This window comes from Engystomops pustulosus, chromosome 6, assembly GCF_040894005.1.
Source record: "Engystomops pustulosus chromosome 6, aEngPut4.maternal, whole genome shotgun sequence".
NCBI lineage: Eukaryota > Metazoa > Chordata > Amphibia > Anura > Leptodactylidae > Engystomops > Engystomops pustulosus.
The window spans coordinates 111,635,241-111,707,329 of record NC_092416.1 but is presented as its reverse complement, the minus strand read 5'-3'; the positions used below and the strand labels follow the sequence as shown (position 1 = coordinate 111,707,329).

Below are 72,089 nucleotides of genomic sequence, written 5' to 3'. Positions count from 1 at the left end.
AAGATGATGATCCCACCATTTCCTCAGTGCAAAATGTGTTTATTTTGAATTCCATATGTTTCATTTTGACCCATAATTATTTTTGCTTCCTTACCAACATTTATCTCCAGGTCAAGGGAACAGCTATGGGGACTAAGTGTGCCCCCAGTTTTGCCAATCTTTTTGCCGGCTATTTAGAAGAAACCTTTTTTTATACAAACATCCTCTTTTTGAGAAATGTAGAGTCTATTAAAGATTCATAGACAACATTTTTATCATATGGCAAGGCACCCTAGATGAGCTTGAACACTTTGTGAGGGACATGAACCACAACACAACCAACCACAACACAACCACAACACAACCACACAACCACACAACCACACAACCACAACACAACCACAACACAATACCAACACAATAACAACACAATACCAAAAAATAAAGCTGATTTTCTTGACATTGAAGTTTTTCCCAATGCCAGTAGAACTTTTTTTTAAAACACTCATTAGCAACAGCTATTTAGATTTTACTAGTGCCCATTATAGGAAATGGCTGACTAATGTCCCATATGGACATTTTAAGAGGGTACGTAGGAATTGCACTGGTAACATCGACTTTTTTAAACAGTCTAGTCTTGTCTAGAAGGCTCAAAGACAAGGGTTATCCTACAAAATGAATCCGAGATGTAAAGAAGAGGGCAATACAACTGAATCAGATTGAATGTATCAACAAATCCTTCCAATACATTTAATCTTAATTTCATTATCTACTTTTTTTAAACACATTTCAGTAATCAAAAACATTTTTAGTCAACATTGGAATATTCTCCTCCACTATCCTCATCTGAGCCACATACTTCCAAAAAATCTGAGGTTCACATTTAGACAGAACCATACTTTGCGCAATACACTGGCACCGAGTTGCCTGAAAAATGTAGAGAATAGTAACAAGAGAGCACAAATTTCCTTTTTTCCCGCTCTGAAAGCAGTGTTCAAATGCAGAAACTCACTTTGTAAATGTTGCCTATCAATTGCACACAGAAAAATATAATTTAGTTTGAACATCACTAGAGAATCCTTCCCTACCAAGTCCTTTTTAAATTGCAGCTCCTCCTTTGTGATCTATTTGCTGGAGTGTAATTGTGGTTTACAGTATGTGGGTAGGACCATACAACCTTTAAATGGCATTTAAACAAGCACAGAATTAACATACAATAAGGTTTCACACTATGTAATGTCTAGACACGCTGCTGCTGCACACGAATGCAAGATGGAAGCCTTCTCTATCATACCTATTGAACAAATAGACCAGACACATGTCATCAGAGGTTTAGCAGGCTCAGACAATGCGAGATGTTTTAGATCGTTAAACTTAACCCCTTCCCGACATTTGACGTAATAATACTGCATGGCGGGAGGTGCGTTCCCGCAAAATGCAGTATTATTACGTCATGCTTCTGGCGCCGGCTCCTGAACGGAGCCGGCGCCAGAAGCTGCGGGTGTCGGCTATATATTATAGCCGACACCTGCCTCTAACACCCGCGATCGGAGATTTCTCCGATCGCGGGTGTTAACCCCTAACACGCCGCGGTCGCGCTGACCGCGGCGTGTCAGAGGCATTTAAATGCAATTTGAAGGGAATCGGACCCCCCCCCCCCGGCGCTTACCGGGGGGGTCCGCTGCTCCGATCGCAGCCCCGGGACTGCCGGTGCCCGGGGCTGCGAGATCTTCATCCGGAAGCCGGGTCCTGCCTTCTGGCAGGACCCGGCTGTAAGACACTGGGCATGCGCAGCATGCTCAGTGTCTTACATTACACAGTGCAATACTTCTGTATTGCACTGTGTAACCTGTAAAATAGCTTGAACAAGTGATCAGAAGATCACTTGTTCAAGCTTAGATGTCATTACCTGTAAAAAAAAGTTAAAACAATAAATAAAGGTTTTTAAAAATAAAAATAAATAATAAAAGAAAGTGAAAGTCCCCCCAAACACCACATTTCCCTTTACACAAGTAATAAAGTATAAAATACACTAAATCACAAAAAAACCCCACTTATTTGGTATCGCCGCGTCCGTAACAATCTGTACAATAAATCCTAATCATAATTGGACCCGCTCGGTGAACGTGGTAAAAAAAAACCCCAAAAACTTGCCAAAAATTAAAACTTTTTATCAAATTGCTTTACAAAAAATGTTCTAAAAAGTGATCCGAAAAAGTTACAAGCGCCAAAATGATACCACTGAAAAGAACAACTTATCACGCAAAAAATAAGCTCACAACCAGCTCCGTCAACCAAAAAATACTATAGTTATGCTGCTATAAAGATGGCAATACTAAAACAAATTCAATTTTTTCTATTCTAGTTTTCCTTCAATAAAATTGGACAAATATAAATAAAACTATATAAATGAGGTATCACCGTAATCGTAGTGATCCGTAGAATAAAGATAATATATTATTGTTATGCTACAGCGACCCCCCCCCTCAAAAATGCTAAAAATCCAAAACAAGAATTGATGATTTTATTTTCCTCCACACGAAAAAAGTTAATAAAATTGCTTCAATAAGCTAAACACCCTCTAAAATAAAGTTTTTTTTACAGTGCATCGCGTCTCGCAAAAAATAAGCCCTTATTTGTCTAAATTGCTTAAAAAATAAAGATTGTATAGCCTATTCCCAACGCGCGTAGTAATAGAACGGTGCGGCGGGTAGTGACTTGCCAACACGGTTCAGACACAGTGATCGGGGCAAGATGGCAGCTGATCCTAACAGCCATCCATCCTGCCCCATGGACCAGAAGGGTTACGTCCCCCCCACACACCCCCAGTTTATTATCGCTGCTATTGGCTCATCAATTCAGACGAGCCAATAGCAGCGAATTTACTTATGACGTCAGTAATACCGGTCACCATGTCTATAGACACGGTGATCGGGGCAGGATGGCGGCTGTTCCTGACAGCCACCAATTGTGCCTTGTGGTTCAGAGGGGTTTTGTTGCCCCCCTCTGTCCATGTTTGCCGCTATTGGCTGGTCGATTTGGTCCAGCTAAAAGCAGCAATATTCGTCACAATGGGCATCGCTAGGGTGAATAAGAGCAACACTTGGCGATAATTTCCCTTCTAAAACGAAGATATGGTACAAAAGCGCTGGCCGTGTACATTGTACAGATTATGGTGTACAACTCTTACGAGCTGTTCCAATGTGCAGGTCCTGCCGTATCATTTCTCCGTTTTCAAGAGGAAGATATTAGGAAACTAATATTGGGACAAGAAGGACGGGGCCCCAGTACCTCTGGTTTAGATGTTCCTGTATTTTGTCAGGGCAGCATTTTCACGGTAAATTCTGCTGCTTCTAAAGGTAGGACTCAATAAAGAGTCTGTTCCAAAAGAGGAGTTAGGATGGACACTATATACTAAGGATGGACACTATATACTAAGGATGGACACTATATACTACTAAGAGACCAGCGACAACTCCAAGTGTGACAAAAGTTTAGATGGTCCCCTGTTCTATTCTACCTCCTTATACGCAACACATTCAAAATTCACGCCCAACCTGTTGTGAATTCAGTAAAATGAATAATTGTAACAACTGGTAGGTCACGTTGCTCCCTATACCCCTCCACATTATTTCATAAGGGGCGCCACATAACGGGCACTGAACGTTCCAGAAATAATTGCAATTTCCATCTTGGACTCCATTGCACATCGTATTTGGAAACCACCTGTATGTTCAAATGCTCATTTCACCACGTGTATTACACTACACCACATATTACACCTTGCTAAATTCCCCAAGGGGTGTACATTCAACAATTAGGGTCACTTTTCGGGTTTTCCTCTGCTTTGGTACCACTACGGCTCTCCAAATGTATCCTGACACATGTGAAGGATTTCTTGCAAATTTGGCCTCTAAAAGACAAACACCCCTCTTTTCCTCTACTGTGCGCCCATAAAGCATTTTATATGCACATGTGGGGTACTTCTACACTCGGGAGAAATAGTTTTACACCTTTTTCGGGGTTATTTAATATATTATCCCTTGTGGCTTACATAAATTAGGGGTAAAGTGACATTTATAGGAAAATTTTCACCTTTTTAATGTTTAGGGCCTAATTGGATCATTCACCTGTAGGGGCAAATACATATATTACACATTGCAAAATTCTCTAAGGGGTGTGTGTTCAAAAATTAGGGTCACTTTTTGGATTCTTATCTGTTTTATACCACTAGGGCTCTCCAAATGCATGTCAAACATTTCTGTCAAATTTGGCTTCTAAAAGACAAACCTCCCCCTTTCCTTTTACTGTGCGCCCATACAACATTTTATATACACATGTGGGGTACTTCTACACTCAAGAGAAATAGGTTTACACATTTTGGGGGGTTATTACATTTTTTTTATCCCTTGTGGCTATAAAAAATTAGGAGTAAAATGACCTTTATAAGAAAATGTTCACCTTTGTCCTATTTAAGCCCTAATTAAATCAAACACCTATATGGACAAATACTCATATTACACCTTACTAAATTCTCTAAGGGGTGTGCTTTCCAAAATGGTGTCACTTGTTGGGGTTCCGCTCTGTTTTGGTACCACTACGGCTCTCTAAATGCATCCTGACACATGTAAAGGATGTTTGTCAAATTTGGCTTCTAAAAGGCCAACGCCCCTCTTTCCCTTCTGAGCTTCACTGCGTACCCATACAACATTTTATTTGCATGTGTGGGGCAATTTTATACTCGGGAGAAATGCTAGTACACATTTTTTGGGGTTGTTTCATCTTTAATGCCTTATGGGATACAAAAATTAGCCGTAAAAGTGACTTTTTTGGGAAAATGTCCATCTTTTTCCTTTTAGGGACCTAATTAAAGCAAACACCTGTGGGGGAAAATACACATATTACACCTTGCTAAATTCTCCAAAGGGTGCACTTTCCAAAATGGTGACACTTGTTGGGGTTCCCTTCTGTTTTGGTACCACTAGGGCTCTCCAAATGCATCCTGACACATGTAACGGATGATTGTCAAATCTGGCTTCTAAAAGGCCAAAGCTCCTCCTTCCCTTCTGAGCCCTACTGTGTACCCATACAACACTTTATATGCAAAAGTGGTGCAGTTCTGTGCTTAGGAGAAATAGTTTTACACATTTATGGGAGTTGTTTCATCTTTTATCCCTTGTGGCTTACAAAAATTTGGGGTAAAAGTGACTTTTTTGAGAACATTTTCACCTTTTTTCCCTTTTGGGGCCTAATTGAATCAAACACCTGTTTGGGCAAATACACAAATTACACCTTGCTAAACTCTCCAAGGGGTGTACTTTCCAGAATGGTGTCTCTTGTTGGGGCTTTCCTCTGTTTTGGTTCCATTATGGCTCTCCAAATGCATCCTGACACATAAAAACTTTTTCAGCCATATTTGCCCTGCAAAAACGAAACAACGCTCTTTCCATTCCAAGTGCCCCCCTGTGCCCGTACAGAAGGGTACAGTGACAAAATGGGCATTGGCATGCTCAGGAGGAATTGCCCTCAACATTGAAAAATGCATTTTCCTTTTTAACCCATTGTGAAGGTGCAAATTTTAGTGTTCAATGAATCTATTGTAAGATAAAATTACATTTCTGTAATTTCACTTTCATTTATCTTTCACCCTCATGAAACGCTCAAAGGGTTAACAAAATTCCCAAAGGTTGTTTTGAATATTTTGAGGGGTGTAGTTTCTAAAATGGTGTCATTTGTGGGGGTTTTCTATCATGTAGGCCTTATAAAGTCACTTCTAACTAAACTGACCCTCCAAAAGTAGGTTTTGATGATTTTCGTGAAAATCAAAAAAATTGCACCTAAAGTTATAAGCCTCCTAACATCCTAAAAAAAAGGAAAAGATGTTTGAAAAATGATGCCAAGTTAAAGCAGACATATGGAAAATGTTAGTTATCAAGTTATTTTAGTGATATGACTAACTTTCCAAAAAGTAGAAAATTTTGAATTTTGAAAACATTGTTTTTTTCAAAATTTTTGGCAAATTTTCATTTATTTCATAAATAAATACCAAACATATTGATTAAATTTCTCGACCAACATGAAGTACAATGTGTCACGAAAAAACAATCTCAAAATCAACTGGATATGTTAAAGTGTTCCAAAGTTATAACCACTTAAATAGACACATGTCAGATTTTAAAAAATGGGCCGTGTCAGGAAGGTGAAAAGTGGCTTCAGCGTTAAGGGGTTAAAGGAAACCTACCATTTCAAATGGTAGGGGTAAGCTGTAAATACCGAGCACCAGCTCAGGGTGAGCTGGTGCCATTGCTTACTTTCGTTAGTGTTATTAACCGTTATATAGCAGTTTTTACACTTTTTTAAAGTTTATAGCCGAAGCACGATGGTGTGCGCGCCTACATAGGAAATGCTGAAACAGCTTCTGCTATAAACTTTAAAAAGTGTTAAAACCACGATACAGCGGTTAATAACACTAACGAAAGTAAGCACCGGCACCAGCTCACCCTGAGCTGGTGCTCGGTATTTGCAGCTTACCCCTACCATTTGAAATGGTAGGTTTCCTTTAAAACCCAAACTCCTAATGGCCTCAATGAGTCCTTAGAAGATCCCCGCTAATTAGAAAATCTAATCCGCTAATTGGATTTTACGGATTATTTATTCTTTGGGTTGGTATGATCAAGGGGATACCAAATTTGTATAGGTTTTATAATGTTTTAATACATTTACAAAAATTAAACCTCCTGTACAAAAATATTTTTTTAGATTTTGCCCCCTTCTTGCACTAATAAGTTTTTCATACTTTAGTGTACGGATCTGTGGGTGGTGTCATTTTTTGCGACTATTGATGACACTGCCAATGCTACCATTTTTTGGACTGTACAACCTTTTGATCACTTTTTATAGAATATTTTTTTAAATGGCAAAAAAGTCCCATTTTTGACTTTGGGCGCTGTTTTCCGTTATAGGGTTAAACCCAGTGAAAAAATGTGATTATATTTTGAAAGATCTGGCATTTTTGGACGCAGCGATGCCTAATGTGTTTATGATTTTTACTGTTTATTTATATTTATAACGGTTCTAGGGAAAGGGGGTGATTTGAATTTTTTTTTTTTTTTTTATTGTATATATATTTTTTTCACTTTTTTTTATTTTTACTATTTTTCAGACTCCCTAGGGTACTTTAACCCTAGGTTGTCTGATCGATCCTATCATATACTGCCATACTACATTATGGTAGTATATGGGGATTTTCCTCCTCATTCATTACAATGTGCTGATAGCACATTGTAATGAATGAGTTAAATCGAGGCTGTGATGGTGACTAATCGCCGCTCCCCACTATCTTTAAGCTGACAGCAGCTTTGCCGGCCGCTGACAGCGGGTTAACACCCGTGACCTAGCACCAACCGTGGGTGTTACCGGTAAGGCTTTGCTGCAATATGCAGCAAAGACTTACTGGCTATGGAGAGGGCTCAGACAGTGATCCCTTTACATGTTGTTAAGGGGTTAAAGTGAACCTGTCGTCAGAAATTGGCCTAATAAACCAGTACCAGAATATTGTCAAGCAGTTTAACACCTTCTAGTTTTTGTTTCTATCATGTTCCTGTGTGGTGGTATCAAGAAAATCATCTTTGAAGTGAGATGCAAATTGGTTGTATAAAGTCAAGGAAGCGGAGAGTTTAACACTGACATGAATGTGAGGAGCTCTGAACGTCTCCTCCTTTATGATGTACATCATTTTGTTATGGTAAACAACATTTAATCACAGAGCAATTTCAGCAACGTGATCAGGGTCCCTTGGCAACCAGGACTCTTTGCAATTTCATATTGGACACGTAATTTCCGGTGGCAAGAAGTATATAGAGGCGTCCGCTTCAGTAACTGCGGGCATCGCTCCGGTTACTCTTGACTCTTTGGAACGCCGACTCTTTGGAACGATACCTGCACTCCATGTAAGTTTACCTACCGCAGATCACAGATTTTGATTGTAACACTATCCTAAAGAGGTGTTATAACTGCATTACAAGATATGCATTTATGTATATGACAAACTTCACTTTAACATCCTGTCTGCATTTTATAATCCTTCCCAATGAAATTTCTTTATACACCTCAAATTTGAGCAAATATCATATGATCAATTTAATCTTTGTTTTATTTTATTATACCTCTTATAATTTTATATTGTTATATTATGCTTTTTGATCGTGAAAGTTTAGCTATACAACAACCTTTTCTTTAGTTTTTACTAAAGATAAGGTTGTTAATTACTAATGTGTACATATATACTTGTGAATCTATACAGAACCTATTCCAATTACACTTGAAGAAGGGTTTTTTAATCCAAAATATTTTTGTTTTAAGTGTTCAGTGTCAACAAGCAGCGCCGTGCCAGCCTTTTCTCTTGGGTTCCATAACCTCACAATATTCCTACCGGGATTGAATTCACCTTAATCACGCAAGCCAGCTGAACCGCCAGCTACTTGAACTCTACTTATCTATTTAAACACTCTGTTTGAGCATGTTTTTTATGGGGTTCTATTACTGTGAACGTACCAGCTACAATATCACACAAGGCACCGTCCTCTTTTTGTCCTCCTGTGTTTTTTTATATCTTGCCAGTTTACCCCATTGGGGTGCAACCCCTTCCTACCGGATTTGAAATACCTGATTCAGTTGTATCAAAATGGATTTCTCAAGACTTTTGCATCTCTTAGTCAAAGGTTTAATCTAGTTTCCATAGCTTTCTATAGGTCAATCAATAAAACTAGATTGCACACTAATTGCTCATTAACCCCTTCACGCTCTGTGGCAGATATATCCGCCACAGAGCTATGAAGGGTGTATGAAGAGGGCTCACGGGCTTACATCAAAACCAAAAGAACAAGTTGGTGTGTAAAGGCTAAATAGTATACAAACTTTATTTATTTAGAAGATAAAGTAAAGGACACACATATGAAAAATGCCATGCATCACATTGTATAAAAACATTTAAAAAGTGTATAAAATACACATAACAAGTGGAACGGTGCCAATCCAACCGATCCACACACGGCCACCAGTCACCATTGGGTAAGAAGGGTACCCCCCATGTCAGGTTGAGACAAATATATAGCCAACAAAAAATACAAAATGGCACAATGGTCTATCAAGTATTTGAAGAAATAGGCAAACTCCTAAATAAAGACATGGAACTCAGGAAATGGAAAACAAGAGGAGTAAGCCGCTAAATTGTGAATGGATCAGCCAAAAGGTAGTTGAATGACTAAAAAGATACAAGGTAAACCATGGGGGGATAAAAGTGAAAAAGGCGAAGAACGAGTCGCCGGAGGCACCCCACGCGTTACGTCGTGAGCCTGCGACTTCCTCAGGGGTCTGTGCCTCTCAGCCCCCGTGGCCTGCCTTTTGAGTCCCAATGTGAGCTCCCACCTCCAATCCGCCAAGCCCAAACACACCTGTAGGTAGAGTAACATCTAATCCCATGTATGACGCGCCAGCGAGTAGCGCATGCGCAGAGCCGTAGATACATATGAACTCACTCCTGATCTCGCGTTGTTCAGAGCATTTTGGCGTATGTGCAATGCGACCAATTTCGGAGCATGCGCAGTGCGACCGTTTTGGCGCATGCGCAGTTTGACCGCAATAGGCAAACACCTCTTATATGAGCTACACTCATACACTAGGTTAGTGATACTAAATGCGTGTGCGCCCAAATTTACAGAGAGAAAAGGAAAGGTATGGAGTCATATGCGCATGCGACACACTTGTAAGTGCCAAACAATATGTTTAAACCAAAAAAGTTATGTCCATCCACAAAATTTATATTTATATAAGTAATTTTAGCTACAAAGGATAAGTTTTAAATTACATGAACTTGGGAATGCTCACAAAATGAGTTAAGACCCAATCAACATGATATATGTGCATAGACCCCTACAGTAAATCAAAAAGTGCTAACTAGTAAAACATAAAATCACTAAATGTGTACAAAAGGAGGGGGGGGGGGATTGTACGCCCAAAAGGCAATGTGAAGTGACTAGAAGAACAAAAGAGAGGTTGTCTATTACTTCAAGTAACAAGTGCTCATATAAAAGGCTGGTACTTGGCGGGAGTAAGAGGCGGGCGGCCCACGGAGGTAAAAATTCAAACATACAAAAGATATGATGTCAATAATTTGGAACACAATGCCTGGCATTGGTATGTAATTCATAATAAATATATAACAAAGTATGCATCCCAAGTTTCAATCAGAATAATCAATTTGTAATACAGTTTCAAGGCTGAGTTCACAGAGTTCAAGGCTGAGTTCACAGATAGGAGAACCATAATAGTCGAGAGGGCAGGAGAACAACCAGCAAAGTCCTTCCTGGTAAAATCTAAAAAGATATATCACAAAGTGCACAGATGAACCACTGTCGATTCATGGTCACCACAAGTATAACTTGTGTGTCCACAGGGTATATATCACCACACAGAGTTTGTAATTCAAGGAGGGGCGTGCATCCAGAATTATTAATTCAATCCAACATCGATAGAGGTGGTTGATGGTTCAACCGGGTTCAAATCCACAGTCGGTAATCAGACAGAGCAGGTTCGGGATATCTGTTGCACAGTTTTCGGGGGTCCACAGGCTTAATGTCCTGTATCAAATCAGGCTATGAGAGAGCTAGAAAGCAAGTGAATAATATACACAAAAAATACAAGAATGAAAGTAAATTATCAGGGCAGACAAACGTGTGGTAAAGGAAAAGTGAAAGACAGCAAGAAGTGTAGGGTAGGTATAGGTAGGTGAAAGGTAGGTGAAAAGGGGGGGGGAAGTGGTGTGTGAAAGTGCAAAACTAAATTACTACATAAGGGGACCAGTAGTCAGTAGATACTTCTCCTTTCACCAGTCTTAAAACTGATGGACAATTCTTCCAAGTAATCTTAATTGACCTTTTCGTAAACATCCCTTACAAACCAACGAGATTTACCCTTTGGTATTACCAAGGTGGTTCTTTTTGTACCTTGTGGTTCAGAATTTTTTTTTTCGAATCGCACAACTGCTTGTGGACGACCCACATTGTAGTTGTGTGTCAGAGCAGCCAATTTTGTTTGTGCCTCCATTGAATCAATACCAAAGTGAATGCGTTTGGATCGGTATTTTAGTGCTAGACTATGGAAATTTTCAAGTTTTCCGGTGTGGCAATTGTGAACCAGATGTGGTATTTCTTTGATCAGTTGTTCTTGTTTTACAATTCTCTCAAGATTGTTGTGTGGTGGTAGCCCTTTTTTAACCACATTAAATTACGGTCATCATCTTCCAAAGGGTCATGACTGCATTCGCTATACAAAGACCCTTCCCATTGGTGAGTGTTGGCTACATGGTGAAGTACCGAAAACCATTTCTCTTGTAGCATTCTTGGATTTCTTTCACAATTCTGTACACACCACCAGAAATCTAATATAATTTTATCAATCCAAGGCACTAATTCCTTGCACATTCTCAATTTACTAGCTGCTGAAAGTTTTTTTTAGAGACTTTGCATAGTGCCAAATGTCAAATTGGTGGTTTATCCATGGGTAATCCTCTTTCAGTTTTTTTCAAATACCCACATGGCGATCTGAAGCAAAAATACAGATGAGGAACCCATTATCAATTAGTCTGTTGAGGCAAATCTCAAAGCCATGTTTCTCCATAGCCACTGATGATGTGCATTGTGAACATTGGACAACTTCAAAATCCAAGATTTGACCGGTGCATGTGTCAAGAATTGTATAAATGCAGTACTTTGCACTATGTTCAGGGCTGTCGCCTTGTCCATCGCCGGCTACACACAGTCCTTTGTTACCAAAGTTGTCCTTATTTTTTTTTTTTGGTTTTCTTTCCATGCCATATCGATGGCAGGGAATAAAAAATGAGATTGGTATCTAAAATAAGAGGTGCTCGATATTCCCAACATTCCAAATATGTTGAATAACTCGCAGACTTTTTGAAAATTTAGTCCGCTAAATAATATGTAACATGGTAGAAGAAGTGTAGTTTCCAATTTTAGGCTGGGATTCCAGTATCAGAAATTGATGGCCTATTAAACATTCACCTGTTATACGTAAAAAAAGAACCTTGAAAAGATTTTTTAAAACATTTAACTGTACTTTTACAATTTGGGTCAAATTGGCAGGTAACCTTGAGAATTAAATTGTCCAAACAGCTTTTGAAAATTATGATTTTTCTATCCTTTACAATTTCCTTGTCTGTTTCAAAACTAACAGTGGATGATGGGTTTTCAGGAAACATTGTAAGGTACTGTACCAAATCAGAAGAATCTAAACTTGGTCTTTGGAAAAAGAAGGCTCAGATTGATTGCTTCCACTATCTTCTTTGTCAATATCACACAGGATTGGTGAAATAGGACCAGTTGCATCCAATGAACATTCTATTTCATCCAAATTAGTAGTTTCTACAAGTGGCTTTTTTTTTTTAACTTAGAATTGAACAAAGTGAATTCAGTTTGTGTGCCAAAACTACGCTTATTATTTGAAATGACAGATTCCTGTGGCTCTTCTTCATCCAGCAAAGGAGATGCTAAAGGATTTTCCATGGGTGCTGATATACGCTCCAAAGGTCTCTTGAGATTTCGACGTCTGCTTTTTTTTTAAGAGTTTCTTTGATTACAGACTCTCCTTCTTCACAACACAGAAAAAGTGTAGGAATTGCATCGTGTTTTAGCACTCTTCCGCTAGAGGTAACATTATACGACTCTGGTTCAAAATGAAGTGAGCATAGTGCATATTTATTTTGTTTTCTTGCATGAAATATTCTCTCGGCCATGGAATCGATGTTATAAAAATTTTGACCAGTTTGTCAAAGCCATACTTTAATTTTGGTACGGTCATTCGGAAATCTGTGTAGAATAACCGGATCACTAGTAGATTTTTTTTCCAGATTTGCTAAGACAATGGTTAACTACACAAGTTGGCATCTTTCTATGCGAATTGAATTACCTACAAAAATCTGAAAATAAACTAAAATGGTGAACATACATAAAATAAAATTAGTTTTTTCATATTCCAGATTCAGTAAAATAAATTTACAGCGAAACATACACCTTCAATATAACTACTTGGTTTTGATGCTGATGGGTGGGTGGGCGTAACATATAATTTTTACTAATATACGCGCTACCTCACCTTTCCTACTGTTTCTAATTATAATAGCACTGGTATTCTTATGGACTCGCGATGGTTGTTTAGGAATAAGACGGCTTCTGCAAAAGTGAAGCCTCATGCTCTCTGGTGTGCTAATAAAAAGTAAAATTTTTTTGCAAGCCACGCTTGTCATGAATAATCAAGATGAAGCAGGTCTGTATCAGGCTGAATACAAGGACAATGTACAAGAAGGACCGCAACATTCTACAGCAATGCCTGGGCATGCCCCATGCTCTTATACAGTGGTTCTCAACCTTTCTAATGCTGTGACCCCGCAATACAGTTCCTCATGCTGTGGTGACCCCAAACCATGCAACTTGCAGTAAAAACACAGTAAAATTTCGGCTCCGATGGCTTTATGCGACCCCCGGTTTTGGTCGTTCGACCCCCGCTGGGGTCCCGACCCACAGGTTGAGAACCACTGCTCTAATACTTATATACATAACTTTGAAGTGCAGTTTGCGTGAAAGAAAAAAAAAAAATTGTAAACTTGTGTGAGCTAATGTCAATGACCATAAGCAGTCTACATCCCAAAAAAGTATGGAAAAGTATCCACCTATGTCCACCTGTTATAATATTGTATAATTATGTACTTACCGTATGACCAATGAGGACAATTGAAACAAGGTTAAAATGCAAAAAAAAACTATTACAAAAGAGAAAAATGTAATTAGATTATTTGACACATAACAATAAAATTATTCTGAATGCAATCATTGAACATATCTATATATCTTTTAACGAGAATTTGAGGTAATTAATTTTCACAAAAATCCAAACGGATGAAGATGAAAATCAATCTGTAAACAAAAAAAATAGATGTGAAAGCTGCAAACAAAAAGGTCTAGGTGAAGAAACTATTGAACAAGACTTACTTTCATAAAGGATCCAAATCAAAAGAATATTACTCAGCAGACTTGAATATGAATAAAGCGTTGTATATTATATACAGCTGCAATAAAAACAAATTGCATAACATTAAACATAAGCAACCTCAAATACTGCTATAAAAATATTAAAATGCATTGAAAAATTGGATTGCGACACATATGTACATACACTCACATATATAAAAACATACTGGTATAAGTGGTTTAGATATTTTATTCACATTTCTGTGAGTCAGTAATATAGATACTTGAGTATAAGCCGACCCAAGTATAAGCCGTGAGCCCTAATTTTAAATGAAATAACTTTAAAAACCTATATACTCGAGATAAAAAAAAATGCTTAGACTTCAGTATATTAGTATTTTATATATATTCACATTGGTGTCGGTGTGTATATATATCTATATATATTTTATTTATATATATATATATATATATATATATATATATATATATATATATATATATATATAAAATTATAAATTTATATATAAATATATATATATATTCACATTGGTGTCAGTGGGTATAATATATACACTCACCGGCCACTTTATTAGGTACACCATGCTAGTAACGGGTTGGACCCCCTTTTGCCTTCAGAACTGCCTCAATTCTTTGTGGCATAGATTCAACAAGGTGCTGGAAGCATTCCTCAGAGATTTTGGTCCATATTGACATGATGGCATCACACAGTTGCCGCAGATTTTTTCGGCTGCACATCCATGATGCGAATCTCCCGTTCCACCACATCCCAAAGATGCTCTATTGGATTGAGATCTGGTGACTGTGGAGGCCATTTGAGTACAGTGAACTCATTGTCATCTTCAAGAAACCAGTCTGAGATGATTCCAGGTTTATGACATGGCGCATTATCCTGCTGAAAGTAGCCATCAGATGTTGGGTACATTGTGGTCATAAAGGGATGGACATGGTCAGCAACAATACTCAGGTAGGCTGTGGCATTGCAACGATGCTCAATTGGTACCAAGGGGCCCAAAGAGTGCCAAGAAAATATTCCCCACACCATGACACCACCACCACCAGCCTGAACCGTTGATACAAGGCAGGATGGATCCATGCTTTCATGTTGTTGACGCCAAATTCTGACCCTACCATCCGAATGTCGCAGCAGAAATCGAGACTCATCAGACCGAGCAATGTTTTTCCAATCTTCTACTGTCCAATTTCGATGAGCTTGTGCAAATTGTAGCCTCAGTTTCCTGTTCTTAGCTGAAAGGAGTGGCACCCGGTGTGCTGCTGTAGCCCATCTGCCTCAAAGTTCGACGTACTGTGCGTTCAGAGATGCTCTTCTGCCTACCTTGGTTGTAACGGGTGGCGATTTGAGTCACTGTTGCCTTTCTATCAGCTCGAACCAGCCTGCCCATTCTCCTCTGACCTCTGGCATCAACAAGGCATTTTCGCCCACAGAACTGCCGCTAACTGGATGTTTTTTCTTTTTCGGACCATTCTCTGTAAACCCTAGAGATGGTTGTGCGTGAAAATCCCAGTAGATCAGCAGTTTCTGAAATACTCAGACCAGCCCTTCTGGCACCAACAACCATGCCACGTTCAAAGGCACTCAAATCACCTTTCTTCCCCATACTGATGCTCGGTTTGAACTGCAGGAGATTGTCTTGACCATGTCTACATGTCTAAATGCACTGAGTTGCCGCCATGTGATTGGCAGATTAGAAAGTAAGTGTTAACGAGCAGTGGCCGGTGAGTGTATATATATATATATATATATATATTCACATTGGTGTCAGTGGGTATATATATATATTTCTCACATTGGTGTCAGTGGGTATACATATATATATTTTTTTTTTTTCTTTCACATTGGTGTCAGTGGGTATATCTGTGTATATATGGGTGGTAGTGGGAGCATAGATTATTGTTGGTGTAAGTGGGAGCATAGACTCTCGGTGGTGTAAGTGGGAGCATAGCAGAATCGTTGGTTCCAGTGGGAGCATAGCGACACAAACCTTTTCTACAAAAACAAATCTGCGCCCTGAAAAGCGATGAGGAGAACTCCGTCGTGCTGAAAACCCACGCAGACCGGTCTTTGCGCAGCCGCAGTGAGCAGAGAAGCGGGCACCGCGAGATTTGCTGTACGCGCATGCGCGATAACAGCCGAGGGCAGGGTGACGTCACCGCTCTCGGGAAATGAAGGAGGGAGCTTAGAAAGAGGGAGGCGTGCATGATTTATGTTCGCCAGGGAACGAAATAGCGATAGTGACGTATGGGTAGCACCAGAGACTCATTTGCATATGTAAGTAAAACGCTTTTTTCACATAAACCATGGGTTTATTTCACTAACCAAAGTATGTTTCGTGATCAGCATAAAATAGCCTCCAGGGTGGTGTGCTTCACTCATTCCTTGCTTGCAGTAGTGGTAGGTTTCCTTTAAGAATTACTATCTAAACAATATAAATAAAGTGCTATAATTTTTATTGTTACTTTTCAAGCGGCACATGCATCTGTTTGATCACTTTTTGGGAACGAGGTAAAAAAGATTTTTTATGCAATCTGTTAGGGGTTTGTTATTACAGTATTCAATAAGTGGGTTAATCACATGGTAAGCATGGTTTAGGAAGCGCACAACCCACCCTGCCGCTGGCTGGCTTAAAGGGCATAGTAATTGCACTTCCCGATGGATCACAAGACATTACGATTATTTCAGGGCTTGTAGGCCCCATGTGTCAGCTGGATTCAACAGCCCGAACCCAATGCAGAATTATGCTGTAATCAGTTGAGCTTTACTGGGTTTGTATTGATTAATCTAGCCAACACACAAAAATTCCCAGTTTCACACTGTAGTCACACTATCACAGACTTGTAACATATGACTATAGTTTGCCACTGCTGTTCCGCAGGAAAGCGGGGACTCCATGTATCAAATCACTATGATGCAGAGAGTCCTGTCTTCAACACTGTGGTCAGTGTCAGGACACTAAAGAGTGTGTGATTTACAGACAAAATATGGCAGTGTGAATCTACCCTAAAATGAGCACTCGAAGGCAATGTCAACAATCATTTTCACAGTCAAGCAAATTGCAGCAACGGTGCTGCAGCTCAGGAACTATTCAGATGGCAGTATTTTGATCAGTAAATTCCTTCAATAATTGAAAGCATAAATCAGTAAAAACAAAAAGCTCAAAACACATATGGGGAGAATGTGATTTTTTACAGCCAGTTTTCAAAGTTGATTTTTTGGATACAACCATGCTGACTGCCCAAGCACCTTACAGCTTTACCGGCTTTTAACTTATGCATGCCCCCCCCCCCCCCTCCTGGTGCTGGCCAGGGAACTAGGAGAGAGCACACACCGGTTCTGATATCAAAGGCTGGATCCTAATAAATTAAAAGCCTGGGAAGCCGAGAGGCACATGATTCCGGCTGTTTTACAAGGTTAATATTTTGTTATTAAAGATGCCAGAAAACATATAAAAAAAACAGTCCCCCGTCTCATCTATCCCCAGCACCCCGCTCTCATGGCCTGAGCATTTAGGTATACAATTTTCTTATTTGTACATGGTTCTGTGCTGATCCTTGAATTGTGTGTCCATCCATTATTGTGTTTCACCCCTCTTTTTGTTATTATCCTGCATTTGTATGGACCTGTCTAAAGATTTGATTAGCTCACCATTGATAATATTTATTTCTGTACATTGTTGTATACTATATTGTGGCCAGTAGGGGGAGCTGGAGTTCCGGGAACAGTGCACATTATAATGTGTTGAGCATTTTCCCGAGGATGTCATTCATTTGTGACTTCGTTCACCATTTTTAAAGGTTTTTAAGCATGTTTTGTGGTGTATTTTTCTATTAATAAAGATATTATTTGCTTGATCTATTTTCCATGCCTCTGTTCTTTTTGTGGCTTTTCACAGTACACATATGGCACATTGTGGACCCACTATGGAGAAGGCTCACAGGGCAATGCTGTACACCAGACACACCATTTTTTCCCTGTGTGCACAAGTAATAAAGTAATAAAGACTTTATACATTGTATAGTCCCGGTTTTGCAACTTCCTGAAATCCTTAGGGTGCATTCACACATGGCAGTAACACATGCATTTTCAAACGTTTCAGGACAGCTGAGAAGAGGATATTTGCTTGATTTCATAGCTGTTAACACATGCGTTTTCTAACCTCATTGTTAACACAATGTTAGCTTCATGTTTACAAAACACATGTGGTATTGCATTGGTTTGTTAAAACAATGTTAACAGCTATGTAATCAGGCAAATCTCTTCTCAGCTATTGTGATGCTTTTGAAAATGTATGCGTTACCATTACGTGTGAACACACCCTCAGATATTCCTTAAACAGGGGTCACATAGATTGACTATAGAACTCGATACACAGAAATGCAGGACGCATGGACAGTAAATAAAAACAAAAAACACAGTTTCCACAATCTGTTAGTAATGTCTAATTTGTTTTCTCCATTATAAATATATTTACATTTAGAACAGGCAATTAAAAGTCTTTCTTATACAGAAAAAGTCAAGATTTTAAGGCTTTATATTAAAGATGAAGAAACAAAGAAAATGCAATAAGCACCTTAAAATGAACATCAATCTTTACCACCATCTATACTACACACTGGAGTTTACATTGATGGCCACTCTTGGCTGCAGATGGATTAGGCATAAGAACAGGAATTCAGGGTTATTGGAACTATGTACTTACTGATATGTCTGACACACCCTATGTGGGACGAGACAAGACCACGGGAAACATTTAAGTGGCTAAATAAAGTAACAAAGTTTTGTCATGTCATATGAGATACAACCAATCCCAATCATTTTCATAATCCTTGGACAACCAAAGTATGTGTGTGTTACTCATCACAAGAAGGAGCAGGGTTGGCGGTGGGTAGGGTGTTTGGCCAGTCACTCAGCAATACTTTGGAGATTTGTCCTAGTTCATCTGGAGGTTGTCCAGAACACAATGGAGTATATGCCACAGTCAGTTGATGCTGTGTAAATATGCTGCTTGTCCTGGTGCCATTGGGATTGTTTGTGATTCTTTTCCAAATGTAACTCATTGGGGAAATTTAACAATGTGTCTGTCTCAAGTTCCCCCAGTTTCTGGCTAGGAAACACTAGTCTTTTGCTGTCCCAGTTGTCTATGGAATATGCATTAAAGTTTTGTCTACACATGTAAATAAAGTTTTATCACTGAACTGCAAAGAATCTTGCAACCCTACAAAATACTTTGCAGGGGGGGGCGATTTATTAAAAGAAAACTACCATTCTGAATAACAAAAAAAACCCAGACTACTCACATGCAATCCTCTACACCCCGCTGTTGGCACTGGCTCCTTTAATGTTGGCACGCCAGGATTGCCTGGAAAAAGGACTTACAATTAGCAGCCCGGAGGATGAGGACGAGATGTCCGGCACTCTGCGCTGCTAATGATTCAATAATTACTTTTTTTCAAGTAATCCAAGTGTCTCAACATTAAAGAAAAACACAGAGGCGATCAGGATGAAGAGGAGCGCAAATGAGTATCTGTAGTTTGTTTTTTGTTATTCAGAGTGGTAGTTTTCCTTTAAATGCTTACCACCACGTTTATGACACAGAAAAGCTGTAAATTGTGATCCATCCCTTATCTGTGCTATAACTTGCAGATGTTGCAAAAAAGTGAGTGGGTTTTAGCAACAGGGCAGGCCCTTACCTTGGCTATTACAGCATAACTGTAAAGTTATAGTGATTTTACCAAATTATATGTGATTTCCCCTCTGAAAACAAACAAAATAATGATACTTTGTGCTGCTCATCCTTTTCTTTCCAAAGTTATGGCATTTTCTGTTCTGAAAGTGTTTGACAATCTTTCTCAGCTTCCATCACATGGAGGAGCAGGGAACATGTAATAAGTGGGATAAATCATTAGTACACCAGTTACATGCAGTCTATAGCCTGTGCTGTGTGAGCACTAAGGGTTTATAGCTTATCTGCAGAGAGCTGATACTGCCAATGACAAGGTGGGGGAGGGGAGCAGCATAAGGACAGGAGACAGATAAAGTTCTGTACAATTACAGACTTGAATGGAGGTACTGATAGGGAACAGGGATATCTTGTACCTCACTATTCTGTGCAGGAGACATCTGCATCCACTGTTTAGTACACATCCAGCTCTTCTACATTCACTGTCACATGGCCTCCTACCCTGTGATCAGCAGCTCCTCTCCTCCCATGAAACCATCTGATAAACATAGGGCAAACAATCTATGGACTCATAGGGCTTATCAGTACATGGAGAGGCAGCAGCCATTGCCTGGGTTTCTATTTCTGGTCTTATTTCTGCAAAATATTCTCCAAATGTACCTTTTAATACATTTGGTGCACTGTCGTGCACATTCATGCATATTCCATCTTGGCGTTTCAATTTCTCACCATTTCAAGATCTACGTTTGGAACATTTCTCTGAGATGATACCCAGGTTACATTGATGCTTTATAATGAGCTTTTCCTCCCACAATTGAGTTTCAGGTGTCTTGGTAAGAATTGCTGATAGAAATGTTTCAGTTCATAGGTGAAAGCTGCAGAACTGGCCACAATATAGAGGAGCAAAATGGCAGTTAATTGGCACTTGGAACCAGATCTCCACCATCACCAGCTATAAGGTTACATTCTAAAAAAAAATATACAACCTATAAATCATATGCTGGAGTAGTAGTTTTCCTCCAGGTTTCAAAAAGTATAAGGGTGCCTAACATTTCAGAAAACTTTAAAGTGATAGATATATAGGAATTTGTTTTGGCATTTTCAAGGACTTTTCACCTCTAAGGGTTATGGATGTAATTTTGTTAGCCTGGGTGAAGGCCCAACATCTCTGACATTTCAGATATACAGTTAAAGGAAACCTGTCACCAGGATGAAGGATTGTAAACCAAGCACACTTAGGCCGGTTCCACACTTGCGAGTGTGGTGCGATGAACTCGCATCACACTTGCAATGCATGCTGCCCGGGTCTCCCAGCCCGAACACTGCAAACAGGAACTGAACTGACATGCTGAATTCAGTTCCTGTTTGCAGCGTTCGGGCCAGGTGATCCAGGCAGCAGGCATTGCGAGTGTGATGCAAGTTCATCGCACCACACGTGCAAGTGTGGAACCAGCATTACATGCTGGTGTGTTTTCCCTCTGGCAGGAACTGCTCTTCTTTTAGATTATTATGCCCTTAATTTTTGAAAAAAAGGCTTTAAAATTATACAAATGAACCTGAGGAGCTTCAGGCTGCATAGCTGTTAATTGAGCCTGTTGTCCCTCAGGCTAATTTGCATAATGCTTAACACCTTACTAACATGCACCGTAATAGTATGGCACACGTCGGGTGCCGGTGCATGGAGAGGGCTCACAGGCTGAGCCCTCTCCATAGCCGGTATGTCTTTGCAGCAATCTCAACGATCGCTGCCAGCGGCTTCAAAAGGATGGCGCCAAAGATCCTCCCTCCCCGTGACAACATTGTTCCGGAAGACCCGAGGCTGTCTCGTTTTAACCCATTAATTACAATGTGCTAATTGCACATTGTAATGTATGAGGATTTAAATCCCCATTATACTGCCATACTGTAGTATGGCAGTATATGGTAGGATCGATCAGACAACCTAGGATTAAAGTTCCCTAGGGTCTGAAAAATAGGGAAAAAAAAACCCTAAAAATTTTAAATCACACTCCTTTCCCTAGAAGTCATAAATAAAAAATCATAAACAAGTTAGGTATGGCGAAAATGCCCGATGAAAATATAATAATGTTTTTTCACTGCGTTTAAGTCTAAAATGATGCTTTTTGGCCATTTTGAAAAACATAAAATTCTATACAAAGTGATCAAAGTGACTGTACGACCTTTTGATCACTGTTTATAGAATTTTATGTTTTTCAAAATGGCAAAAAAGCGCCATTTTAGACTTCAATGTTAGCATTGAAACGGTCATCAAAAGTCGCAAAAAAACCCCCCCAAAAACACACCCACAGCTCCGTACACCAAAGTATGAAAAAGTTATTGGCGCCAGAAGATAGCACAATATAAAAAAAAAAAATAAATAAAATTTGTACATGAGGTTTTACTTTTTGTAGATGTATGAAAACAAAGACCCAAAGAATAAAGTAGACATATCATTTGGGGCCATAGTGAAAGCCGTAAAATCCAAGCCCACAAAAAACCGGTGCAAATGCAGGTTTTCACCATTTTCACTGCTTTTGGAATTTTTTCCTCCACGTTCCAGTATGCGACATGGAAAATTAAATACCATCACTATCAATAAAGTTGAAGATTTTCAAAGGTGGGGAGTGAAAAATGGAAATGAAAAAACAAAGGGCCAGGTCGCTAAGGGGTTAAAGCCTTTTCTTGTATAAAAAAAAAAAAAAAAAAGGGAGGGCATAAGAAGTTAAAAGAAGTGCAGATCCTGCACACACCAGCGTGTAAGTGTACTTGATTAACAATCATCCTGATGGTAGATTTTATTTAATACATCAAGAAGCATGCCTGGAGCATGGTTAGAGAAGAAAAGGGATTTTTGCTCTAATAAGATATATCACAAATGTTTCTTATGTTCAATCATATTAATTTATGCTAAGTTTGCTGAAAATTGGAGGTAGAAAACCAAGGGCTATTTCTTGCCTGCTGTTCTTTTAAGCACATTTGAAAACATTTTATTGAGTCAATTATCTTCAGGTCTTTTGCACATTGTCACAAAAGTTGTAGAACAGTGGTGTTTGGGTCTTATTGTATCTCAGATTTCAAACGAGGTTTGTTATGTTGAATTATGCATTACAGAGATACAAGGAAGCATGATTTCAATGGGAATATGAAGCTGTCTGGCAGCACAAATGGTCCCTACAAAACCTCGGAACTGCAGGGTTGTGTTGTGCTGCTTTACAGCCTCTTGAGAATGAGGCCTTTAGGTGATCTCAGGTCATACCTTGTGTTCTAATAGGGTGTAAAGCAAAAAACTTGGAGGATCCTCAGCACTGCATCTCACCTTAGTAGCTCAGAGCCTCAGGGTGGTTTCCTATTGGTATGTATAATGCTCAGCCGTTGCGTTGTTTCTCAGTAAAAAGAAAAATACTAAAGGTTTAACATTGCTTCGAAAACATAACACCTGCTTTCAAAAACTGATCTGTCACCAGTTTGTTTTTTTTTTCTTGTGCACTCATAGACTTCTATTGCCTTTCATGATTCGCATCAGTGGAAATCAATGGACAGGTTTAAATTTTTTAAACACTCATATAAATCAATGGCTCAGTGAGGCATCTGTGAAAATTACTGAACACACCACCAATGTGAAAGAGCCCTTACTGTGAGCATTCTCCTCCTGGAAGACCTGAAACATAATACCACATATCCCAATATAAAAGTACAGCTGATTGTTGGGAGTAAACATGAGATCTTTTCAAATTCAGCTATTCCCGTCAGATACAAAAAAAAATTTTAGTAGCAAGTTATTAAACGTCATATTCTCTGGTGCAGCTGCAGCCTCTACCTCCAGTACTCGCCCCTCACAATTACAGGCCTACTTAACAGCTGAAAGTTTTATTGATTTGTTTCCTAGTTTTAAAAAAATAATCTCTCTACACTACAAGAGCCTCATCCCTTTTCACAAGTTAGGAGGTATGTAAAAATATCATTTGTTTTCTTTTATAACGGTGTGAAGTGAGAAGAAAAAAAAAAAGTATATCGCAACAGAGGTTTTGCGCAATCTGGAGATTGCAGCTTCACTTTGTCAGTATCATGCACCTATAGCCCTTCTCCACAAAAGAAAAATCATCAACTACACAGCAACAAAGAAAATAACCCAGAAAAACTACTCTTCATTTTTGCCTTAGGTCACCCCATGGTAATGGATTTCATGTTGATACAACAAATGTGATCGACTTCACTGATGCGTTTCCATAGTGCAAGAGAGAGTACAATCGTCCTCTTTTCTAGCTCATGTGCAGGTCACATGATGCTGAACAATGTGAAAAGTCATCTAGAACATCAGTGGGAAAAAAAAAAAAAACAAACAAACCCACAAACGCCCTTTCGACTTCTTGAGTGGGTTGAAAAGGGAATGCCACCAGGGTGAGAGGAGTGTGAGAGTCCTTGGATTAGAGTCTTAGAGAGTTTAGCACAACGTCCCCTTGTGCTTATTAGTCAGTTAATTCCACTTGAGTCTCTTATATTTGGCTAATGGCTTTTAGTTTTCATTTTTATGGTTTCATAGATTGGCAACTATTAGCAGAACAGGCTTAGCCAGCTAGGGATTATTTCACTTTCTGTGCCCACTTTAAGTCATCTGATCGAGGTTTTTCTCCGGTCAGGCTCTGAATAAGGTCTTCTAAGCGTTTCCAGAATCCAATCTTCTCTAAAGGGTAGTTTAGCCAACCTTTAAAAGACACAAGCACAGTGAGGATTCAAATGTGTTAACAATAAAGGAGGAAAGCTATGTAGCCACAACGTGGAGTAACATCTGGCCCACAAAAACAACATCAGCATCTGGGGAACCCACAGACTGTAAAAATGATGGCTAGAAATCGTGGATCATTTTTACAGATAAACCATCAGTCTATATACATTGCAGGTTATTAGTACAAGACATGGATGGGAACTGTTCAAATCACATCCACTTTATTTCGCTGTAATTCCCAGTGGGTTAGCCAAAGAGGATTACAATGTGTGTTACAATGATTTTTTTTTTTTTTTACAAAAACAAAAGCTTATATATTAACCCCTTAAGGACGCAGCCATTAAATAGTTTAAGGCTCAGCCCCATTTTTTGTATTCTGACTTGCGTTGCTTTATATGGTTATAACTTTTGAACACTGTTACTTATCAAAGCGAAATCAAAGTTTTCTCCTCACATGTTGTATTATTTACAAAAAAAAAAAAAAAAGATGATGAAATTTTTGAAAAATTTGCCATTTTCGAAATTCGAAGTCATTGTGTTTTCAGGCAGATAGATTTACCACCTAAATAAGTTGCTGAATAACATTTCCCATATGTCTACTTTACATTTTCATAATTTTTGAAATTTCTGGATAATTTGTTTTGATGTCACGCGGCTTACAAATCGAATAGCAATTTTTCGGATTTTCAGAATTGACTATTTTGGGGCTAAATACTGTTTTGAATAACATTTTTACATATTTAGCATCAAAACCCCTATATAACCAACCCATTTTCAAATCTGCACCCCAAAAGCTATCAGAAACAGCTTTTATGAAAATTGTTAACCCCTTGAGAACCCCCTTGTGAAATTAAACACCAGAAAAGTCTAATCTACGTTTCTAATCTACATTTTACCCTGCCCAGTTAGTTGCCTAGCAAGATTTGAGAAGAAATGTACTGCATATGGATGTCATCTGTGTGCGTTGTTTTTTTGCAGATCCATTGACTTGTATGGAGGTCCGTGGCCCCCTTTTTTTTCCCCACATGCTCTGCACATCCATGGCAAAAGACATGTGAAAAGACCCATAGAAATCAATGGCTCAGTATGCTTCCACCCCACCCCCCCAAAAAAAGGAAGAAAAAAAAAAAACAAAAAACAAAAAATACCACACACAACGGAAAGAATACTGTCATCAAAAACAGCTATTTGAATGAGCCCTAAAGCTGCAAAGCAATTTTGGTCATGTAACCAAAAAGTGTGTAATTAGTTTGAAAAGTTGTAACATGCCCATTTTTGGAAAAATATTTCTTAAAGGAAACTTACCAGTTAGAATGGTAGGGGTAAGCTGTAAGTACCGAGCACCAGCTCAGGGTGAGCTGGTGCCGGGACTTACTTTCGTTAGTGTTATAAACCGTGGTATCGCGGTTTTAACACTTTTTAAACTTTAGAGCAGGAGAGGCTTCGGCGCTGCATGCGCCTACATAGGAAATAGCGGAGATGTTGCGCGCGCTCGGTCGCGCGCAGCGCCGAAGCCTCTCCTGCTCTAAAGTTTAAAAAGTGTTAAAACTGCGATACCGCGGTTTATAACACTAACGAAAGTAAGTACCGGCACCAGCTCACCCTGAGCTGGTGCTCGGTACTTACAGCTTACCCCTACCATTCTAAATGGTGGGTTTCCTTTAAAGCGTAACTGTAAAGTTATTGGCAAAAAAGCCTCCGACAATAATTATAACAATACCTGTATCATGCTGCTTCCTATCCTGAGATGTAGGAGATATATATAAGACTATCTGTAAAACCTTCTCAGCTTTTCATGAGGTGGGCAGGACTTCCTGGTTGTGACATCATGGGCAGTGATGCCAATAGCACTAAGGGCATTCATGTGAACGTGCACAAACAGCGCAGCCAAATCAGGACACAGAATCAGTATTACTGCTTGTACAGGGATCTAGTGCAAAGCAAGGCAGGGAAGCTCTGCATCATACAGGAATCTACTACATCACAAATAAAATTATATATTAAAACATCTACAGGAGTAAGAAGATACACAACATTAAAATTATGTGAGAAGAGAAGATTTGCCTGATTACATAGCTGTTAACACATGCATTATGTAAACACAATGTTATTGCAACAATGTTATTGTTGTTATTGTATATAGAATATATATTGTATATAGAATGCCGCCTTTAACAAAGTATTAACAAACACATCTTAACATAGCATTAATTAATGCCCACTGTAACACTTAACAAATACAGGTGTTAAAATATGCGTTTTGTAAAACAATCTTAACAGCTATGTAATCATGCAAATCTCCTCTTCTTAACTGTGGTACTGCCACGTGTGAATGTACCCTGAAACTTCTCTAGAAGACCACTTCTCTGAGAGGACCCCCACCTAAAAAAAAGGAATTAGTCCTTACCGGTAATTCGGTTTCCATAAGTCCACCATGATGGCCCCACTGGAGGTTGCTTCCCCTTCCTCTGTAGGGACAGGAAATTGAGAGCATTAAATAGTCCCTCCCTCAACCTCCCACCAGTGTTTATCAAATAACTACACCAGTATAGGTTTCAACACAATTTTATTTAGTATGTTAAATTCCACATACATAGGTAAAGACCCAAAAAAAGAAAACACTTTTATATACATGGGAGGGAAATATCAGGGCCGTCATGGTGGACTTATGGAAACCGAATTACCGGTAAGGACGAATTGCTTTTTTCCCATGTCATCCCCATGACGGCCCCACTGGAGACATACCAAATTTATGCCCAGTTAGGGAGGAACTACAGCCTGAAGCACTTTTCGGCCGAATGCCAGATCTCTGGAAGCCAAGACATTTAGCCTATAGTGCTCTGTAAATGTGACATTTGTACTCCATGTAGCAGCTTTGCAGATTTCTTCAATGGATGCACCTCCTCTCTCAGCCCAAGATGTAGACATGGCCCTAGTGGAATGGGCTTTAACTGAGAGCGGTAGTGGAACACCTTTAATTTTATAGCATTCCTTGATGGTATCCGTAATCCAACGTCCAGTGGTGGCTTTTGAAGCTTTCTTGCCTTTATTCCTTCCTGCAAATTGAATTAATAAATTTAAATCTTTTCTCCAAGAATTGGATGCTTCGAGATACTTAACAACAGTATGTCTTACATCCAGTAGATGCCACTTTTCTTCAACAGGATTTTTTGGATGATGGCAAAACGTGGGTAAGACTATTTCCTGGTTCCTATGGAAATTAGAGACAATTTTTGGTAAAAAATTTCTGTCAAGTCTAAGCGTGATCCTATCTTCTGCTACAGATAAATAGGGTTCACAAATAGACAAGGCCTGTAACTCGCCCAGTCTTCTAGCTGATGTAATGGCGATTAAAAAGGCGGTTTTTAGTGTCTGAAAACGCATATTACCGGGGTCGATAGTTAAAGCCTCTAGGACTAGAGATAGATCCCACTGAGGGGATGACTCTTTAACAGTAGGACGTAAGTGTGAACAGGCTTGAAAGAACCTCTTTACCCACCTATGTTCTGCTAGCGCTGTATCGAAGTAGGCACTCAGGGCCGAGACCTGGACTTTCAAGGTGCTAGGTCTTAGTCCCTTCTCAAACTCCTGCAGAAAATCAAGAATCTAACAGATATTTGGGGAATCCTGGTTAGGCATATCTTTTGACCAGGAACAAAACTTTTTCCATATTTTAAAGTATATAGCATGGGTTACTGGTTTTCTACTATTCCTTAAGGTTTTTATTACCTTATATTATAAGCCTTTTGATCTTAAAAAGGTGCTTTCAGGATCCAGGCTCCTAGGTTTAGAAACCCTGGGTTCTGATGCAGGACTGGTCCCTGCTGTAGAAGGTCCAACCTGGGCAGGATAAAAGGAAAGTCTAGCGCCAATTTCTGTAGAATTGGAAACCAATTTCTCTTTGGCCAAAAGGGTGCTGCTAAGATGAGCTTGGTTGGACTGACTAGCAGCTTTTGCAACACTTTGCTTATCAATGGAATCGGAGTAAAAGCATACACTAGGTTTTGGTTCCAGGTCTGTGAAAATGCATCTAGTCCCCAGGGGACTTCCCTTGGGTTCAAGGAGAAGAACTTTTTCACTTTGGAATTTTTCCTCGAGGCAAAAAAGTCGATGTCCGGGAGTCCCCATCTTAAAACGATTTCTTGGAAGACTTCCTCGTTCAGGCTCCATTCGTGGGGAAGGATTTGAGACCGGCTGAGGTAATCTGCTACTATATTCTCTGAGCCCCTCAGATGGATGGCCGAAATCGACTGGATATTTTCCTCTGCCCACAAAAATATTTGTTGTGATATTTTCAGTAGCCTTTTTGACCTGGTACGTCCGTGTCTTCTTAGATAGGCAACCGTGGTGGTGTTGTCCATGTAACTTTCACATGGTGACCTTTCAGCTCGTTGGCACAGGATTTTAGAGTGTTCAGGACCGCTCTTAGTTCTCTTTTGTTTGAAGAGGTCTGTGCCATTTCCCAGGTCCAGTAAACCTGAACGTATTTGCCTGGAAGGAGAACCCCCATCCGGTACTGCTGGCGTCTGTTTGAATCTGGGTTAACGGCCATTGGACCCAATTTACACCTTTCTGCCGATTCCTGGGATTCCTCCACCAACTTAGTGATTTCTTCACTTTTGAGGGTATTATCAATGGCCAATGTAGATGATGATGGTTTCTGTCCCATTTTGCAAGAATCCATGACTGCAATGTTCTTGAGTGATTTTGGCCCCAGGCCACACTCTGGATGCTAGATGTCCTGGTCCCCAGGAGACTCATAGCTATCCTTACTGACACAGACTTCCTCTTCTCAAATCTCTTGATTTTCCCAAGAAGATTTTCCATCTTTTCCTGTGGAAGATAAGAGGTCTGTGTTAGAGAATTTAAAGATACTCCTAAAAATTCTTTTATGTGACTCGGAATTAAATCTGATTTTTCTAAATTTATGATCCATCCCAAGGATTGTAAAACTTCTACTGTTGTATCCTTTTGGCTTTCTAGAAGACTTACTGAATCTCCTATTAGTAGGAAGTCGTCTAAGTATGGAACCACACAGATTTCCTCAGTTCGGAGATATTTTACTGCCTCCGCCATGACCTTGGTAAAGACCCGGGGGGCTGAGGAGAGACCAAAAAGGCAATGCAGTAAACTGAAAAGGAAATTCTTCCCCAGAGGGAGATAATACAGCAAATCTTAAGTATTTTTGTGATTTTGTGTGGATAGGCACGTGATAATAGGCATCCTTGAGATCCAAGGTACATAAAAAAGCTTTGTAAGGTATTGAAGGTGTAGTAGATTTTATTGATTCCATTTTGAATTTGACATAGGTTACCCACTTGTTCAAATATTTCAAATTTGTGATCAATCTGAAAGCTTCATTTGGCTTGTTTATTAGAAATAAAAGGTCTACTTGTTCCCGAATCTTGGCTGTTCTTTAGTGGGACGAAAGATCCGAAAAAAACCTGCTTCTTGGGTTGTTGTTTGGCCTCCGGAAATCCTTTCGTTTTATCCGCTGCTATTAGGTAAGATTTCCATCAATTCTGGCCCAAACAAGAATTCACCCGAAAAAGGCAGGCTACATAGTTTGGCTTTAGAACATACGGCTCCAGACCACTGCCTCAACCAAAGGGCTCTTCTAGTTGCCTTAGATAGTGCAGCTTCTCTTGCTGAAAACCGAATGGTTTCGGCTGAGGCATCTGCCAGAAAAGCTGCTGCTGATCTTAATAACGGAATAGAGTCTAGCATTTCTTCTCTAGACGTGCCTTCTCTAAGATGATCCTCCAGCTGTCCTAGCCAAAAGAACAGAGTACGGTATACTGAGGTAGTAGTAATATTAGTTTTTAGAATTGCCATAGAAGTTTCCCAAGCTTTCTTGAGCAAACAATCTGATTTACGGTCCATGGCATCTTTCAGCTGGGTGGAATCTTCAAATGGTAAATCAGTTTTCTAGACCACCTTAGCTATAGGAATGTCAACCTTAGGCACACTGTCCCAGATTTTTGTTTCTTCTGAATCAAATAACAGACGGTTTTTAAACTCCTTAGGAATTGTCATACGCTTCTCCGGTTCCTTCCATTCATCCTGGATAAGATCCTTCAAGCTTTCAATAACAGGAAAAACTCTAACTTTCCTTCTCCTTAATCCACCAAATAATTCATCTACTACAGACCTCTCCTCTATGGTGTCTTTAATATTCAAGGTATCTCTTAATGCTTTGATCAGCCCATCCAAATCCTCATTAGGAAACAAATATTTGGGGTCATTTGGTATCGATTGCTGCGTCACCATATCCTGTTCTTCCATGTCTAACTCATAAGAACAAGAGGGCTGCTCGTCATCTGAATCCAGACATACAGGGTTCTGCTCTTTTAACACTTTGTCCAAACAATCTTTAAATAAACTTTTCTTATAGGCAATATCCAATTTTGTGTTACAAATGTGGCAGGTTTGGATGGTGCCTTCTTAGGTTTTTCTTTATCACAAACTTTAGATGTTTCTTTTTCTTTTACAGGGATATCCTTCTCCTGTTGTTAGAAAAAGAAAAGGAGTATTACTTATTAGAAGCAGACTCCAAAAAGCATATATAGTGCCAAAACCTATTGGCATTCAGCTAATGTCCTACTTACAGAGCCCAGGGTTAAGGAACAGAATTCAGCCTCTTCCATGCTGGGATATTCACTGCTCCACATAGACCTCAGCAGACTTGCAGACTCGGTGGGGACTTCTCCACACTTACCCTCCAGCGTCTGACGTCATCTTTAACGGCCTGTCTCCTAGGCAGAGACGCTGAGGTCTCTGACGTCACTGCCAGTTTTTGCCCCGTAACCCGGAAGTGACTGAGCGCATGAAAACGCGCTGTGTCGGCTGCCGCGGACCCCCGAGAGGGCCGTAAAAAGCTGCCGGCACTGCCCGCTGCCCGTCCGCAGGAGACAAAAATGGCGATCCGGGACCTGGAGACCCCAAGTAGGACTCACGAGGAGGCCGGACGGGGGAAGCCCAGCGGAAACGAGCACGCACGAGAGGTACGAGATTCCACACCGCACCCCCCCCCGGAGGAGAGAGAGGTTTTTACTCTCAACCTTATCCCTGTAGGGACAGGAAAAACACTGGTGGGAGGTTGAGGGAGGGGCTATTTAATGCTCTCAATTTCCTGTCTCTACAGAGGAAGGGGAAGCAACCTCCAGTGGGGCCGTCATGGGGACGACATGGAAAGATTGAATAAAACAAAACAAACAAATAAACAATCACCGATTTTATTTATTTTTTTTGTCATTATACTCTAGGGAAGTTGCCTCCTATCTGCAGACCACCACTTTCCTGTGCAAAGAGATCTGCTTAAAAAGGTTGCACTGTATATATACTGTGCTTTGTGTGCAGTATCTTATCCATTTATTAGAACTGATGGGGAGACATACATATTTCTACTACATTTAAACTTTCAAACACAAACAGCTCTGCTACATACCATTTCTGGTATGTAATTGGATGATGATGATTGAATTGTGATTAGTCCTGGAGCTTCTCACACGCTGCCGGGACCGATATTCTCCTGCTACTGATCAGAAGTGTGCATGTGCAAGTAACCCCACCCACCCTCTTCTCCTCTACTCCATCTAGCAAGGGATTTCCATGACAACCAACCAAAGAAAGTCAGAGAGATAAGGTTACTGATAGCTTCTAGCCTGCTAGCTGACAAACGGCTGCAGATAGATAATGAGTGTAAAATAGAGAATTGCTTATTTTGGCTTAGTGTAGAGCCGAGTAAAAGTTTTTATACTTTACAGTTTTACTTTAAAAATGCATGGGAACTACAGTAATACACAAGGTATACTATGGACCATGCTGGCAACAAACTTGCTCTGTAAAGATTGACATCAGTCAGAATCAAGGACTGTGATAGAGTACCAATCAGTAGTATCCTTTTGTTTACATGAATGCATACCTCTTTACTATTTGATTACAGTTTCTATTGATCTGAATAGCAGCCATAGCAAAGATATTCAGAAATATACCTGTTGTGATGCAAAAATAGGTCTCATGTGGAGACACATGATGGATGCGGTGGTGCTTGCGGGGTAGGATGATGTGCCAGTCTTGAAGGAAGACCACCCAAGAAGGAAGACCAAAGTATGTGTGAGACCACTTATGAATCTGGTTGGTGAGCGTCACAAACATCGCCAGAGCAAAGATAAAACATTCGGTGGCATACGTCTTATAGAAGATATCTGTAAAGGATGAGAATTGTCACATGGTGCACATATAATAAGGAGCATTCAGAACCACACTAGCAATTCTGTTGTTGTAGTGTTATATGACATCCAAGGAGCATTCAAAATTCTGCTTGCTCCTAATTGGCACCTGTGAGAAGCATTACATTGCTCTAAAACATGAACAAGAGACTGTATACGCAATGCAGATAAACATTACACGAGGCACCGATCATTTGCTTCCAATACGTGAAAAAGAAACTTGTAAGTGACCTCAGTACCTGGAGAGAGGAAGAGGAATTTGTAGGCCATACAACCCAGAGGAATGATGGTCAGCATACAGTTATCACCATTGGTTTCTATAAAATCGTGTCTGGTGATTGCTGTGGGGTCGATATGATGCTCCCGAAAGGGTCGAATAAAGGCCTGAAATAGAATTGGGTAAAGCATGATGTATATTAAAAAAAAAATCTGGAGTATTTGGGTGATAACAAAGATTGCATTCTCTTGTCCTACATTTATAAGACATTCCATAAATTCTTAAATTTTTTTCATCAGAATTTGGGAAAAATATGGAATGTCTTATAAAATGTTAGTTCTATTCCTGATCTAAGAATGTAGGATTTTGGTTGAGATCAATGTGGATGTACTTTTTAATCATGCTCAGTAGTGAAGCTCCTACCCTACAGATCAGAAGGGAAGGTCTGCACTTATCTTACAACTGCTAGAGTGATCAGGAAAAAAGGAATGTCCAGTGTATACTGATTTATGTTTTAGTTTGCTTTTCCTTTGACTACATGTCTGTGGAGGTTAGTTGCTCCGATATACATTGAGATGAATTTTCCCCTCATATTCCAATTCAGAAAAACACATAAAAAAGTACTATAGGTTTAGAAGCCAGGCTAAAAAGGGGTCTCCTGGTGACAGGTTCCCTTTAACTGATAACAGGGATCTGTAGAAAAGTCATACAAGTATGCTTGCACAAAAAACATGGGTTGTCAATCAGGTGTCAGAATAACAGTTACTGTCCTGCACCTGCAGTTTCTTGGTGCTCTTATACAAATATAAAACACAACTCACTTTTCCAACAATTGGCAGCTCCACAGAGCCCCAAGTGTCTGCTCCCCAATGCACCAATCCGGAGGCAAAGTCAGCGGTTATGATTCCTGCAACTAAAGATAGATATAGTATAATAATCAGGACCAGGCACAAATGAAATAGCTTTCAGTTAGTTAGGGTTCTTTCTCACTACGTTTTTCACATGCGTAGTTCATAGTTTTTCACAGATGCTTTAACTCCTTTGTGTCATTTAACCCCTTAAGCCATTTTAGACCTTTAGGACCAGGCCTGATTTTTAAAATTTGCTGTGTCATTATAGGAGGTTATAACTTAATGACGCTTTAACTTAACCAGGGGATTTTGAGATTGTTTTACCATCACACATTGTACTTCAAAGTAATAGAAAAATTTTGATGACATCTTTTGTGTTTAGTTATAAAAAAAAAATTGAAATTTGGCAAAAATTTCTTAAAATTATTCATTTTCAAAGTTCAAAATTTTCTGCTTTTCAGGCAGATAGTCATAGCATCCAAGTAACTTTATAACCAACATTTCCAAAATGTCTGCTTTAGGGTTTTATGCGGTCACAATGACCGCAGCGTCTATAGGGCTGTTACTGCGGGATCCCGGCTACTGCCAATAGCACGGGCTCATCTTATGAGCCCGGGTGATCGCCATGACGTGATACTACGTCAAGGTGCGGGAACGACCCGCATCCTAAGACATAGTATCACGTCAAGGTGCAGAAAGGGGTTAATAAGCCAGTGTTTTCACATTTTACGGTAGTAGTTTTCCACAGATTCATTGTCCTTGGAAATAAATGGGCTGAGCTATGCCCCTTTGTCAACGAAATGCAAATGCCATGTGTGAACGTACCCTTAGACATGGGATACAATCACCCCAAGGAAACAATCTATACAGATGACATATGTGAGAACTAATATTCAGGAGTTTGGAAAGCTGGGTGGCAGGCCTTGTTGGAGTCATATCACGCTGAAGAAACAGATAATTAGAAAGGATGATATGCTGTCATATCACTAGGATAGGGGTGTCATCTATTGCTTTATAACAAGCTGGTTATCATTTGTTATCTTCTCCGCTTTGAACACAACGCATTTTATCTCTTAAGACACTTATCAACTATTTGTCTATTGATTTATATAATTGAACCTGGCGCTTTGGACAGAAAACAATGACAGAAAATCTTACCCTTCCTCTCCATGTTGATGTATTTGTTAGAATTATCCACCATAAGGTTACAGATTAATGGCAGCACTGTCTGTAATCTAAGGGTGATGGCACACATGGCGTTTTGAACGCGTTTTTGGGCCATTTTTAAGCAGTCCATCAAAAATTGCATGCCTTTTTGACCCGTTTTAATTAAGATAGTTGGTCAAATTTGTGAAAAACGGATGACGGATCACCCTAATAACGCAATATGGCGTACTGCTGTGCTCTGTCAAAGGTTGAATATAGCCTCCCTGCGGCAAAACTATAGAAAGATGTCCTTATCCACCTAATGAAACGGTAATATATAATATTTCTTCATTACTTGGGTTGACCACCCATGCAGACATCCGGTATCCTCCCACCATAAAACTTCTGCTACCCCCTCTCTTCTCACAGGTGATGCAGGCCATTTCCCACAGTAGCTACAATGCATCAAATCTAATAATCAGCACAAGTTTTTATCATTTATCATTCAGCCACATTTACAATGGCCATCATGGTTTTCCGGCAGGTAGGCCGCAAGTCAGTCCACACCAATGCACCACTGGAATAACCTCATATAGTGATATGCGCCTCTGTAGGAGTCTCTTAATAATAGAATTTAGCTGTGTTTTGTGTTTATTGAAGTTTAGTTTTCCCTCAAAGTAAGCCTACATTCACACGCTGTACCGTAGTACAGCTGGCATACATCGGCGCCAGGGAGAGGAGCAGGGGATGAGCCATCCTAGGACTCCATAGGAATACACAGGTGCCGGTGCCGTATTCTGTAGAAAGATAGGACTACTACGGGCTACTGAACAGTATGGCGGCGCACGTGTGCAGCACCGTACCGCTCCCGCACAGTGCTGCAGGGCAACTGAAGTGTATGATGGACATATATACGCCGGCCGTATATACGCCCCCCGATACGTTTGTGTGAATGTAGCCTAGGAAGATTTGTAAGCACAAACAGATTCCAAACCTTATAGTAAAAGGAAGAGGATCAATCTGTTCTAGCAGGTTGTCACAGCCCCCCCCCCCCCCGACTTCATGTACAGTAGTTCTTTCTTGTATGACAATATCCTTATTAGAAGGTTAGGGAAGGATTCATTCCCTGCATGGTAGGGGTATCAAACTCAATTTCCCATAGACCACATCATTCTTGCGGTTGCCATAAAGGGGCTAACTGTCATTTTATTACTGTATAAGTGCATCTACTCGATCTGTTCAGTAGTTACGTTCATACAGTATTAGCCAATTCAGGGCAACCACAAAACTATATTGTTAAATGATCCAAGACACCACCATGGTAAGTGTGTCTCCCAAAAAACAGTCAATACTCAGACTGACCCCACAGCAGCCAGAGTACCCCTACGGACGCTACAGTGCCCCCACAGCCACCAGAATGCCCCCCGCAGATGCCAAAGTCCACCCCATAGCTACTGTACGTTCACCCACAGTGCCTATGACTGCTGCCAATGCCCCCCACAGCTACCAGAGTGCTTCCACTGTAGTTACAGTGCCCGCCACAGCTACCACAGTGCCCCACAGTAGTCACGGTCCACCTCATAGTAGTCAGGGTGCCCCCACAGCGGCCACAGGGCCACCCACAGCAGCCACACTGCCCCCGGCAGCTGTCACAGTGACCCCCCAAAGTAGCCAGCAGCCTCACCTGCTGGAAAGGTGAGTATAGTAGTTACCGTGCCGCACTCCTGACTAGCGCAGCCTTAGGGCAGGGAGCCACAATTATGAAGAGGAAAGGAATTTATTGGATATTTTAAACTTAAAAAAAAAATAAAATAATAAACAATAGTGGAGTGTGGAATATTATTTGCCCCCCTTAAGTTAATACTTTGTAGCGCTACCTTTTGCTGAGATTACAGCTGGAGGTCACTTGGGGTATGTCTCTATCAGTTTTGTGCAATGACAGACTGAAATTCTTGCCTATTCTTCCTCAGAAAACAGCTCGAACTCAGCGAGATTGGATTGAGAACGTTCATGAACAGCAGTTTTCAGCTCTTTCCATAGATTGGATTTTTGTCTGGACTTCACGTTAATTTGTGAACCTTCCATTGTAGATTTTGCTTTATGTTTGGGATCATTGTCTTGTTGGAAGATAAATCTCCGTCCCTGTCTCAGGTCTTTGGCAGACTCCAACAGGTTTTCTTCCAGAATTGTCCTGTATTTGGCTCCATCCATCTTCTCATCAATTTTAACCATCTTCCCTGTGAAGAAAAGCAGGCCCAAACCATGATACTGCCACACCATGTTTGACTGCGGGGACTGTGGGGGTGTGTTCAGGTTGATGAGCTGTGTTGCTTTTACACCAAATAAATAGTTTGGCATTGTGGCCAAAAAGTTTCATTGACCAAAGCACCTGCTTCTACAAGTTCGGTGTCTCCCAGTGTCTTGCCACTTCCATAAAGGCCATATTTGTGCAGTATACAACTGATTGTTGTCCTATGCACAGACTCTCCAACCTCAGCTGTAGATCTGCAGTTCATCCAGAGTTATAATGGGCCTTCTCCTCGTTTGTGTTGAAAGTTTAGTGGGACTGCCGGGTCTTGATACATTTCCAATGGTCTGATACTCCTTCCATTTCAAAAATCTGTAACTTTTTTATTTTTCCATGTACAGAGCTGTGTGACTGCTTATTTTCTGCATAACAAATTACACTTCAAAATGGTGGTATTTAATATTCCATGCCGTGTGCTTGGAAGCGGGAAAAAAATTCCAAATGCAGTGAACTTGGTAAAAAAAACGCATTTGTGCCGTATTCTTGTGGGCTTGGATTTTACAGATTTCACTGTGCACCCCAAATGTCGGGTTAAAGGTTGTAAAGCCGTATTTGTATCCAAATTTCTCAAAACAGAATCACACACCTGCCTTTTGGGTTCCTAGATTTTCATGATGCTCTCTGTGCTTTAACCCCCTTCGTGACCAGGCTCATTTGTACCTTGATGACCAAGGCCTATTTTTCAAAACCAGCATGTGTCATGTTATCTGGTAATAAATTTAGAACACTTTAACTTGGTGTTTTTGAGATTCTGAGATTGAGTGTTTTTTTTTTTTTTTTTCCGTGACATGTCTTACTTCTAGTTAGTGGGAAATTTTGGTTCATATATACACTCACCGGCCACTTTATTAGGTACACCTGTCCAACTGCTCGTTAACAATTTCTAATCAGCCAATCACATGGCGGCAACTCAGTGCATTTAGGCATGTAGACATGGTCAAGACAATCTCCTTCAGTTCAAACCGCGCATCAGTATGGGGAAGAAAGGTGATTTTAGTGCCTTTGAACGTGGCATGGTTGTTGGTGCCAGAAGGGCTGGTCTGAGTATTTCAGAAACTGCTGATCTACTGGGATTTTCACGCACAACCATCTCTAGGGTTTACAGAGAATGGTCCGAAAAAGAAAAAAAAAACATCCAGTGAGCGGCAGTTCTGTGGGCGGAAATGCCTTGTTGATGTCAGAGGAGAATGGGCAGACTGGTTCGAGCTGATAGAAAGGCAACAGTGACTCAAATCGCCACCCGTTACAACCAAGGTAGGCAGAAAAGCATCTCTGAACGCACAGTATTTTCTTGGCACTCTTTGGGCCCCTTGGTACCAATTGAGCATCGTTGCAATGCCACAGCCTACCTGAGTATTGTTGCTGACCATGTCCATCCCTTTATGACCACAATGTACCCAACATCTGATGGCTACTTTCAGCAGGATAATGCGCCATGTCATAAAGCTGGAATCATCTCAGACTGGTTTCTTGAAGATGACAATGAGTTCACTGTACTCAAATGGCCTCCACAGTCACCAGATCCTAATCCAATAGAGCATCTTTGGGATGTGGTGGAGCGGGAGATTCGCATCATGGATGTGCAGCCGACAAATCTGTGACAACTGTGTGATGCCATCATGCCATGCATTTTTCTTGTGATGTCTTGCTGGTTTTAATTTTTTGATGAACTAAATAAATTGAACTAAACATTTTTTAAATTTTACACCAGTGCGGATTGAGTGGATATTTCTTTTTTCCTTCCTCCCTACAATTTTCCTTGGACCTAGACCAAGCGTATTCCATCTCTTATCCAGCACAGAGTTACTTTCAACATGCATTTCTGTGGGTGAGCATAAGCATTTTTTTCTATTTTTTCCGTGTATATATACTGAGGCCCCTCAGGCTGGCTGGCTATATACTTGTTGTAAGGGTTGAACAATGCATTTTCCAGGTTTTTTTGTTAAAATTCGAATATAAGCCAAGATACCTGAGTATATATGGTATATAGCACCAACAGATTCCGCAGTGCTGCACAGTGCTTTCCATATCAGTCCCTGTCCCCATGGGGCTTACAATCTAATCAACTACCAGTATATTTTTGGAGTGTGGGAGACAACAGGAGGACACCCACACAAACATGGAGAGAACTAACAAACTCTTTGCAAATGTTGACCTGGATGGGACTTGAACCCAGGACCCCACGGCCAAGCCCGAGACCCCTTCGTGACAGGCGGAGAAATCCGTATGGGTTGTCACCAAGGGGTTAACTAGAACCCTGAAAGTATGACAGGGCAGGTGTATTTATATGGAGACTTGATTACCCACAGGTGAGTTATTGTTACTGTCCTATATAAGACCTCACAGCTCACAGTGCATGTCAGAGCACATAAGAATCATGAGGTCTAAGGAACTGCTAAAGCAATCAAGGTTTTTAAAGGCACAGTGGCCTCCATAATCCTTAAAGAGAACCCGTCATGCAAAATAACCCCCCTAAACTAAATATATTTTCATAAACTGCCATTAGAGAGCATTGCCTCTATCCCTTCATTGTCCCTCTACATGCCTGTAAACCTAAGCAATGAGGTCCTAAAGCTGTATGCAAATGACCTGTGAAATGTCCAATGAAGCATTAGCATATTCAAGCTGTCCACTCTATTCATGAGTGGGAGGCACAGCCACACCCCCAGTGCTTGACTGACAGCCTGTATAATAGTGTGAGGCTGTATAATGATGTGCTTCCTGGTGCTGGTGGCCACACCCCCTGCAGCCTGTGTGTGCATGTGTGTGTGTTTAGGAGAGATACAGCAGCTCCAGGCAGCCATGTTATAGCAGAACATGTCAGATTCATGTGTAGCTGATGTCTGTGTCTCTCCCCTGTATATTAGGAGGATGCAGCACACACACTAGCCATGCTTTACTATACATTACACACAGACATGAGCAGGGGGAGGAGAGGGGAGGGGTAACAGGGGTGACATCACTGCCTCTGACCATGTGACCAGCCTCATATACATGATAAAAATAGATGATTTTACAATAAATAATGTATGAAATAACTAGATAAAGGCTGGGATGGGATCCTTGTGAGCTGCTCCAATAGGTAGTAGTGACAGGACAAGTGACACAGACCTGATGACAGGTGTCCTTTAAATGGAAGAAGTTTGCGACTACCACAACCCTTCCTCGACCTGGCAACCCAGCCAAACTAAGCAATTGTGGGAGAAGAGACTTAGTGAGGGAGATTAAGAAGAACCCCAAGATCCCTGTGACTAAGCTCCTGAGATGCAGTGGGGAGATGGGAGAATGCTCCACAAAGTCAACTATCACTGCAGCCTCCACCAGTCGGGACTTTATGACAGTGTTCGCCCATGGAAGCCTCTCAGCCCGCATGGTTTTCAAAAACACACATGAAGGACTCCCAGATTGTAAAAAATAAGATTCTCTGGTCTGATGAAACGAGGATGGACCTTTTTAATGTTAATTCTAAGCAGTTTGTGTGGAGAAAATCAAGCACTGCTCATCACCTGCCAAATACAATCTCCACATGGTGGTGGCAGCATCGTGCTATGGGGATGTTTTTCAGCTGCAGGACAGGACAACTGGTTGCAATAGAATGAAAGATGAATGCGGCCAAGTACAGAGAGATCCTGGACATAAACCTCTTTCAGACTGCGCCGAAGGTTCACCTTCCAACACCACAATGACCCTAAGAACACAGCTAAAATAACAAAGAAGTGGCTTCATAACTGACCATTGTGACCATTCTTGACTGGCCCAGCCAGAGCCTGACCTAAACTTAATTGGAGACTTGAACTGGTTGTCCACCAACGTTCACCATCCAACTTGAGGGAACTGGAGAGGATCTGCAAGGAAGAATGGCAGAGGATCCCAAAATCCAGTTGTGCAAAACGTGTTGCTGTACTAGCTCAAAAGGGTGCTTCTATTTAATACAGAGTAAAGGGTTTGAATACTTAGGACCAGTTTTTCTCGATTAATAGATTAGCAAAAATTATCTATGTTTCTGTTTTTTTCTGTCAAGATGGGGTGTACATTAATGAGCAAAAAAAGAACTTTTAAAACTTTAAAAGGATCAGAATACTTTCTGTAGCCAAAAGAGTACAAAAGCAGAAAGAGCTTAAAGGGGTATTCTCATCCTGGGTATTCACAATCAGTTTGATAAATCTTCCATATATAAACATTTCTTCCATTAGATGTTATTAAAAAAAAATGTTCCTGTGTGAAGATAATTTCTCATAAATATAGTCAGGTTGTCCCTTAGAAACGAGAAAGCTTCCCCGGATACTGGATGGATCCCCTTTGCTGGATGGATTTCACAAATAAACAAAAAGGTTTTGTATATGAAGGGTCCTGGAGTTACTGCATGTCCCCCAGCCGTCCTGTAGTAATGATTGCTGAATCCAGGAGGTCAGGCAGGGCTCAATAGCGCATGTCTGGCCACCGCTGCCAGAGTGTGACGTGGTCGTAACCGAGGAAGCCATCTCGTTTCTAAGGGACAGAATGACTACATTTATGAGAAATTATCTTCACACAGGAACATTTTTTTTAATAACATCCAATTGAAGAAATGTTTATATATGGCAGATTAATGAAACTGAATGTGAATGCCGAGATGAGAATACCCCTTTAATGTTGGCTTCTTGTGCACCACATTTGTGACACTGTGTGGCTCCTACATATATTAACCCTCACTTCCCACGTGTGATTTTTCAGCACTGGCCCTTCCACCTACTCCAACCTGTATTAAATTAACCACAACAATGTGTTACCAGTAAGAGATAACCTTGGGAGTCGATGCAAATACTATGCAGCCAGTGTGAGGCCTATGGGTAGAGTTGCACTTCACCGTTGACATTCACCCATGTGCTAGCTTTCTATCACATCACACTGTGCAGAACACAGCAGCCTGATGCTTCCCACATAAAATGTAACTCAATTGAACTGGTCAATTTTTTTTTTCAAGGGGGGGGGGGTGCAGGAGTCAATATTCCCCATTCTTCAATCCCCACACACACAATTAACATTTCAGGGATTCATTTTTAACTGCATTTTGTCTAGATTTATTGGGGCATTACATAAATTCAATTTCAGCACAGCTACATCTAACTGTAGGCAGGTGTCAAGCCTTATACAGCACTGTGAAGCTCCGCTATCACAGTAAACCAGTTCCATCACATAGAGGCTGCCATTGTTGTCAAGGCCTTGTTACTTGGTCACATAGTGGAAAAAGCAGAAAAGCGGCACTCACCGGATTCGTGCAGAAAGATTTATTTGGACACACAGAGTGTAGACGTGGACATTTGTGCAGACCGCGGCAAGCGACGGCCGTTTCGCGCCTGTGTGGCGCTTTCTCAAGCCTTGAGGTAGGCTTGAGAAAGCGCCACACAGGCGCGAAACGGCCCGTCGCTTGCCGCGGTCTGCACAAATGTCCACGTCTACACTCTGTGTGTCCAAATAAATCTTTCTGCACGAATCCGGTGAGTGCCGCTTTTCTGCTTTTTCCACTATGTGATTTTGCCTTCTTAGCTTTTCATTAGCTGAGCACCACCTTAGTGCAGCCTCGATTCCTATTGGAGTAAGGCGAAAAGGGATGAGTGTCCTCAAGGGGTAGTGCAGGGCATCCATCTCATTGTGTACATGCCTTGTTACTTGGTGACCATGTGACATTTGGTATTTGCCAAATCGTGTAATAATGTGAAAAATGGCCAGCACCTGTAGACTTTTAAGAATAATTTAGTAGATGAAAAATTGTCTCCAAGACGTGTGCAATCACCACACCTTTGCCCATTACCTATTAGGGATGACACACAATCTGTGAGCTGAGCAAAACAGCCCAGAACACAGCTCCATTGGAGTGTTAGGAATCCAAAATTTAATTTGACACCTTCATCAACCTTACTTACCAACACTAAGGACAATGCTAACTGTGTGCTCCAGACTAAAATAACGGACCAGGTAACAGAAGTTGAAGGACATCAGGAGGAAGCAGAGAATTACAGAGACCCATTCTTGTAACCTCTTCCCTGCGGAGAAAGTACAAACAGATTATAGACAGGTTATAGGCTGACCATGGATAAAGCTCTTGCTCTTAACCCCAGGTGATAATATAGTGCATTTATGATAGTCCTGTAGAGTTTACATGTACCTGGCAGGACATAGGCCAGCAGGCCTATATAGAGACATCGAGGTCAGCTGTCACCATCTAACAGCGGGAGGAGGTAATCCATCATCAGTCTAGATGCATCCAGTGATATCTGCATCTTTCTCCATCTCCTGTTGACTTTAATGGAATAGTGTGGGCCCCAAGTGCAAAACTCATTAAAGAGGACCTGTCACCTCCAAAACAGATGCCGCAGTGTTAGACTGCCAGCATAATTGGAAACCTCAGATAACGCTAACAAACACTTCCACGCTGTACACTAGAAAAGCCTGACCACTATCAAAGCGGTCCAGTGTATTCATGAGGTGGGGGTCTGAGGCGCTGCCTCTTCCCCGGACCGCCCTGCTCACTCCATAGGCTAGCGGTGACTGCCGCGCGCCATGCCCCCTTAAACCAGTCCCCTCATGAATACGCTGGACCGCTTCTAGGTTTCCGATAACGCAAGCAGTGTAACACTGCTGAATCTGTTTTAGCACTAGAAGATGGTAACACGTTTCTTTTCTCAGCTTCTGGCTAAAAGAGTTATAGGGGTTTGCCCATAAATAATTCTCAAAATGTTATCCCCTAGTGATGTTTACACAATAAAGATCATTTTTGACCCCTTACTTTAAAATTTTACACATGATGTTTTAGGTCACTGATGTTCAGTGTAAGGCGTGGACTCTCTAAAAAGACATATTGTGTACTCAGGTTTATATACACTTTCATTTAGCTTCTCAACATTCTATTAGTGTCTGACACAAAAAAAAAAAAAAAAAAACACACGACATGAGACAGATCAGAGAGAAAGATGTCTACCTGACCCTAAACTCAGAAGATACAAGGTCAGGTCTAGGGGCAACCAAAATTGTGTACACCAGGACTGATTGTAATCAGACAGGTTGTAATTTTATCTGTGAAATTCTGTATTTTTGTTAATAACATTGAATTAGAGAATGTATTATTTTGTTATCCTGAGTATATTTAAGAAAGGGGTCTTTATGGGAGTATCCCTGTAATACAATTCAACCAATAAATTACAGGCACCCCAAAATGGACACAAAATTGCAACTTGTTTCACAAAAAAAAAAAAAAAAATACCCTCAAATGACTAATACATGGAAAAATGAAAAAAAATGGTTATTTAGAATTTAATATGTGAGAAAAGGGAAAAGGTAACCATGTCCTGAAGGTCAAAAGTTAATGGGGTTAAGACAGGGCTAGATGCAGACATGCATTGATGGCAGTACCATCTATGATGCATGATTATTTCCCCTAATAGATTATATTTGGTGTCTTTCTCTGGATCAACACTGTACCTAGTAAGCACGGGGAGTTCTACAAATAGATGCAATATTACACTATATTGTCTTTTCAAACATGTCTGGGAAAGCGACATCTTATTAACCTTTCAGCTGGTGCAAAAATTCTACATTATATATTGGTCTAAATGCAGACCAAGTGGAACAAATGAGTAGCCACAGAGCACTGAAACATCAACCACTAGAGATGAGCGAGCACTAAATTGCTCGGGTACTCGTTATTCGAGACGAACTTTTCCCGATGCTCGACCAAGGCTCTGCACAGGGAAGCTTGGCCAAACACCTGGGAACCTCAGAAAAGGATGGAAACACCACGGAAATGGACAGGACAAAGCAGGGGCAGCATGCATGGATGCCTCTGAGGCTGCTTAATCGCACCATTATGCCAAAATTATGGGCAACAGCATGGCCATGACAGAGTGACCGAATGAGGCTAGATAGCATCTAAAACATGCAATAATTGACCCTGACACTCTAGGGGACGGCATGCAGGCTAGAGAGTGTCATGGCGACATACCCTAAATGGACTCAGGCTTCACCAAAGGAGGTGAGCAAGAAGCGCTGAAATGATATCCTATGTGAATAAAAGGTTGTCGGTATATTTAGTCGATAACACAGCATGGTGGTGACATAGTGACCAAGTTCCATAACATATCTGGTGAAACACCCGAAAAATGAGCCTGACACAGCTCTTTTGATAAGGGGACGACATGTGGAGGCAGCCATGGAGACGACTTCCATGATTAAGAGCGACAGTATGGGGCATTCATATTGCGCTGCTATGATTGCAACTTCAGGTCTCCAGCATGGCGGCGACAGATAGACCGAGTTCCACTATGTATCTGGTGAAACACCTGAAAATTCTGCCTGACACAGCTCGTTTGATAAGGGGATGATGTGCTGCATATCCTCTCGTGCTCCAGCGTCTGGGGTGTAGAGAGTTGAAATGAGACATTGGTGGACGCTGTGGAGGCAAAATGGACAGGAAACAGCAGGGGCAGCATGTATGGATGCCTCTGAGGCTGCCTAATCTTGGGATGGAGCTGGCGGTCCACTGCCAGGCGAGCTTTCGCCTGTCCAAGCCCCTGTCTCTTGGCTCCTCCCCACCCAAATGGGCCTGGGGGCCAGAAGCGTTTACTTTGAAAAAATTATAATTTTCAAAGCAGGCCGGGTCGTTTGAATATTTCACCTAGGAATAATGGAATAGCATAGTGGTTCGATTTTTAATTGTTTTTACGGAAATGGTTCCATGATTAAGAGCGACAGTATGGGGCATCCATATTGCGCTGCTATGATTGCAACTTCAGCTCTCCAGCATGGCGGCGACAGATGGGCCGAGTTCCACTATGTATCTGGTGAAACACCTGAAAATTCTGCCTGACACAGCTCGTTTGATAAGGGGACGATGTATGGAGGCAGTGAACTAGTAGTAGATTAAAGGTGCTGCAGTTAAAACTATGTTAGTTGTATCTTGGGATGGAGCCGGCGGTCCGCTGCCAGGCGAGCTTTCGCCTGTCTAAGCCCCTGTCTCTCGGCTCCTCCCCAAACAGCACTTCTAAGAACCTTTTGTATAAGATCAAGTGTAGTAGCGTTCTTATAAGTTTGGGTTATGGCGGGTGAGGGGAATGTAAACAGATGCGCAAGAAGCGCTGAAAAAATATCGGTAAATGATAAAAGTTTGCCAGTATATTTTGTGGATTACACAGCAGGGTGGCAACAAAGTTAACAAGTTTGATGTGGAATCCATGAAAACAACCCAAAATTCTGCCTGACACAGTTTGTTTGATAAGGAGACCATTTATGGAGGCAGCTATATGGACGACTTTTGGAGCCAGCTAAAACGACGACATGTGGAGGCTGCTATGGAGACAATGTGGCAGTCCAAAAAAGTTTTCAAACCAGAGGAGCAGGTAGGTGGTCCTCCAGAAAAATTAAATACATAGAGTACTATAGCTAGAGCCAGTTGGCCCTGGCAAAAAATAGCCAGTTTCCTCTGCTTTAGTGTACAAAGAGGAGGAGAAGGAGGGCAATGAGGAGGAGGAGTGCATACATTATTCAGGTTGAGCTTCTTTCACCTGGTGGAGAATGAAAATCCTGAGAAATCCAGACTTTATTCATCTTGATAGCGTCAGCATGTCAGTCGACAGTCGTGTACGCTTATCGGTGATGATGCCACCAGCTGCACTGAAAACCCGCTCGGACAACACGCTAGCGGCAGGGCAGGCAAGAACCTCCAAGGCGTACAGCGCCAGTTCGTGCCACATGTCCAGCTTTGAAACCCAGTAGTTGTAGGGAGCTGTGTGATCATTTAGGACAATGGTATGGTCAGCTACGTACTCCCTCACCATCTTTCTGTAAAGATCAGCCCTACTCTGCCGAGACTGGGGACAGGTGACAGTGTCTTGCTGGGGTGACATAAAGCTGGCAAAAGCCTTGTAAAGCGTACCCCTGCCAGTGCTGGACAAGCTGCCTGCTCGCCTACTCTCCCTCGCTACTTGTCCCGCAGAAGTACGCCCTCTGCTGCTAGCGCTGTCAGAAGGGAAATACTGTTTCAGCTTGTGCACCAGGGCCTGCTGGTATTCATGCATTCTCACACTCCTTTCCTCTCCAGGGATGAGAGTGGAAAGATTTTGCTTGTACCGTGGGTCCAGGAGAGTGAATACCCAGTAATCGGTGCTGGAATAAATTCTTTGAACGCGAGGGTCACGGGATAGGCAGCCTAGCATGAAATCTGCCATATGCGCCAGAGTCCCAACGCGCAAGAATTCACTCCCCTCACTGGCCTGACTGCCCATTTCATCCTCCTCCTCCTCCAACTCCTCTTCTTCTGCCCATACACGCTGAACAGTGAAGGACTGAACAATGGTCCCCTCTTCTGTCTCGCCAACATTCTCCTCCTCTTCCTCCTCCGATATGCGCTGAGAAACAGACCTAAGGGTGCTTTGGCTATCAACAAGGGAATCTTCTTCCCCCGTCTCTTGTGACGAGCGCAAAGCTTCCGACTTCATGCTGACCAGAGAGTTTTTCAACAGGCCAAGCAGCAGGATGGTGAGGCCGATGATGGCGGCATCGCCACTGACCATCTGTGTTGACTCCTCAAAGTTACTCAGCACCTGACAGATATCAGACATCCACGTCCACTCCTCATTGTAGACTTGAGGAAGCTGACTGACCTGACTACCAGTTCTGGTGGAAGTTGACATCTGGCAGTCTACAATCGCTCTGCGCTGCTGGTAAACTCTGGATAACATGGTTACTGTTGAATTCCACCTCGTGGGCACGTCGCACAACAGTCGGTGAGCGGGCAGTTGGAGGCGGCGCTGCGCTGCCCTGAGAGTGGCAGCACCTGTGCTGGACTTCCTGAAATGCGTACAGATGCGGCACACCTTCGTGAGCAAATCAGACAGATTGGGGTACGTCTTGAGGAAACGCTGAACTATGAGATTTAACACATGGGCCAGGCATGGCACATGTGTCAGTCTGCCGAGTTGCAGAGCTGCCACCAGGTTACGGCCGTTGTCACACACAACCATGCCTGGCTTCAGGTTCAGCGGTGCCAGCCACAGATCGGTCTGCACCGTGATGCCCTGTAATAGCTCTTGTGCGGTGTGCCTTTTATTGCCTAGGCTCAGCAGTTTGAGCACCGCCTGCTGTCGCTTAGCGACGGCACTGCTGCTGTGCCTAGAGCTACCGACTGATGGCGCCATGCCCGCGGATGGTAATTCGGAGGAGGTGGAGGAGGGGTGGGAGGAGGAGGAGGCATAGTAGGCCTTTGAGACCTGGACCGAGGTAGGCCCCGCAATCCTCGGCAGTATATGACCAGCCCCAGGGTCAGACTCGGTCCCAGCCTCCAACAAGTTAACCCAATGTGCCGTCAGCGACATATAGTGGCCCTGCCCAGCAGCACTCGTCCACGTGTCCGTGGTCAGGTGGACCTTGTCAGAAACGGCGTTGGTCAGGGCACAGATGATGTTCTCTGACACGTGCTTGTGCAGGGCTGGGACGGCACATCGGGAAAAGTAGTGGCGGCTGGGGACCGAATACCGAGGGGCGGCCGCCGCCATGAGGTTTCGAAAGGCCTTGGTCTCTACCAGCCTATAGGGCAGCATCTCCAGGCTAAGCAACTTGGAGATGTGGACATTGAGGGCTTGGGCGTGTGGGTGGGTTGTGCTATACTTCCTTTTGCGCTCCAGCGTCTGGGGTATGGAGAGCTGAACGCTGGTGGATGCTGTGGAGGATCGTGGAGGCGAAGATGGGGTTTTCGCACGGGAGGTGTTTGGGCCGGGGTCCTGGGCAGGGGGCTGACTAGCAGATGACACAGGGGAAGGAGCAGTGGTGTGCCCGGCCGGAGGTGAACGGGCTTGGTGCCATTGAGTGGGGTGTTTAGCATTCATATGCCTGCGCATACTGGTGGTAGTTAAGCTAGTAGTTGTGGTACCCCTGCTGATCCTGGTTTGGCACAGGTTGCACAACACAGTCTGTCGGTCATCCGGTGTTTCTTTAACCCCTTAACGCTCTGCGCCGTAGCTCTACGGCGCAGAGGTATAAGGGATGTATGAAGAGGGCTCACGGGCTGAGTCCTCTTCATACAGAGGTGGGGGTTTTTGCATAATGCATAAAACCCCCACCGCTAATAACCGCGGTCGGTGCTAGCACCGATCGCGGCTATTAACCCACCCCGTTGCCGCCGGCAAAGTCGCCGGCGGCATTAAAAAGACGGCGGCGCGTGGGCGCCGCCATCTTTTTTTCGATCGCCACGCCCCCGAACGTCATCGGGGGGCGGCGATCGGTTGGCATGGTAGCCTCGTGTCTTCTTTTGACACGAGGCTATCTTGCAGCTGCAGATTCGTTACAATGAGCCAGTGGCTCATTGTAATGAATGTGCTGCAAAAATGCCATATATTGCAATACAGAAGTATTGCAGTATATGGTAGCAGCGATCTGACCATCTAGGGTTAATGTACCCTAGATGGTCTAAAAGATAGTGAAAAAAAAAAGAAAAAAAAAAGTTTAAAAAATAAAAAAAATTAATAAAATATTAAAAATTCAAATCACCCCCCTTTCCCTAGAACTGATATAAAACATAATAAACAGTACAAATCACAAACATATTAGGTATCGCCGCGTCCCAAAATGCCCGATCTATCAAAATATAAAAACGGTTACGGCCGGCGGTGACCTCCGAGGCGGGAAATGGCGCCCAAATGTCCGAAATGCGACTTTTACACCTTTTTACATAACATAAAAAATAAAATAAAAAATGATCAAAATGTCGCACAGACCTCAAAATGGTAGCAATGAAAACGTCGCTTCATTTCGCAAAAAATGACCCCTCACACATTTCCGTGCGCCAAAGTATGAAAAAGTTATTAGCGTCAGAAGATGGCAAAAATTTTTTTTTCTTTTTTGTACACATTCGTTTAATTTTTGAAAATGTATTAAAACACAATAAAACCTATATAAATTTGGTATCACCGCGATCGCACCGAACCAAAGAATAAAGTAGGCGTGTTATTTGGAGCGAAGAGTGAAAGTCGTAAAAACTGAGCCCACAAGAACGTGACGCACGTGCGGTTTTTTTACAATTTTTCCACATTTGGAATTTTTTTTCAGCTTCGCAGTACACAGCATGTTAAAATAAATAACATTACGAGAAAGTAAAATTTGTTACGCACAAAATAAGCCCTCACACAAGTCTGTACACGGAAAAATGAAAAAGTTATGGATTTTTGAAGTTGGAGAGCGAGAAATGAGCCGAAAAACCCTCCGTCCTTAAGGGGTTAAAGAACCTCCAGACTTCTGAAAATCTAGCCCTCGCCACGGGAGCTTGACTACGGGAAACATTTGGTACTGATGCACCAGCTCTGGCCCCGCCTCTCCGTCTGGCCCCACCACTGCCTCTTTCAACCTGTTCTGCTATAGGACTCGCCTCCTTCTCAGAAGCACTGTGTTCACCCGGCCTATCAACCCAGCTTGGGTCTGTCACCTCATTATCCTCCGATCCCTCAGTCTGCTCCCCCCTCGGACTTCCTGCCCTGACAACAACTTATTCACTGTCTGACAACCGTGTCTCCTCATCGTCCGACACCTCTTTACACACTTCTTCCACTTAGGGGAAAAAATGGCTAGAAGGTTGGAGGAGTGTTTAAACTAGAGACCTGGGGGGAGGGCAACTACACTTGTGCAGGGCAAATAGACGGTGTACATAGAGAGCTGGGAAGAGTCATAGTCCATGGGGGAGGAAGGGGGGCTGGAATGAGATTGGGGAATAAGGACAAAAGGAATACGGACAGGGAAAACCATATAAAGTGTATGTACACAAATGCCAGAAGCCTCACAAACAAAATGGAGGAACTGGAACTCTTGATGTTGGAACGGAAATACGATATAGTGGGTATCAGCGAGACATGGCTGGACAGTAGCTATGACTGGGCTGTTACTATAGATGGTTATAGTCTTTTTAGAAAGGATCGTATAAATAAAAAAGGGGGAGGGGTTTGTTTATATGTGAATTCTTGCCTCAAGCCCGTCCTGCGAGATGACATCAGTAACGCAAATGTGGAGTCCCTATGGGTGGAGATAAGAGGAGGGAAAAAGAATAATAAAATATTACTAGGGGTTTGTTATAAGGCTCCAAATATAATGGAGGCAGCAGAGGAAATGCTGATAAGTGAAATGGATGCGGCTTCAAAGCATGGTGAAGTACTTATCATGGGGGACTTCAATTACCCAGATATTGACTGGGGGGCAGAAACCTGCAGGTCCTTCAAAGGTAGCAGGTTCTTGTCAACAGCAAAAGACAATTACCTGTCGCAACTAGTCCTGGAGCCAACAAGAGGGGGGGCACTGCTGGACCTTATCCTTACCAACAGACCTGATAGGGTATCAAAACTACAGGTTGGGGGGAACCTGGGGAATAGTGATCATAATATCATTGATTTTGTATTACGCTTTACTAAGCACGTTAGTGAAGGGGCAACCAACACTCTAAACTTCAGGAGGGAAAATTTTCATCAACTAAGGGAAGACCTTAAAGGCATAGACTGGGATAATGCTCTCAAAGACAAAAGCCCCCCCCAAAAATGGGACTTTTTCTCATATATTCTGAAAAAGTCCTGTGAGAAACACATACCTTATGGGAAAAAGCATAAAAGAAACAAGAAAAAGCCTATGTGGCTAACTAGTCTTGTAAGGAAAGCAATAAGCGAGAAAGATAAAGCGTTTAAGGTGCTAAAACGTGAAGGTAGCGATGAGGCATTACAGGATTATAGAGAGAAAAATAAATCCTGTAAAAAGCAGATAAAGGCTGCAAAAATAGAGACAGAGAAATATTGCCAGGGAGAGCAAAAATAATCCCAAATTATTTTTCAAGTATATAAATGATAAGAAACTAAAAACAGAGAGTGTGGGTCCCCTTAGAAATAACATGGGGGTCATGGTGGAAGGAGATGAGGAAAGGGCCAATCTACTGAATGTCGCCTTCTCAACTGTTTTTACCCAGGAAAATCCCCTGGTGGAAGACACAATGAGGAATAATGTAAATTCTTTTTATAATGTCAACAGTTTAACCCAGGAAGAGGTACGGCGCCGCCTCGCATCCACTAAGATAGATAAATCACCTGGGCCAGATGGCATACACCCCCGGGTTCTGCATGAATTATGTACGGTGATAGACAGACCGTTATTTTTAATATTTGAAGATTCACTGAGGACTGGAATGGCGCATAGCAAATGTGGTACCAATATACAAAAAAGGATCAAATAGCGATCCTGGAAACTACAGACCCGTAAGTCTAACTGCTGTGGTGGGGAAAATATTTGAGGGGTTTATTAGAGATGCTATCCTGGAGTATCTCACTGTGCACAACCTTATAACCCAGCGTCAGCATGGGTTTATGAGAGATCGGTCCTGTCAGACTAATCTGATTGGTTTCTACGAGGAGGTAAGTTCAAGACTGGATCTGGGGGACGCTGTGGATGTTGTATATCTGGACTTTTCAAAGGCATTTGACACCGTGCCACATAAAAGGTTGGTATATAAAATGAGACTGCTGGGAGTAGGAGAAAATCTGTGTATTTGGGTAAGTAATTGGCTTAGTGATAGAAAACAGAGGGTGGTCATTAATGGCACATTCTCAGATTGGGTTGATGTTACCAGTGGAGTACCACAGGGGTCAGTATTGGGGCCACTTCTTTTTAATATTTTTATTAATGACCTTGTAGTGGGTTTACACAGTCAAGTTTCAATATTTGCAGATGATACTAAGCTGTGTAAAGTAATAAATACTGAGGTCGATAGTTTAGCATTACAGAGGGATTTGTGGAAGCTTGAGGGATGGGCAGAGAAATGGTTGATGAGGTTTAATGTAGATAAATGTAAAGTTATGCACTTGGGCCATGGAAACAAAAAGTATAATTATGTTCTAAACGGTCAATTACTTAGTAAAGCTGAAAAGGACTTGGGCGTATTGGTGGATGGTAAACTTAATTTTAGTGACCAGAGCCAGGCGGCTGCTGCTAAAGCAAATAAAATAATGGGATGTATCAAGAGAGGAATAGATTCTCATGATAAAGACATAGTTTTGCCCTTATACAAATCCCTGGTCAGACCACACATGGAATATTGTGTACAGTTTTGGGCACCAGTATATAAAAAGGATATAGTAGAGCTGGAACGGGTGCAGAGGAAAGCAACCAGGATTATTAGGGGAATGGGGGGACTAGAATACAATGACAGATTACAAAATTTGGGATTATTCAGTTTAGAAAAAAGACGACTGAGGGGAGACCTCATTAGAATGTACAAATACCTGAACGGACAGTACAAGGATCTCTCCAAAGATCTTTTTATACCTAGGCCTGTGACCAGAACAAGGGGGCATCCTCTACGCCTAGAGGAGAGGCGATTCTACCATCACCATAGACAAAGGTTCTTTACTGTAAGAGCAGTGAGACTATGGAACTCTCTGCCGCAGGAGGTTGTTATGGCGGACTCTATGTACATGTTCAAGAGAGGCCTGGATGACTTTCTGGAGAGAAAAAATATCACAGGTTATGTGGATAAAACATTTATTTAATTCTTGAAGGTTGGACTTGATGGACTTGCGTCTCCTTCCAGCCTTATATACTATGATACTATGATACTACGTCAATAATGTCATCATCACCCACAGACTGCGACCGGTGGAAAACCTGGGCATCGGAAAATAGCTCAGCAGCAACCGGACAAGTGGTTTGTGACTGTGGGAAGGGTCCAGAAAACAGTTCCTCAGAGTATGCCGGTTCAAATGCCAAATTTTGCTGGGAGGGGGCAGACTGGGGGGGAAGGAGGCTGAGGTGGAGGAGCCGGAGGAGTGCCGATTTCGGTGACATGGGTGGACTGCGTGGAAGACTGACTGGTGGCCAAATGGCTAGAAGCATTGTCCGCAATCCACAACATCACCTCTTCGCACTGTTCTGGCCTCAACAGTGCTCTACCACGAGTCCCAGTAACTTGAGACATGATGAACCTAGGGAGTGTAACTCTGCGGCATTCCCCTGCTCCCTCATCAGCAGGTGGGGTCTCACACAGCCCAGGACCACGGCCTCTGACCCCTGCAGTAGTTGGACGCCCACGTCCTCGACCCCTAGCCCTCGGGTTAAACATTTTCCAAATTAAAGTGTAAACTTTAAAAAAAAAAATTTTTTGTGTTTATTTTTTTATTTATTTTTTTTAAACAAAACGATGCTATCCTATTGCTATGGCTAGTTTCTAACCTACACTGACAGCACACAACTGGATTTTGTGCTGTGCATGATGACTTTGAGTTATAAAAAGAAAAACGTAAAAAAAATAAATAAATCAGCAGACTGTGCCTAATTCAAATCAAACCCCTAATAAATTGTCCCACTTTGGTGTTTGAGGTGGATATGTTTGTCACTAAGAGCTAAACACAACGGTCGCAAGTCTCCCAGCAAATTCCTCACAATATGGTACTAGCTGCACTACTAATGCCAGCAAGCCCAGCCACAAGCAAACAAAAAAAAGGAAAATATAACGCTATTGTAGGCCTAAGTAAGCCGTTGGGGTTCTCCTATGGCTATTTTCTAGCCTACACTGAAAGCACACTGCTTTGCAAGATTACTTTGAGCTATAAAAAGAAATAAAGGTAAAAAAAAATAAATCAGCAGACTCTGCCTAATTCTAATCAAACCCCTAATAAATTTTCCCACTTTGGTGTTTGAGGTGGATATGTGTGTCACTAAGAGCTAAACACAACAGTAGCAAGTCTCCATGCAAATTACTCACAATATGGTACTAGCTGCACTACTAATGGCAGCAAGCCCAGCCACAGGCAAACCAAAAAAAAAAGTAAAATAAAACATTATTGTAGCCCTAAGAAGGGCTGTTGGGTTCTTGTAGAATCACTCCTGCCTAACACTATTCTAATAGAACACCCTAACGCTTTCCCTGACCAGCAGCAGCTCTCTCCCTAGCGGCATCCAGACACAGAATGATCCGAGCAGCGCAGACAGGGGCTAGTCTATTCCAGGGTCACCTGATCTGGCCAGCCACCACTGCTATTGACGTGTAAGGGTACCACGTCATGCTGGGTGGAGTGCAGAGTCTCCTGGCTTGTGATTGGCTCTGTTTCTGGCCGCCAAAAATCACAACGGCGGGAGATGCCATTTTCTCGAGCGGGCGAAGTATTCGTCCGAGCAACGAGCTGTTTCGAGTACGCTAATGCTCGAACGAGCATCAAGCTCGGACGAGTATGTTCGCTCATCTCTAATCACCACTGAAAGTCACCATAAGCCGAATTAGCCTCTGATTAGTGGGGTATTGACATGTCCCATTATAAACCCATGAGGTCTTAAGACAAGGACTTAAGACAACTGTCTAATGCTCTGAATTTGCAATTTTGAAATAGGAGTTAGTTATATCCAGTGCAAAAAGTTAGGCACCAAGATCATAAACAGTTTGTAATGTAAGTGGGGGAGTATATGTATGACACACAGGACAAGAAGGTTCAGCAAGGGCGTGGAGATAATGAGTTAAAGTAGTATGGAGAGGAGGAAGAGGCAAGGCCATTCTAGGTTTCTTTACTGTATCTAGGACGCTGACTAAACAATTAGCCTGCACCCCTTCTCCATAAAGCAAAACAGACACATGACTCCTCCTCCCTTCAAAGTGAGGTAAAAAGAGCAGGAATGAGTAGAACCTGCCATTCAACCTGTCACCTAGTTGCAGCTACCACACCCAAACCCTTTACAATTGATCGGCATATCTACAGGGTCAGCATCGTATACTTTTTTACATCACAAAAAACGCTTACACCCAATAAGTGTTGGGGCAGTATGATGTTTTTGCGGATAGCATACTGAACCATTGATTTCTATTCCTGCTTAAAGGTCTGTATTTTTCACTGATATGCAGACTTATTGCAGCATGCACTATTTTATTCTTACATGGGGAGCACAGACCTCCGTAGAAGTCAATGGATACGAAAATAAAACGGATGGGACACAGATGACGGTCAGTTGTCTCTCAAACAAGTAAATTAGAAACCCATCCATTTTATTTTTGCAGACCTTAAAAAAAAAAAAACACACAGATGTGGATACAATAAAACTGCACTCGGATATCACATGTCTCCAATTTTTTTCTTTTTTTTTTTTTTGCAAACACACCCGTCTGAATGAGACCCAAAGCCACATACAAATCTGTAGAAGAAAGAAGTATATTGTTCACCGCATCAACGTCCTTGCCCGCTCTTTATTAGCGCACATCAAGCGCCAAGAGTGAAGTTAGATTAAACAGTACCTTTCTTGATGGAAAAAGGTGTGCTCGTATTCCACGCTCTCACTCAGCTTTCTTCCGGTCTTGCTGGACGAAAAACTCCGGATCGTTGTTTGTTACCGGTGCGTGGGTAAAATCCTCCGACCAGGAACTGCTGCCACCGTGTGGTGTGTTCCACAAATTTCGCGGTCACTCCGGTTCACTCGTCAAAAGGAAGAGAAGATAACACGCGATAGTGCAGACAACTTTTGTGGTAATTATCGCGTGTTATCTTCTCTTCCTTTTGACGAGTGAACCGGAGTGACCGCGAAATTTGTGGAACACACCACACGGTGGCAGCAGTTCCTGGTCGGAGGATTTTACCCACGCACCGGTAACAAACAACGATCCGGAGTTTTTCGTCCAGCAAGACCGGAAGAAAGCTGAGTGAGAGCGTGGAATACGAGCACACCTTTTTCCATCAAGAAAGGTACTGTCTAATCTAACTTCACTCTTGGCGCTTGATGTGCGCTAATAAAGAGCGGGCAAGGACGTTGATGCGGTGAACAATATACTTTCTTCTGTTGAATCTTTAGGTGTTTTTGGACTTTCTCACCTGTGTTCCCCTGCGCCGCCCCCCCCCCCCCCCTATCGAATGTTTTTTCCTTTACATAATAGGTTAAGGTTTGAGCTTTTGTGAAATTTTTGTTATTTGTACATACAAATCTGTGTCTGCAACTCTGTATGTTGCCGTTTACCAAAATGACCTTGGCTGACAGTTGCAGTCAGAAGTCTTAGGCTAGGTTTCTATGTGGACAGCAAATAAAGGACTTTTTCTAAAGGCATGAAGAGGACTTGTGACAGCAGTCCTGGATGTTACTATAGTACATGATGTGATGTAAAGAAGGATCAGTATAAAGTCTGGGATTCACTTCTCAGGACCAGGTGAATGCAAATTGTTATCTGCAATCATTTAAAAATCAATTGATGGTGAAACATAAAATCTGCAGTGTAAGGCCCAGTTCACAAATGTATCAACCAGAATAATGGAAGGATGACGGATGCGTTAAAAAGCTCATTGATTTAAATGGACTTTTAAAGACTTCAGTTTGAGTGCTTGTTTGAACCACTTCCGTTTGAGCAGTAAACCGGAAAAAATACTAATGCAGTTAGAGAAGCCTTAGGCCCCTTTCACACTTGCGTCTTTCACGCACGTTTTCTGCGCGTGCTTTTGATGTGCAGAACTTGCATTGCACTCTGACCCATTGTAATCAATTGGTCTTTTCAGACTTGCATATTTTTTTAACGCGCGTTTAAATCTCGACATGCTCTACTTTTGCAAGTCTCGCGCGTGAAAAACGCACTATACAAGTCTATGGAGACGCATAAAAAACGCATTGCTCTCTGAGACACATGCAAGTGCAATACGTTTTTCATGCATCAATTGCCATAGAAAAGATAGAGCTCAGTCCTGCGTCCATTTCACGTGCATTTTCTGCGTGTGAAAAACGCATTGAAATTGCATTAAAAACGCGCATGAAAAACTGAGACACTGAACAAACTCTGACTGAAAACTGATTGCACTCTGATGCAAAATGCGCGTTTTTCACTACCAAACACTGATCGCACCCTGATCAAACTCTGACGTGATCTGCAACCCAAGTGTGGAAGGGGCCTCACGGAAGCAGACATTTTAATGGAACTGTTTGACTTCCAGTATTATTGCTATAGTGATGAAAGCTAGTTACTAACAGAGGTCCAGACTCAAAAGTGTGACCTGGGCTTTAAAGGAACCTGGGCTTTAAAGAGCAGGCCCGTGCCTGTTTCGGAGCAGTGACCGCGCAGGCGCGGGCCTGCTCTTTTGCGCATGCGCAGACGGCAGGATCGCCGGACGAGGGCGCGCAGCTACGCGGAGCTGCGCGCCCAAGATGGGTGAGTAGGAGGGGTAAAGTGGCTACCGGGGCGTGGAGTAGCCGCCTCGTGTAACCTCAGAGGCGGCTACTCCACGCCCCAGTAGCCGCATAAGTAAATTTGAATATATGTGTAATAAAAGTTATCAAAAAAGCGTGGGGACGTTAGGATTAGCCCTTAAAGGGCTATGCTCACGTCCCATTGATCCACCTACCACCCAATCTACCTTTACAGGTAGATTTGTGGTGGTAGGTGCCCTTTAAGGAAATCTACCATTTGTTTTTATGCCAAACATACATTGAGAATGCTGTAGCGAGACCGATACAGAAACATATTGTGTATCTTCCTGAACTGAGTGGTTTTGCTAAAAAAAAAACTATTATAAAATTTAGGACCTTGGGAAAGCTGGCTTCCGTACATAGACACATTACTTCCAAATACACAGGAGCTGCCTGAACTGTCCAGACAGTACTAATTAACCTTGAGCTGGATCACTCATACACAGTAGCTAAGGGATGGTGATGAGATTGATTACTTCTGCCTGTCAAGGACAACACAGGGATGACGTATTCTCGGCTTATGCTGGGAAGGGCAAGGCAAGAGATAAGTTAGATGAAAGTTTACCTTTCTGTACGCAGAGCTATGTCCCTAGTCGCATGGGAGGGGCCAATGAGGAGTGGGGCAGACATGTATGACGTCCTGAAGGGGAAAACGATGGGGGGAGGCGTTATAGGGGACATGGTTTTTTTAAAATTTTTATTTGAAATCAATGCCAAAGCAGTTTCATGAGGTTGGGGGTGGGGGGGTTTGAACCACTCCTCTCTGGCCACTCCCATGGGACTAGGGACACAGCTCTACAGAAAGGTAAAGTTTGATCTTACTTATCTTTTATTCAGAAAAAGCCAGTTCTACTATAAAACTATTTGGCAATGTGTACACTATTCTCTACGGGGAGCCATAAAAAGGGTTCCTTTAACCTGCAGGTTCCCTTTAACCTGCAAAATGATGTGGCATCAATGCTAGAAAGGATCAGAAAAGAAGTGATAGAGGCTGCCGGACAGACTGCCGGACAGGTCGGCCACCGCAGGGGAAGGGCCGGAGGGTCCCGACCGGCGGACAGGCCGGCCAACGCAGGGGAAGGGCCGGAGGGTCCCGACCGGCGGACAGGCCGGCCACCGCAGGGGAAGGGCCGGAGGGTCCCGACCGGCGGACTTTAGGAGGCTTACGTTTTCTTCCATGGGATGAGAATTTGCTCTGGTGAATACACTGGGATAACTGGTGTAATGAGCCACCCATCAGAAATGATTGGGATAGTGCGAAACTTTGCATTAGGAGGAGGGATATTCCTTTATATTTCTTTTGCCGAAAACACCTCTACTCCAAGTATGAGAGCTACATCCAAGAGATGAAGGTGACTGGCTACTGAGACCATAGGGTGAAAGAATCGGGAAGGGATAATGTGTATCCAGAAGATTGGGGGATACACATAAGATGATGAAGGGGAAATACGAAGCCACAAACGAGGCATATGAAACCAGTCGCTATGGAGACCGTTATCTCCTCAAGTGGCAGTGACTGACAGTGAAGATTGTCAGGAGGTTCTGCAGCAGCCCAGGTCTCTGCTTCCCAGGCTGACACCGGTCTCTGGAGGCAGTTGTGATGTGAACGTGGGTGTGTTAGGTGAGGGCGCCGGTCCCCAGACACGTGAGTGGCCCCGGGTGTGTCCGCGCCCCCTCAGACTTGCATTTGTCAGCTGCTTACCTGGAGAGTAAAGTTCCGCTAGCTCCCTGGCCCCTGCATGCTGAGAGCCCCATCTAGGGGGTTCCGGCCGCTCCTGCCGCCCGCTCCATGGCAACTCTCCCTCCTCGGCCATCGGGCAGAGCCGGGGGTCACTGACGGCTCCTCCGTGCTCCGTCCTCGCCATGTTCCCGGTCAGCCAATCACAGGGCATGCAGTCACCCGCTCGATCAGTCATTGGAGATGGCGGAAGAGGGACGGGAAGTTCTGGCCAATTGGGTGAAAAGAACGTGAATTTACGTCCAATCGGCGTTTTCGCACGCAAGCTATGCCTGTGACATCTGACCAGTAGAAGGACAGAGGGCTCCTGAAGCAGGGTGGTGGCGCAGAGAAAGCCTCAGTGGGCGGCAGCCCGTGTGCAGCTGGGAGGAATGTGTTGCTGTGCAATGCCGGAGCCACGTCCCTCTTCTCATAAGGACACCACCCAGTACTAGTTGCATAGTGTGTAGAGCATGATGTCACACACTAATGACAAACACCGGCTATACAGCACTGCTAGACCGATGACCTGACACTGGTATTGGTGCTGCTTCTTCTTCAGAACTTGACTCTTCTGCAGGGCTTTGTGTTTTTTTTACAATACAGCAGACTGGAGTCCAAGATTAGCAGTGTAAACAGACAGATTTCTTATATGTACTTAGGATAACAAAATAACACATTTTGTAATTCACTGTTATTAACAAAAATACAGAATGTCACAGATATAATTCAAGCCTGTCTCTCTCAGTCCTGGTGTACACTATTTCAGTTGCCCCTGGTTTCCGGCCCTGTGACTTGTGACTTCTGACTTGGGGCCGGTAGTTGTGCCGCATCTGCCATGAGGTGAGATGAAAAGGCGGCAGAATGCGGAGCCCTTTAAAGAGCAGCAAAATTTGCCACTCTAATGTGGACGATTCTGGCCACTATAACCCCTTATCACCGACACTAATTTTCAGCTCAATGACCAGACTTGATTTTTCGAATCTGCCCTGTGTCACGATGATTGGTTAGAACTTTGGAACGCTTTAACATATCCAGGTGATTTTGAGACTGTTTTCTCGTGACGCATTGTACTGCATGTTAGTTGTAAATTTTAAGTGATAAGTTTTGCGTTTCGTTCTGAAAAAAAATAAAAATTTGGCAAAAGTGTGTAAAATTTCTTCATTTTCAAAGTTTAAAATGTTCTGCTTTCCAGACAGGAAGTAAAACTACCCAAAAAGCTTGATAATTAACATTTACAGAATGTCTGCTTTATGTTAAGATGATATTTTATGCGTCCTCTCATTTTTCTAGGATGTTATGAGGCGTAGAACTTTAGGTGTGATTTTTCTCATTTTCATAAAAATCGCCAAAACTCACATTTTGAGGGACAACTCAGCTTCCAAGTGACTTTGAAAGGCCTAAATAATAGTAAAACCCCATAAATTACCCCACTATAGAAACTTCACCCCTCAACATATGTAAAACAATTTCTATTAAGTCTATTAACCCGAGAACCCGTCATGCAAAATAACCCCCTAAACTAAATATATTTTCATAAACTGCCATTAGAGAGCATTGCCTCTATCCCTTTATTGTCCCTCTACATGCCTGTAAACCTAAGCAATGAGGTCCTAAAGCTGTATGCAAATGACCTGTGAAATGTCCAATGAAGCATTAGCATATTCAAGCTGTCCACTCTATTCATGAGTGGGAGGCACAGCCACACCCCCAGTGCATGACTGACAGCCTGTATAATGATGTGAGGCTGTATAATGATGTGCTTCCTGGTACTGGCGCCCCCTGCAGCCTGTGTGTGCATGTGTGTGTGTGTATAGGAGAGATACAGCAGCTCCAGGCTGCAGCCATGTTATAGCAGAGCATGTCAGATTCATGTGTAGCTGATGTATGTGTCTCTCACCTGTATATTAGGAGGATGCAGCATGTCTGCAGATGCAGCGCAGATACCAGCAATACTTTACTATACATTACACACAGACATGAGCAGGGGGAGGGGTAACAGGGGTGACATCACTGCCTCTGACCATGTGACCAGCCTCATTTACATGATAAAGAATAGATGATTTTACAATGATTAATGTATGAAATAACTAGATAAAGGCTGGGATGGGATCCTTGTGAGCTGCTCCAACAGGTAGTAGTGACAGGACAAGTGACACAGACCTGATGACAGGTGTCCTTTAAGTGTTTCACATGGGTTTAAACAATATGGACCTGCGATTTAGAAACTTTCGAATTTTTTGGGAAAATACATTAATGTATGCCAAAACTGACAGTTTCATAATGAATAAAATGATGAAACGCTCTGCAAAGTTTGATGTCCAATTAAATGGTGGTAAACTATCCTGGCGCAAGGCCGAGCATAGAATGGAAGCAGCGCCATTCACAGCAAATTTGTATTGTCACAATGTACAGGCTATAAAATTTAAATTTTTTTGGTAATGTGAACATATGAGGGCTTATTATTTGCAGGGTGAGAAAGACTTGTAAAAAATAATTCATTTTTGGGGTCTATAGCTTATTCATGAGATTTTATTAAAGGAAACCTACCACTTCGGATAGGACTTATAAGCAGCACATGCCGTGCACCAGCTCAGGCTGAGCTGGTGCCGGCGCTTATCTTCGTTATGTTTTTAAACAGTTTTAAAGCATTTAACCCATTAGCGCTCTGCGCCGTAGCTGTACAGCGCTGAATCCCCCGAATAGCGCTCAGCGCAGTTTAGCTACTGCGCAGAGACGATGCCGATTCAGCTCTGCACAGGAGCCGAACTGGCATAGGGGGTCGGGGGATGTCAGCGGTAATCTACCGCTGACATCCCCGGGTAACACCCGCGGTCGGAGTGGGCTGTTTAACCCGTTAAATGCCGCGGTCAACGTGACCGCGGCATTTAACATGCCTTCCGGGGGTCTTTACCCCACGATCGACACCCCCCCCCCGTACCATTTTCGGGGGCGCCGATTGCTGCTATGGCACCTCTGGGGTCCGATTGGGACCCCAGAGAAGCCTGAAGGCAGTGCCTTTAAGATGGCGTCTGTGACGTCATCTTAAACGCAAAGTGTCAGCCAATGCATCTGCATAGGCTGACACTGCTAATACCCTGCAATACATCAGTATTGCAGAGTATTATCATGAACAAGCAATCAGATGATTGCTTGTTCATGTCCCATGGTGGATCAAGTAAAAAATGTAAAAAAAAATGTTCTTCAATAAAAAATTACTTTATAAATCACAAAAAATGCCCATAAGCCCCAAAACATATAACGCTCAAAAAGGTCTAAATCATAACACAAACCCCACATATATAGTATCACCGCGTCCGTAACAACCCGTAGAATACAGCTAAATCACTATTGAACCCATATGATGAACGCCGTAAAAAAAAACCCGCCAAAAATTATGATTTTTACCTATTATATCCCACTAAAAATGCAATAAAAAGTGATCAACAAAACATATGTACTCCAGGTCTGTAGCCAAAAACTTAACAATGTTATGCCACTTGGAAGACGCAAAATGATAGATTTTCCCCCACATTAGGGATTTATTTGGCAAATTTAGTAAAACATAAGAAATAATATTCATGTCTGGTATCCCCGTAATCGTATCGACCCATAGAATAAAGATAACATCTTATTAGGCTATACGGTGAACATAAAAAAAAAAAAAAAGTAAAAAAATCCAGTACAGAATTGATGCTTTTCTACTCATGACCTCAAAAAAAGTTCCTAAATTTTCAACAATAGGAGATACCAACCCCAAAATGGTAACACTTGAAAAAGCATCTCATCCCGCAAAAAGAATGCCATCACATGGCCCCAATAACGAAAAAGCAAAAATTTTATAGCCAATGAGGAAACCGGGCAGCTGCAGGGTGCTCCTTCCTTTCTGCGCCTCTCTGTGCCCCCATAACAAAAGTAACAGCCACATGTGGGGGATCTCTGCACTCAGGAGAAATTGTAGAACAAATTGTATGGTGGGTTTTCTCTTTTTATCTTTTAGAAATGTGTAAATTTTAGGGCTAAATGAACGTATAACCGACAAAATTTGACCATTCTAAATTTCACCGCCATTTTGATTCAATTACTATGAAGATCTCAAGGGGTTAACATTCTTTGTAAATGATGTGTCTGATAGCTTGAGGGGTGCAGATTTGAAAATGGGTTGATTATATAGGGTGGTTTTAATGCTAAATATGTAAAATTTAATTTCAAACTGTATTTATCCCCAAAATAGTCAATTCTGAAAATACGGAAAATCGCTATTCAATTTGTAAGCCGCGTAACGTCAAAATAAATTATCCTAACATTTCAAAAATTATGAAAATGTAAAGTAGACATATGGGAAATGTAATCTTTTTTTTTGTAATAAACGCAAAACTTATCAGCCAAAATTTACCGCTAAAATGAAGTACAACATGTGGGGAAAAAACAATCTCAGAATCGCTTTGATAAGTAACAGTGTTCAAAAGTTATAACCATATAAAGAGACGCAGGTCAGAATCCAAAAAATGGGACTGAGCCTTAAGCTACAAAATGGCTGCGTCCATAACTTTCCTTTAACTATTTAAAGGGGGACACAAACAAAATCATACTTTTTCCCCCCTGCTGATCGTAATTGTTAAGAGATTTTTATCTAGGGCTCAAACCCCCCCATTGTATGGGGACTTTCAAATTAAATCTTTCATGGCTCCTGGTACCAGGGAGGAGAGAATAAACCCAAGACTAAGACACCGTCTTCAGATGCACAGCATGCTCAGTTACCTACAGCCACGTCCTGCCAGGAAGGCAGAACCCAGCGAGACGAGGATCCGGAAGCCTCGGGGCACTCTCCGGACCCCGGGGCAGCAGCAGGAGGGATCGGATCCCCTGGGTGTTAGTGCCGGGTCTGGGCTGTGACATCACAGCCGGACACTGGCACCAGCGAGACCAGGTGTCCCGAAATCAGAAGAAGTACCCTTAACGACCGCCGTAAAAAGCCAATAGGGCGGTCATTAAGGGGTTAAGGACCTTGCCCTTTTTTGTTTTTTCATTTTTATTTTTCACTCCCCACAATCAAAAATCTATAACTTTTTTTTTTACAATTAAAGAGCTCTGTGATGGCTTGTTTTCTGCGTAACAAATAGCACTTCATAGTTATGGTATTTATTCTTTCATGCCGTGTACTGGAAGCGGAAAAAAATTCCAAATGAAATTGGTGAAAAACTGCATTTGCGTCGTTTTCTTGTGGGCTTGCAATTTTACGGCTTTCACTGTGCGCCCCAAAAGACATGTCTACTTTATTCTTTGGGTTGGTGCGATCACGGGGATACTAAATTTGGATAGGTTTTATAATGTTTTCATACTTTTGCAAACATTACAAACTTGTGTAGAATTTTTTTTTTTTTTAATTTTGCCATCTTCTGGTGCTAATAACTTTTTTTATACTTCGGAGTACACCCTGCCGCAAAGGGAGTATACGTTTTATTATTTTTCATTATTATTTTTCCAATTATTAATTAAATGTGACTAATAGGGGCAAATACTGATAAAATGTGGTAGGGGTGGGGGGCATCTATATATATTTATTTGCAGCCACAATCCTTTTATACAGGGGGAAAGTGGTGGGCTGTATATATTATTTGGGGCCAGAATTGTTTTATACTGGGTGGGGTGAGGGGCTGTATATATTTATATGGAGCCAAGATTGTTTTATACTGGGGAGGGGGCTGTATATATTATATGGGGCCAGAATTGTTTTATACTGGGGTGGCTGTATATATTATATGGGGCCAGAATCGTTTTATACTGGGGGAGAGGGGGCAGCATTTTAATATTCGCATTAAATATGCTAGAATCGGCCCTGGTCGGTAGCCATCTTGTCTAACGCTCTGAAGCTGAGCTCTTCTCTGCTGATGCACACACTTATTTCCTGCTAGCCAGCAAAAAAACAGCAGCAGGGAGAGGAGAGCTAGCAGCAGGGAGAGGGGGAGGGAGGCATATCAAATCTGATAGTGTGACAGAGATGAAGCAGTGCTGACTGTGTCATTGGGGTACATTTACTAAGGGCTTTGCGACACACTTTAGTCAGACTGTTCACATTCTTCATGGCTAAAACGGCTTGCACAGGTATTTAAGAAGTGTGTGCGCTGTGATTGTGTCGCACGAAACCCTTTTGTGGCGCAGCTGCGCTGGCTTCCATGTGACACAAATTAGGGGGCGTGCCATCGGACTGATTCATACCGAGCGCCGTATTTAACTTTCAAATTTTGTTGCACGCTCTATGCACCACAAAAAAGATGGTTCCCCTGAGCGGGGAAGCGATACATTCAAGATTTCTGGCGCAAGAGCTTAGTAAATCGCTGCACGCAGCATTATAGAGGGGACAATGCACTTTCAGTGAACTCAAGTGACCTGGTATGTAAATGTGCCTCATGGATCTCATCTCTGATCTGTCTCATCTCTCCTTCTATTTGTCAGATCCTAGTACAATGGCAGATTTACTTACCCGGTCCCTGCGCGATCCCCTAGGTGCGTTGCCCGATGAGGAGGAACAGCTGCCGCGATTCACTTGTAGTGTGTGGGCGATATCCTGCATCTGACGCTTCCCCGCTTAGGTCCGTCGGAGTTCACCTTCTTCTTCCCGGTGTATGTAAGTGCATTGCTTGCGACACAATTTAAATGCTAAATTCCGCGGTTTGTCAGTATCAGTCGGATCGTCCGACGGCCTCGCCCCCGATTTGTGTCACATAAAAGCAGGCGCAATTGCGGCAATATCCGATTGCGTGTGCCAAAATCCCCTGTTCAATGCGGCACAAATCGGAAACCGTCGGGAAACCCTACGGAAATGCAGTCCGCAGACCCTTAGTAAATGTGTCTCAATGTTCAGAAGGTAAATGAAAGTGTATATAAACCTTGTACCCTGATAATCTAACCACATTGTCAGCACACAGAACAAGAGGGATCATAATGGGGCACATTTACTTACCCGGTCCCTCGGAGTCTCCGAAAGTGCATTGTCCGACGACAATGCACTGTGCCACGATTCACTAAGATTGTGCGCCCGATATCTTGCATCTGTCGCTTCCCTGTTTAGGTCCGCCAGAGTTCACCATCTTCTTCCCCGTGTTTGTAAGTGCATTGGTTGTGACACAATTTTAATCTTAAATCCCGCACTTAGTCCGAATCAATCGGATCCGATGGCCCCCCCGATTTCTATTGCATGAAAGCCGGAGACGCTGCGCTAAAAATGATCACGTTTGACACAACCCTTCTAAATACCTGCCAATGGGCGAAAATCCTGAAAACGTCGGGAAATCCGCAGACCCACCGACACTCTGGAATCTTACACTGATCATCACTGAGTAATAGTAGCTAAAACAGCAATAAAACCAAGACAAATTGTAAAGTAAGGGGTTAAAAATGATCTTTATTGTGTAAGCATCACTAGGGGATTGAAATTTGAGAATTTCTTTTGCAGGCAAACCCCTTTAACAACGATATTGATTCCCAGAACACATAAACACGTTACATGGACTGTAGCATCCCACATTAAAAAAGAAATGAGATGCTGTAGTGCCGGTGAGAGGACCTGGTGTCACACAAGTTCCCAGCAGCTTCTCACTACACCTTCAGTCACACACAGGTTACCTTAGCAGCTGTGACACAACACAGACCTCTGCGCGGCAGGAAAAATATCTATATATAATGGGGAAGTAGAGCTGTGTGGTAACCAGAGGCTGAACCATGCCATGGAGTTAGAACAAAAAACGAACGAAAACCCGACGGATTCGGAAAAACCGCCGCATTTAAAAAAAAAATCTGTCGCGGAGTTTGCACTTACCTTCACTCTGCCCGGCTCTGTGAACTCCAGTGCGTTCCGATGCTTTTCAGCGCAGCAGCGCCACCTGGTGGACGGCGGAGGAATTTCCTTAATGAATCCCGGCCAGACCCGAATCCAGCGCAGAGAACGCGCCTCTGGATCGCGAATGGACCGGGTAAGTAAATCTGCCCCAGTGTGTCCAAGACGAACTCTTTGGCATACTTAGAGCAAAAAAGAAAAGAGTCTTCCCAATAAATAATACACTCAAGGAATTGATATTGGAAGAATGGAGAGAATCGGAGAATAGAATTTCTATTTGTACAGAGTTTAAAAATCGTCTTATGTTTGATGATGAAGAAGTAAAAAATTGGAACGCTACACCCAAAGTAGATGTTCAAGTGACAAAAATTACGAAAAAAAATGATTTCTCATTTGAGGACGCCATACAGCTCAAGGATCCAATGGACAGAAAAGGTGACAGCTTACTGAAAAAGGCATGGGAAGCTGCCATGCTAAATTTGAAGGTAGACATAGCCACAACATCTATTTCCCACACTTTTTTCTTTTGGTTATCTGAATTGGAGAACCATATTAAAACCGGCACCTCAAGAGAAATGCTACTTGATACTATACCCATTCTAAAATCTGCTACAGCCTTCATTGCGGATGCCTCGGCTGAGGGAGTTCGATTTAGCGCAAAAGAAGATGCTTTATCGAATTCAGTCAGACTTGCAATTTGGTTGAGACAGTGGGGTGGTGATTGCAGATCTAAAGCTAAGTTGTGTAGTCTTCCTTTCCAGGGTTAATATGTGTTTGGTGCAGAGTTAGACGCATTCCTTGAAAAAGCTGCAGATCGTAAGAAAGGCTTCCCTGAAACAAGAATGGGTCAAAAGAAACAATCCTTTTGTGGCCCCAAAGATCCTTACAGAGGAAAGGGTAAACAAGGTAGATGGAGTTATCCCATAGGTGGAAGAAGAAGAGGGTTCCTACTCAGTTCTAGCAGCTCAGTATCTACCTTTAGAAAACAATGACGCCAGAGTGGGAGGAAGGCTACTTCAATTCCGTCATTATTGGACCCAAATAACCTCAAATCCATGGGTCTTAGGGATTCTGTTAGACGGATACAAGTTAGAGCTAAACGCTCTTCCTTCCAACAACTTTGTGGTGACAAAGCAATCATCCCAGCCATTAACCCTTATGGCAAGAGGTTTTGAAACTAAAGGAAATTGATGTGATAACTCCGGTTCCCAAAGAGTCACAGAGAAAAGGACATTATTCTCCTCTATTTCTCTTAACAAAACCAAATGGAACATTCCGTCTAATCTTCAACCTGAAGAATCTGAACAGGCATATTCTTTGCAGAAGATTCAAAATGGAGACTATTTGCTCAGCCATCCTCTTAATCCAGTCAAATGCATTCTTATGTGCCATCGACTTTAAAGGCCCATACTACCGCGTACCAATCTTTCCACCATCCCAAAAATTCCTCAGATTTGCAGTAGTCACTCTGGAGGGAAACACAGCTTGTTTTCAATACAAAGCTCTCCCGTTCGGGATTTCATTTGCCCCAAAGACATTTTCAAAAATAATGGTAGAAGTAGTGGCATTTTTAAGATCCAAGAAAGTGTCGTGATTCCATATCTGGACCACCTACTGATAATTAGTCAAACAGAACAGGAACCTATACAACACAGGAATCTAACGATTACTACTCTGCAACAACTGGGATGGTACATAAACTGGTAAAAATCAAATCTTACCCCCAGTAAAGAGACAATATTCCTAGGCACACTTCTAAACACATCTCTACAGATGTCTTTTCTTCCTCCCGAAAAGATGTGCAGACTTTCAACACCATCATTATTGTACAATAAGAGAAGCCATGAGAATTTTGGGGCAGATGACGGCCTGTATCCAATCTGTCCAATGGAGTCAGAGCCATACTCGGAGATTCCAGTGCTGGATTTTGGACGTTTGGGACAACCCACTCCATTTAGACCAAAGAGTCCATCTACCTCCCAGAGTCAGAATGTTCCTAAATTGGTGGACAGAACTACGCATTTAGTGAAAGGAGTACCCTGACATCCAGTGGCGTAACTAGGAGAGCTTGGGCCCCATAGCAGATTTCTGCATGGGTCCCCCTTCCCCTTAAAAAAAAAATATATATACATATTGGTACAGACACGTTTATACAACTGCACACATTTACGCACTTATGTACACACATTTATATTATCTACACACAGATAAACTTCTAAAATCCTTCACTCACTTTTATATACACTTATACGCACACATTTCTGCACTTAGATATACATTTATACACTAATACATACAGATTACACAAAATTATACAGTATATACACACATACCATGCATACACATGCAATTTGCAAACATACTGTATAGTGCATACACGTTACATATATTATATATACATCATATACATACAGGACAAAAAGGAACGTTTATCCAGCAACCAGGCTTGATTGTCATGCAATAAAACTTCTGTTTATTTCACCATAATAATAAAAAAGTTTAAAAAAGGTACCATGTTACAGACATTTGACGCGTTTCGAACTCCCAAGTGTTCTTAGTCATAGTCTTGGGAGTTTGAAACGCGTCAGATGTCTGTAACATGGTACCTTTTTTAAACTTTTTTATTATTATGATGAAATAAACAGAAGTTTTATTGCATGACAATCAAGTCTAGTTGCTGGATAAACGTTCCTTTTTGTCCAAGATGTACTGATCCGGCTCAGCAAATCTGTGCACCGGCACCTGATGTATGACCACAGAAGGGTGAGCTGATTTACTATTTTTTCCTTTGTTTGTATCATATACATACAGTATACACTCACAGTGATTTATCATACGCGGCCGCTGCTCCAGCGCAGCAGGCATGCATCAAGAGCCTTCGGCCTCCTGATATCCTGCGGGATGCTGGGCAGTGTCTATCTGTATGCCTGGCATACAAATGAATGCAGCCAGCAAAGTTTCACATATGAAAGTTCACCAGTAGCGGTAAGTTCACAGGCGCGGGGACAGGAACGCCCCACGCCGGCCCACTCCCCGCCGTGCCCCTCCACCCCCACTTGCATGAAGGTGGCAAATTGGCGCATTAGGGTGCAAAGGTCCTGATAAATACCCCCCATACTGTGTATACATACAGCACTTATACACACATACAGTATATACAGCATCTACGCATACACATACAGCATATATACACATACAGCATCTACGCATATACATACAGCATATATACACATACAGCATCTACGCATATACATACAGCATATATACACATACAGCATCTACGCATATACATACAGCATATATACACATACAGCATCTACGCATACACATACAGCATATATACACATACAGCATCTACGCATACACATACAGCATATATTCACATACAACATCTACGCATACACATACAGCATATATACACATACAGCATCTACGCATACACATACAGCATATATACACATACAGCATCTACGCATACACATACAGCATATATACACATACAGCATCTACGCATACACATACAGCATATATACACATACAGCATCTACGCATACACATACAGCATATATACACATACAGCATCTACGCATACACATACAGCATATATACACATACAGCATCTACGCATACACATACAGCATATATACACATACAGCATCTACGCATACACATACAGCATATATACACATACAGCATCTACGCATACACATACAGCATATATACACATACAGCATCTACGCATACACATACAGCATATATACACATACAGCATCTACGCATACACATACAGCATATATACACATACAGCATCTATGCATATACATACAGCATATATACACATACAGCATCTACGCATATACATACAGCATATATACACATACAGCATCTACGCATACACATACAGCATCTACGCATATACATACAGCATATATACACATACAGCATCTACGCATATACATACAGCATATATACACATACAGCATCTACGCATACACATACAGCATATATACACATACAGCATCTATGCATACACATACAGCATATATACACATACAGCATCTATGCATACACATACAGCATATATACACATACAGCATCTACGCATACACATACAGCATATATACACATACAG

The 72,089-nt window shown here is 42.0% G+C and overlaps 1 protein-coding gene across 3 annotated transcripts; it reads right to left on the bottom strand.

Moving 5' to 3' along the window:
• Positions 1 to 18,482: 18,482 nt before the first annotated feature.
• On the bottom strand, positions 18,483 to 60,521 carry PEDS1 (plasmanylethanolamine desaturase 1). 3 transcript variants are annotated; one of them, XM_072110605.1, is made up of 7 exons: positions 60,106 to 60,521; positions 43,118 to 43,237; positions 33,731 to 33,822; positions 32,932 to 33,076; positions 32,456 to 32,668; positions 26,869 to 26,929; positions 18,483 to 24,440 (listed from the first exon to the last, which is right to left on the bottom strand). In XM_072110605.1, exons 1-7 carry the CDS (start codon positions 60,317 to 60,319, stop codon positions 24,347 to 24,349), a joined length of 939 nt encoding a protein of 312 aa, XP_071966706.1. In that variant the 5' UTR covers positions 60,320 to 60,521; the 3' UTR covers positions 18,483 to 24,346. The 3 variants fall into 3 exon arrangements, with proteins under 3 accessions (XP_071966706.1, XP_071966707.1, XP_071966709.1); XM_072110606.1 differs by lacking the exon at positions 26,869 to 26,929 and having other exon boundaries at positions 60,106 to 60,512; XM_072110608.1 differs by lacking the exons at positions 18,483 to 24,440; positions 26,869 to 26,929 and adding an exon at positions 26,182 to 26,391 and having other exon boundaries at positions 60,106 to 60,519.
• Between the last annotated feature and the right edge of the window lie 11,568 nt (positions 60,522 to 72,089).

Bases quoted from the DNA above. Each gene is read 5' to 3' on its own strand.
- PEDS1 (XM_072110605.1), bottom strand. From the start codon at position 60,319: ATGACTGATCGAGCGGGTGACTGCATGCCCTGTGATTGGCTGACCGGG. The intron at 43,238-60,105 runs GTAAGCAGCTGA...CTTTCTCCGCAG, and splicing joins AGCGGAACTTTACTCTCCAG to GGAAGAGGTTACAAGAATGG. The intron at 26,930-32,455 runs GTATATTTCTGA...CTGTCCCTACAG, and splicing joins CTATTTTTGCATCACAACAG to AGGAAGGGGAAGCAACCTCC.